This window comes from Lethenteron reissneri, chromosome 34, assembly GCF_015708825.2.
Source record: "Lethenteron reissneri isolate LAM-NWPU_2019-01 chromosome 34, ASM1570882v1, whole genome shotgun sequence".
Lineage (NCBI taxonomy): Eukaryota > Metazoa > Chordata > Hyperoartia > Petromyzontiformes > Petromyzontidae > Lethenteron > Lethenteron reissneri.
Window position 1 is genome coordinate 13,684,288 of NC_083812.1, and position 72,089 is coordinate 13,756,376.

The window sequence follows — 72,089 nt, forward strand, 5'->3', positions numbered from 1 at the left end:
CATTCATTGCTCTCGACTTACTTGACTTACTCTTTGGTTCCGAAAGAACCAAGAGTATGGAGATTCCAGCAGTCACAAAAGCTTCAAATCAAGATTGCTCATGACCTCTTGCCCACTTTTATGTCGACTTGAATATTAATCACAGGGCCGTGGGCTCCTGGAGACGTTGAAGATCGAGGGGGAGCAGATGCCGGTCTCCAATGTTTGTTTTTGACATGTAGACGGATATGTGGAAGTTAACTCAGGAGGTAGTTGTAGCATTTTGTTCACCAGTTTCATCACACCCACACCGTGATCAACCGCCACGCTACCCACCACCTCTCCACTGTGAGATTCCCTCTCATCTCCTCGCTCGCGCCAAGCGGCGCTGTGAAACCTTGAAAGATGAACGTATTCGTTCTCCATTACTTGGCGTTTTGGACCTTTGCTAACAGAAAGTGATACGAAAATAAGTTTCACTTGAGCACTGACTGTGATGCTGTTTTATGTGGTTTCTCTCACTGGAATTGGCCGTTGGCTTGATTTAAATGCAGGTCCCGATCTGGCCGTAAAAGAAAAGTGTTAACATAAAAATACCTCGACACTAGGACTGCAACAATTCGCTTTCCACTCTGGCAAGTCAAATTGTGCCAATTTAGTTATGAGATTTTAGTTTGGTTCACACTGTGGTGAACGGTAGCACCATCAGTGCCGCAGCGGTGACAAAGAGTTTATCACACACGTGCGTACACCAATTGAAAACCACCCGGTCCTTCCACACGTAATCGGATGGCATATTATTGCGAGCCCAAGAAACAATATCACATCGTTGAGACGTGCGTTATCGTTGCCACCCATACAACACCACAGCTCCGCGTGAACACAGAGAGAGCGCAAGCACAGACTGTCCAGCTTCGGGTGTTTTATTTCGCAATGTACAACCGTGTCAAAAGTCTTGACAAACGGACATCCAGGATGCTTAGTCCTTCTGCAAAAGACAGAGAGACGATGTCAGGACACGGCATGAAACATGCGGTTACGTACAAGCAAGCGCATGCGATTCCACTCCTGCGGGTCACAGCAACCGATCACATGCAACTGAAAACCGCGATCAAACGCAGTCCACCACACCGAGTCTGTCCGATGCATGCAATCCCACAAAGCCCAAAGCGAATCCGCAACTAGAAAAGGGGGCAGAGGGGGGGGGGCGTTGTTTGGAAGCCAGCGGAGCTACAAGAGGTACATGCAGAGATGGTCGACACACACACAAAGGATCACTCGCGCTCAGACGCACGCGATGCCAGCATGCAATGGTGAAAGCATAATCAATCGCCATACAATAATCACAGCGCGATTAAACAAGACATTGCAAACACCGCCGCTCAGCTTACACACTATGCAATTGTGACCTTATAGACTTTAATCTTCGTTAACAAAAAAAGCAAGCCAGCTTTGAGATCGGCCGTAATATTTAACCGTTACCTACAAAAAATAAGCCAGGCCATCATCTGCCAAGCTGGAAATCACTTTGATGCAGGGTTAAGTTGTGAAGATCGTCAATTCGTAGATTTAAACGAGCGTCTAAATTCCCAAGCGAGTCGTAAAGCGGCGAGATTTGCGCCCGATGGCCAACGTTGATTTCAGCAAAATGATCGCGACAGCATGCACACATGCAACACACATGCGCACGGTCACCGCACCCCACCACCAACACCGCCGCCGCCACGCATGCTACAAGTATCGTCGTTAGCACAGCCGCGAGCTGCAGCCAAAGCAAGTTTGTGGTGGATCGCACAGCAGCAGCAGCAGTGGGGGGGGGGGGGGCCCGGGCCATTACCATTACCTGTAGCCACCTCGCCGCTACTTCTGTGGGTCGTCGTGTGTGGGGGGGGGGGGGCACGCACGGAGGAAGGGGGGCGAGGGGAGGAGGAGACATACGTCAACACTGCACAGACAGACCAAACCTGCGCCGTCTCTCCCTTGCCCTCGCCGCTCTCAACATCAGCGCCAGGCACGCTAGGGATGTGACAACTCTCCTTCTTGCCATTCGTTGTCAAGAAACTAATCCGATTTTGTTAGTTTCTACTGCCCATCTCGTTTGTACCATCTTGTCTATAGCCGTCTCCTCTGTACGGACTTCCTTTGTACCGTTTCTTCCACAGTGCACGGTCTGCACCGTCTTGCTTCTCACTGTTTCATTTGGCCACAATATAGAAAGTTCGCACAAACTGCAGCTATCGATTCTTGGGCACACAGTGCAACGCATTCATTGTGAGCATAAGAATCAGTTGTAATCGTTACATGCCTAGCGTCCAACCAAAGCCTCTCAAGTGCACAATGGGAACTACACATTCGCCAACTTGCGTCAGCACCTGTGATACACGGACACTCGGTGGTTAGAGCTTGCGCGGCCTGAACTCCGCTCTACACCGATCCCTCCAGCTGAAAGGGAAGAGATATTCCATACATGGAGGCAGATGAATTGTGGGGGAAAAAGCTGGGACAGATTTGAGGATTTTTCTGCTACAATCCTGAATATATGTTGATGGAGTAGTGATTTGCATAGAGGAGAAATGGTTGTGTTTAATATCAACAAAAAACGACGCATCTTTGCTCCAAAGTATTGAATAACAAAGTTGAGTAACACATTTGCGATGCAAGTGCATATGATGCTACTGCATCACAATGTGTTGCACTCGCATGGCAGTCACCAAGTGCAAAATGCTAAATCTACACTACTTTGGTAAATGACATCCATAAGGCTTGTAAATAGAAGCCATGTGACGACATTGTACCGGCAGGAGAGTAAACAGCAAATCGTTATTTAGACTCCAGCTATCTGCGGTGCAAGTGCAGCCACACCGAGATGTCGCGAATACACAAGACGATATCGCCACCGGGATATCGCTGTTCACTACCCCGGACCGCCAGCCACGTGTCGTCGCTGGCGAGCGGTTACCTCTCATCGCCTCTGCGAGTCCCGGACGCAAGGGGAGAGCGACACCTTGTGAGCGGATCACGACGCCACCGACTCGCCAACTCAAACAAACTTGTGCATCACCCCACGACGTCACGAGCTGAACACATTGCCATCTCCAAGAACGTACTCGGATACACCGCCACGTTCTCATCCGCGCACGTCCAGCAGGCACTCAAAACGAACTCGCACGCAAGGCCCCGCTCCCCCGTCTCCTCTTCCGGTCTCACCTTCTTGGCAGCGGCGCCGACAGCAGCCTTGGCCGTGCCGCGAACCTTCTTCTGACGGTTCTTGCGTTCCTTGCGCTGCTTGCGGGAAGTCTTCTTGCGCTCCAGCAGCCCGTGCTGCACACAAAAGACCCGGGGGGAAATAGAACGTTGGGTCAACCTCGTAGTTGCAGACGTGCTTTGGTCTCACAGCCCCTTGGCTAGCACTTTAAGGCACCCAAAAAAAACAACCCTAATGTCGTGGATACATGCGTAGAATTTCTCTAAGCGTTCCAAAGACAGGAACGAATGTGTAATGGGGAAAACAATCTTGAAAGTGATCGTATTGAAAGCTCACTTTAGAAGCTTTGGTCATGAGAAAACTTCAGGAACAGTCAATTGTACTTTTGTGAATCAACAGTGACGTTGCTTCCACACGTGTTTACATCAATTCAGTGGTCATCGCGAGAGCACATCTGACCATTAATCATTTAAGAGTTTGGCTTCGAAATAACGTGGCTGAATATGACGTCCTGCATGTGTTATTTTAGGCGAAAAAAATTATAAAAAGAAAATGTTACAACGTTCTTCTGAAGCTCAAAATCTGAACGTGCAAATGCCGGCGTGAGGTTAGCGGTGCAGAAATGTCACGCGCCAGGCAATCAGCGCTGGCTTTATACGTCACAGCACCGACTGCACCACTATCAGATCAACACATATCAAGAGGCCGATGCGTGCATCCTCTTGATGCATGGAAAGTTAAAGACAAGCCACAGAACAATTGTGGTCATGCAACTCAAACTACGCATCGTATTCTAAACCACTGCAGCCTGCGCTCTTTCAATGAACAGCAAAACTACACCAACTCTCTCCTGAAAACCAAACCCTCTTCCTGGTGGCTAGAAGACCTTAATGGCATCTAGTGCCCGACCATATTACCGTCCACGAAAATAATACTTTCATAGCTTAACATTGTATACATAAATGCGTTTTAAAACATGAATTGGTCTCAATTTGGTATTCATAGAAAACATTTTCTAGAATAAAACCACGATAAAACCATAGCATGGCATTTCACGGACACAAAAGTAATGTTCGTTCTCGTTAACACAGCTCCAAACGCTTATTAAACACCCCAGGAGCCATAGGGCTGCTTGAACATCTACAAGAACTTCTCGCAGGATGGTATTGGACATTGACCGGCAAAGTTGTAAAAAACGACTTGACACGGAGGAGATCTCAAACGGTGGCGAGGGATTTTGGAGTCGCACCCTGACGAGACGGTGCTTGGGCTCGTTCTTCTTGGCGAAGTCCAGAGTGTCGTAGATCATGCCGAAGCCCGTGGTCTTGCCGCCTCCGAACTGCGTGCGGAAGCCGTAGACGAAGACCACGTCCATGGTGGTCTTGTACAGCTTGGCGAGCTTCTCGCGCACCTCTGTCTTGGGCACCGTCGCCTTGCCCGGGTGGAGGACGTCAACCACCTGGGGACGGCCCGCGGATCGTCATTCACGCCCGCAAACCATTTCATTCACCAGGGCCACATTTACTTCATTCCTCAGGGCCACAACCACTTCATTCACCAAAGCCATAACCATATCATTCATCAAGGCCACTTCACCACATTGACATCCGGACCACCAATACACCTCATTCATTAGGACCACCACATCAATTCCACTCACCGCACCGTCACTCAAAGCACCACTACTCATGCAACCATCAACGCACTATCACAAGAACCACGATTCACAATTTCAGTTCCACTACTCAGAGCACAATGGGAAAAAGTTTTAATTCCACAAAGTGAAAGATCTCCCGTATAGGTTTTACAGAATTTTGGGGTAAGCACTGTTATCGAGCACCTATGTAGGTCGCCACGGCACACGAGGGGGTGGGTGGCCAGCACCATGCCCGGCCGCCTTTGTCTCCAAAGTGGCGATGTTTACACACCGCACCAGGTACTCATTTGAAGCAAAGTCGACCAAGGGGAGGCCCAGGTCCGGTTTTAGAGAATCGTCACCGGTGTTGGCCGTGAGCGGGAATCCAACCCGGATCGCCGGATTCGTATCGCGGCGGTGCGCTAACCGCTGCACCACCACCGCTCCCAAATTGTTTCCACGCAACAGGTGCCCCACAAGCACTGCCGTGTCCCCGCAAGGAGAGCGGCGGCGGCGGCGCCTCCAACTACTCACCATCTGCTTGCGCTGCAGAAGGCGGTTCGTCATGAACTTCCGCGTGCGGATGGTTACGGCTGCTGTTTCACTCTGCGGACACACAGGGAGACGGTGCAGTTTACACGGGAGGGGACAACACCTACAGAGGACACGTGTGCATGGGAGGGGGCTCGAGGCAGAGCGAGGGACAACCACAAGGCAGAGGGAACAGAAAGAGACTGGTGCATTGAGACGACACAGGTACATTGGGGAGGTGGGGGGGGCAAAGGGAGACGGAAGACACGGCCCCCCCCCCCCGTGTGGAGAGGGCCGTAGGAAAATAATACAGACGGCGCAAAGAAGGCACACAGGCGACGGTTACAGGGGAACAAACAAAACAAAGATCCCCCGTATAGCCTTAACAGATTTTTGGGCCAAGTGCTTGTTAGCCAGCGCCGATTAAGGGCAGCCCGGCACACGAGGGGGTGGGTGGCCAGCACCACGCCCGGCCGCCTTTGTCTCCCGAGTGGCGATGTTTAAATATCGCAACAGGTACTCATTTGAGGCCGAGTCAACCTAGGGAGAGGCCCCAAGACCGGTTCAGATAATCGTCACCGGTGTTGGTCGTGAGCGGGAATCGAATTGGGGTCGCCGGGTTCGTAGCGCAGCGCGCTAACCACTGCGCCACCGCTCCCCAGAGCAGAGGGCCACACAAGGGAACAGAAGGAAACTAAAATCACACTCGCACGGGGAAACAGGCGGAGAGTTAAACGCACTGTACACAGGGAGGATCACTTCAGACACACTCTGACAAAGACCCACCCACCGCTTTGCCTTAACAGACTTTTGAAGCAAGTGCTGCTAGCGAGCACCAATGAAGGCCGGAACGGTACAAGGGGGGTTGGGTGGCCAGGCATTTGCCTCCCCAGTGGCACAATTTACAGATAGCATTGATGCTGAGTCGACCTAGGGGAAGCCCAGGACACAAGCACGCACACGGGCTCCCAATGAGCGAGCCTCCTCCCCGGTGTCTGGTACAAAGCCGCGTGGTCATCACCGAACTTTGCGACCGCCACCACCACCACCAGGGTTGTCACGAACGGCCACGCCACACAGCCCGACCCGAGGGGCGATAAAGCGAAGCTACTCGAGCAGAAACCACGTTTCGATTATTGCCGCCTGTAGCCGCATGGTCGACATCGAACGCGGCGGCTTAACTTTGCACAATCGACCAACTCCACTGCGAATAATCTGTAACGTTTAAAGAACCTCCAAGCGAGGCATAAATCTATTTATATAAAAAACGGCATATTCCGTGTTTTTTTACGCGGGTGCCCCGAGCACCGGCCACCCTCGCCTCGCTACTCCAGCCGCCCGACCGCGCATCTCGGGCGGCCGCGGTAACTAGGCGAGAGCGGGGTCGGGTTAGGCCGAGCCCCCGGGGGTCGGGGCCGCGACTCAATGGGAGTTTCAAACAACTAAAAAATCTCGGATTTGTGCGCGAATCGGTGCCCAAAGCCCGAGCGCGGTCGATCGGGCGGAACGAGGGGCGCGAGCCGAACGATCTGCGGAGGGCGGATGGCTCGAGACGGGGTGGGATGGCGTCGGATTGCGAGAGGAGAAATTCGCTCACCATGGCGTCGGTAGCTGAGCGGCCGGGGGAGAGAAGGGGCGTGAAGCAGCGAGGACCCCGACTTAGGTCCCCGCGGAGCTGCCGGACCCACGGCTGCCCCTTGCGAGTGCCTGCTCGGGGCGGCGGGTAATTACTGCCTGTTTGTAAATTAATGCTGTACGGTTTTATTGAAATAAGATATTATTGTTATATGTATTTTAAAATATATAATTATTATGTTTTTTACGTATAGTACAGTACGTATATCAAAATTGATTTACTTGTATGTAAAGTATATGCAAATATTGAAAATATATTTACAATATATTGTAAATTTCGATTTAAAGCTTTCGTGACTGCAGGGATTCATATTCTTGGTTCTTTCGGTAAAGTCACGTAGAAGGGAAATAATAAAATAATAAAATAAAACTATTAAATATATAAAACAACAATATATTGTAACTATATATTTGCTATTTGCAATATATTTACATATAATATATTGTAAATAATTTTGCATTTAATATACATTCATGTTTTTCTTGCCAATGTCCATGTTTCTGGTCCATACCTGTCAACCCATGCGGTTTACCCCGTATTCTTGTACAGGAAAATTTAGTTTTCAGATCGATACGGCGTACAGCCTCATGATATACGGGCAAAACATTATTTTTTTGTGTCTGTTTGTGTTTCTCCCTTGTGATTGGGACATTGTCGGATGAACGTTGAGATTTATAAGGCCAATAATGTCTGGATTTGTCTGTGATGAGGTAGGCACTGATACAGGGTCGACCGGTATGCTGGTCTATATGTCATAAGCAGGCATCTTTACAATTATGGAAATCGCCTGATGAAGCTGGCTGCAATTACCAGCGAAATTTCACACTCAAATTGAAAACTGTTGTGGGTTTATTCTCCAACAGACCGGTGTGCTGAACTCGTTACTAAATGTCACGTTCTGTTCACGTGACAAACCTCACTGGCTGCGTCGGGTGGAGGATGGCTTTACGACACAACTACATTAACGTGATCGTTTAACCCAACAAAACATAATCAACAATTATTACGAGGTAAAATTATTTACCGATTTAGAGCTTTCTTCGTCAGGCAAAGTGGTATATGTTGCTTTCTCATACTAATTTCCCAAAGCACACGAAGAGGCAACGGATGAAAGGGTGATGCGAGGGGAGGTAAGAGTTGGAGAGAGAAGGTTGGAGCAGCGTCTGTTTTCATAGGGGGCGGTGGGGAGAGCGAGGGGGCGGGGTCACGCAGAAGCCACGTGATTTGGGGAGGGGTCAGGGCGCCACGGTGGTGAGACGTCAACGGCCTCGCCTGGTCTGCGGGAGGTCGGCGTCTGCTGTACATTTTGAGTTTGTGTGTCTCCTCGCTCCCCGTCGTCGCGTGGATTTTTCTCCGGGTCCTCCGGTTTTTCCCCTCCACACTTAGAACCACGCGTTGAGAGCATTTGGCCGCTATACATTTCCACGTGATGATGATGATGCTGCTAAGCCACTTTATTGAGCTATCACTTGTGATAGCCAGGCCGCTTCTGCAAAATAGAGCTACGTAGCTCAGTGGGCATTACCTGGTTAAATAAAAAAACAGTTTTATAGTTTAGTTTAAGTATATATTCAGATACTGTATAGAGATACACCGTAACATAACTGTCCACCCAGTTCCTCTAAATTCCCCATGATGTCGTTCTGCGCTGACTGAAGCGTGTTGTGACCAATGGGGATCATTTCGGACCGACGATGACCGTGAGGCTTTTCTCCGGAGCCGGAACGTTTCGCTCGTCGAGTAAAATGTTTGGCATGGCCCCGGCTTGTCGCGACGAGTCGTTTGTCCACCCCTGCCGATGCCACCTGCGCCAGATCGTTGTTTTGTACCACGCATTTTGCTTTCACGCGGCGCCTCTCTCTTGCCAGAGAGACTCAATGTGATCTCGGACGTTTGTAAATGTAATTGACACATGCACGTAAAATCCCATCCGCTGCAGACGTGTGCAGTGTCGTATTACTCTTTAAACACTCTGTTGGTTACACAAACAAAAAACTTAACACATTGGTGAATAGCGCTGTGGCCCTAAAATAAAAAAAAGTGTATAATATACAGTAATCCATAATAGAGGTTTTATTTTGGGGTTAAATCGAGTGAATATAGATGTGTTGTGAAACCCGCCACCACCCAACACAACCTTAACCTTATTCGCATTCTTAAAGGGGTTTGGGAAATCGGTGGGTTGGTGATATCAATTGGCTGTGTCGGGTGGTGGAGGGTTTAACGAAACATTTATATTGACGCGCTCTAAGCCAAAAAAAATCCCGGTCGATTATGGATATTGGTCGCGAAAACCGACTGCATATTAAAATGTACAATATGTGACAGAGAGGTCAAAGAGCGGGTAGTCTCACACAGCTATTGGTGCAGTGAGCTCACACAGCCGGTTTTATGCAAACTGCACCAGACAAGTCGATGGTGTGTTTTGAAACAATTTCACAACCGCTACCATTCAATATAATCATTGATGAGGCTGATAACCATTTCGTGAAGATCCAAATTCGATGTTTCATTGCACTTCCAGGCTCTTTGTGTCATTGACACACGAAGGCTCGAACGATAATCACTTCGGGCACAGCATCAAGTGTTACGTCTACAGATCGAGTAGCCGTGGATGTACAGTTAATAACATTACAATAATAACACTGGTCAACAAGAAAAAAATTTCTGGCCTAGACTTTTGCAGCTGTTTTAGACTAATTTCAGGGTGCTGATTCCAAATCTGATCTCAGATTTGCTCTATCACATCATTTTTATGCTATCGACATACCCCATTTTAATTTATTTTACCTGAAATTAACTCTGTCACTTATGATTCCAAGTTATTGCGAGTCAGTGACTGCTTTAGTGTTAAAATATGGTGCTGTATTTTTAGGATAGTGAGTTTATAATATAATTTTATGTAGATATCCACATCTGTTTACTATGTTTCTTCTGCAGTTTTTATTGAAAATGCAATATTTGATATCTCAAAAACCTGATGTGATAGACAAACACTGATGCCAGATTTGGAATCAGCACCCCAAAATTACCTTAAACCCGTTGGAATACCTTATGCCAGAAAAAGTGTGTTGACCAGTGTAATCTAACGAGAGCCATGAGGGTTGTTTTTGTAGAATAGAGTACGGGACTTCAATACGCTGGGCACAGTGGTGGGTTCGTGATATCACTCGCCACTGGTAAAGAGTCATGGCCGGGAATAGAACTCAGGTTCGCAGGGGTTCATCACGAACTGCGCTAATCACTGCACCGCCACTCACCACTTGGAGGCCAATACACATTTCTACACTTTACAGAAAAAAAACAATTCCATAGACCTCTCGTTTGCCGTGTCCCAAATGCATTTATTTGAAGGATAAAAAGCCATACAATAGAAATCATATTCAGAACGTATAAGAAATATTTGCCTTGGCCGATATTGTTTTATTTCTTCTATCGGCGACAATTCTCTTTCCCAAACCCCTCTTAGAATGCGAATGAAGTTCATTAATTTGAGCAGACCAAAAAATAATAATACGAGGCAATTCTGATTCCAGAGATTCAGTCGCGTTGTGTTCTCTGAGTGAAGGATTGCAGTGGGACCAGTTGGCTGGAAGCCTCATTCCTAATAGCCATGGGGACTTTCAGGTTTATAATAATAATGACTTCACGTCAGAGGAACCACAGACGGGCCTCGATGCAGAATCAGCGGCACCCACGCGGTGAGCCGCGGGCGTTACCAACAATTGTCCAACCTCTGGTTTAGCAGCTCCACAATGGGGCTGTCTATGATTAAAAACTAAACTATATATTTATATTTTTTGTTTTACCAGGTAAGGGCCCACTGAACTATGTGGCTTTTTTCAAAAGCGACCTGGCTATCACAATTGGTAGCTTCAACGAAGTTGGCTTATCACGTGGACACTTACAACAGTAGCCGAATCCTCTATTGTCGAATTAAATGTGGAGCGAATTAAATGTGGAGGGAAAAACTGGAGGAAAAATCCATGCGACCACGGGGAGAGAGAACAAGCGAACTCTAAAATATACAGCCGGCGTCAGGGTAGGGATCGAACCCACGCCCTCCTGCACACCACGTGATGTAGCTAACACCTCGCCACCGTGGTGCACCATTATGCCCTGGCGAATATCCATCGAGTGTATGAGATGTCGAACTTCTTTCGCACCGTACGTAGCCAACCGCGCAATGTGACGGTCCATCAGCTTGCGGGGCCGTTCAGGAGAATGCCGGTGGAGGAGGAGGTCTGGTGAGAAGGGTATCGCCCGCGTGGTGTGTCGAACGATGGTGACTCTTGCTTGCTCTTCACGCCAAGGAGATCCGCGGAAACCGTGTCAGACTGCGTTCTGCACAGCTCGGAGTGCCGCCTGGCACAGGGGGTCGATACCCCCGTCTCCTCCTGAGGGACAAGACAAAGATCGACCCCCCGTGTAGCCTTAACAGACTGTTGGGGCAAGCGCTGTTAGCGAGCAGCACCTATAAAGGCCGGCACGGCACACGAAGTGGTGGATGGCCAGCACACACACTCTAAGTATCAGTGTTCTTCACTCATTTTCAGAGGGGGTTGGTGGGGGGCACTTTTGCCGATAAGACATCACCAGTGTGAGGGCCGCCACACCATTTGAAACCATTGGGGGTGTTTTCACCAGTTGTGTATTGTCGCGGGCCGCTCTAAAGGCCACCATCGGGGGCCGCCAGTGGCCCGCGGGCCTTGCAAAGACAAAGGTTTCCCACTATAGCTTTGACCGGCTCCTGGGGCAAGTGCTGTCAGCGAGTAGCCCACCTATGAAAGCCGGCACGGCACACGAAGAGTGTGTGGGTGGCCAGCACCAGGCCCGGCCGCCTTTGTCTCTCTAAGTGGCGATGCTTTACTCAGCGCACCAGGTGAGTCGAACCAGGAGAGGCCCAGGACCGATTCAGACACAAAGATAGACACGCAGGGGCACACAAGGCCCACGGTGGATGGCCAATACGTGGGTGGCAATCCAGGGGTGGATCGCAAAACATTTTGGCGTGGATCTCAAGGACAACTCAGAACAAACAATTATCGTTATGGCTGATGGCAAATTTAAAAAAAATCTCTGACTTATATGACCACATTAACCCCCCCCTCCCCTCTGGGTGTTCGCACGGTGATGAGATCACCTCAACTCCTCAGATCAAAAAGAGGACTTCTTCTTCTTCACAGTTCTGGCAACCGCCCGACGAAGCTGTTTGTTGTAATCACTCAGCAGAAAGTCACCGCATTGTAAATGCTGATTGGCTAATTGGCACGTTCTGTTTACATGACAAACCTTAAAGATTGGCTGTGTCGGATGGTGGCGGGTTTAACGACGCATTTATATTTACGCGATCTAACCCCCCCCCCAATTTTATGTGAAAAATCCTATACTTAATAATTCACACATTGTAAAAAGAACACAATAAGTTATACCCATACATAGCGCTAGTACTTGGTACTGCCCGTAACGTGTCCATGGCATATTACTGGGTCACATCTTGGTCGCGGTTTCCCTGTGGATCGCGAAACCCGGTGGTGAGATCCAAGATTTTGCACACAGCGTTGAAATGCGGTGTTTTTTCTGAAAGACTTTGCTGTTTTTTCCTCGATTTTTCTGTTGCGTGTAGTCACTTGTTCATGTTTTTGTTTTGTTGCGGTTGCACCCGAGTCAAGAGCCGCATGGCTCACAGGGTTATACCTAATACATGAAACTGAAATGAAGCGACACGGATCATCACATCTCGTGCGGGGGGGGGGGGGTATTGCCCACACACTCGGCCTTGTGCCCTGTGTAGGACGGCCAGGGCACGGGGCAATTTCGAGCAGAGTCCAGGAGACGGCGCCACCCTCATTGCGATCAATAGCCGGGCGGTGGTGAGCTGCCTGCAATCCAGCACGGTGGTGGGAGCAGTGAGGGTTCGTGGATATCAAAAAAATCCACGGGGAGAGAGACACCGCAAACATTTTGAAATATATTTGGCAACGTAAGGCCCACTGAGCTACGTAGTAGCTCTTTTGCAGAAGCGACCTGGGTATCACAAGTGATAGCTCAAGAAAGTGGCTTAGCATCATCATCATCATCACGTGGGAATGTATAGCGGCCACATATTCTCAAGGCGTGGTTCTCAGCGTGGAGGGGAAAAACCGGAGGACCCGGAGAAAAATCCACGCGACCACGGGGAGAGAGGAGACACGCGAACTCCAAATATGCAGCAGGCGTCAGGATCGGGATCGAACTCACGATCTCCTGCGTAGCAGGCGAGGGAGTTAATATTTCGCAACGGCGGCGTCCCAAAAGCGTTTACACTCGGGGCTTCGTTTTTAATGGGGAAAGAATCAGATAATACTACACTGTAACATGATAACAAATGTATGTTAATAGCTTTAAAAACCAAAGAGTATCTCCCACTTGCTCGCCATCACTATCAACGCGTGCCTGGAATCTTCTCCAGGTGGTCTCCAGAGCCCGGAGGCACACTTCTTGTGGCATCGTTGCAAATTCTCGGGAGTGTTCACATTTTTTTAAGCACCTTGTATATCTACCCTCCCGCTGGGAAAGGGAGGAGGGCAGAGGGGAGTGGGGGGTGGAATTGAGAGGCTCAGAAACAAGATTACCATGATAAAGTGACAAGCGAGTGTTTGATATACAGACGCACGCGTCGAGAATGTGCACTGCACATGTGTGCGCCACACACCGAACTCGAGGCCCGTGACGCGGCACGTGAACACCACCTCGCCGCGCACGCGCAGCTCCACGTGTTCGCGCGCGTGCACGCGCTCCGGCGCGCACGTGAACCCGTGTCGGCGGAGCAGGGCTAGAGTTGGAGGGGAGGGGGGCAGAGAGTTGGGGGGGAGGGGAGCGGGGTGTCGTGGGAGTGGGGGTGGATAGCGGATGCGAGAAAGTGGGGGGTAGGGGGGGGGGCTAGGGAGTGGGGGGTAGGGGGGGCGAGGGAGTGGGGGGTAGGGGGGCGAGGGAGTGGGAGGTAGGGGGGGCGAGGAAGTGGGGGGTAGGGGGGGGGCGAGGGAGTGGGGGGTAGCGGAGGCGAGGGAGTGGGGGTAGGGGGGGCGAGGAAGTGGGGGGTAGGGGGGGCGAGGAAGTGGGGGGTAGGGGGGGGCGAGGGAGTGGGGGGGGCGAGGAAGTGGGGGTAGGGGGGCGAGGGAGTGGGGGTAGGGGGGAATGGAGGGCAGGGAGGACGAGGGGGGGGTCATGGGTGCAGAGATCATGGGGGGTGAGTTCGTAATGGGCTTGGAGGGGTGGGGATTATAGAGCGGTGAGCTCTATGCAGTAAATGTACAGTCCTGTGTATATCCATGCCATGTCATCGGTTACGAGCGATTTACGTGAATAATTTAGAATCGGGGCCACGTTTAGAACGGCAGAGATCGAGGGCAGCATTTAACGGCGATAAAGATCGTGTTGGAGCGAATGCTCAGTCACACACCCAGACAGTCACACACCCACACAGTCACACACCCAGACAGTCACACATACACCCTCCCACACAGCCACACACCCACAAAGTCACACATCCACCCTCTCATACAGTCACACACCCAGACAGTCACACTCCCACCCACTGACACAATCACACACCCATCCACCCTCCCACTCACACACCCACCCACCCACTCACACAGAGACCCACCCACTCACACACCCACCCACTCACACACCCAGCCACCCACTCACACACCCACCCACTCACATAGACACCTACCCACTAACACACCCACCCATCCACTAACACACCCACCCACCCACCCACTCACACACCCAGCCACCCACTCACACCCACCCACTCACATAGACACCCACCCACTAACACACCCACCCACCCACTCACATAGACACCCACCCACTAACACACCCAACCACTAACACACCCACCCAACCACTAACACACCCACCCATCCACTAACACACCCACCCACTCACACACCCACTCACTCACACACCCACTCACTCACTCACATAGACACCCATCCACTCACACACCCACCCACTAACACACCCACCCACCCACCCACTCACACACCCACTCACTCACTCACATAAACACCCATTCACTCACACACCCACCCACTAACACACCCACCCATCCACTAACACACCCACCCACCCACTCACACACTCACTCACTCACACACCCACTCACTCACTCACATAGACACCCATTCACTCACACACCCACCCACTAACACACCCACCCACCCACTCACACACCCACCCACCCACTCACACACCCACTCACCCACTCACACAGACATCCACCCACTCACATAGACACCCACCCACTCACACACCCACCCACTCACACACCCACCCACCCACTCACACACCCACCCACCCACCCACTCACACACCCACCCACCCACTCACACAAACATCCACCCACTCACATAGACACCCACCCACTCACACACCCACCCACTCACACACCTACCCACTCACTCACATAGACACCCACCTACTCACACACCCACCCACCCACCCACTCCCACAGACACCCACCCACTCACCCACTCACCCGCTCACGCATCCACTGACTTACCCACTCGGGCTGAACGATTAATCGATTTCAAATCGAAATCGCAAATTGAAACAATGCGAGTAGCAAATCGCAAAGGCTGCGTTCTATTGCGATTTGAAAAGTCCTATTACCTTTATATTGGAATTGCTCTATTTTGTATTATTATAACTTTATCTATTTAACTTAACAATTGTTCTATGTTTGATTGTTCAATTTCAATAAAAATTTTTCATAAATACATGTTGGAAGCAATTAATATATTTTAAGTTCTCATCCTTGCATTAGAATAGAAAGAGCAGTTTCAATTTTGATGGTATCATGCGGTAATGCTCCATCACATGTTTTAAATCTATTACACAGTGAATATTGAACTGAAGCTTGACTTAAAAACATTTAATCGCAATATCTGTCAGAAAAATCGCAATTAGATATTTTCCCCAAACCGTTCAGTCCTATTACCCACCCCCCACCCACTCACGAGCAACATGAGCCACCATTGGCCACTGTGGCGGTGACGTCACCACACAGCGCTTGTGCCAGGCCAGGTGCACCTTAGGGCCACGTGAACGGTAAACGTCTCTTGCTGTTGGGAGGAGGTCACGGGACAGACCCATGTGCCATGGGTTGACTGTTGTGCCAGGCTAGGTGCAGGAAGTCACGGGACAGACCTAGGTGCCATCAGTTGCCTAAGACTGTGCCACTTTGCTGTGTTTTAGCCACCCGGCGCTCCACTCGTTGCTGTGAGCGTCGCTCCTCTGCCCTCCGTTGTTGCTGGAGGGCGACTGCCTCCAACTGCCCAGTAGCGTCCTTCACGAGCCTCCTCCACAGAAGCCGAACTTGACAGCGTTGGTTACCAGTGTATCGACAAGTCCACTCGGCACCACGTCCGCATCACTCCATCTCTTCTCTAGCCCGTGTCGCGCCCGTATAGCCCCCCTCTATCTGGCCAAACAGAAGCTGCTCGGGCATGCGTAGCTACTACTTCTTCTTGTTCGTCCATCAAAGTTGATGATGACCATGGCACGTTTGTCATTTTGTTGGGTTTTGATGAGTGCGCAGATGGCTGAAGAGGCCAATCCGAGCCCGGAATTCCCTGTGGCACACTGGACAGGTCAGGGAGGATGTAGAGCTCTGAGGTGCAGCCACACGTCCTTCCTTGGTAGATTTGCGCTGCTGCCTCTTCAAGATAGCACAAGAGCGTCTCCTACTCTCACATAGGACTGCACCGTCCTGTACTGTTCTTCTCCAGGCAGGTCGGTCCTGTGCTAGGGGTTCCCAGCTTTTCAGGTCGAATCCAAAGCTCTTCAAGGAAGCTTTAAAGTTGTCCTTGTAGCGCTTTTTGGGGCCACCTTGTGCTCGCTTGCCATTCCTCAGCTCGCCAAAGAAGACTTGTTTTGAAAGTCTCGCGTAGGGCATTCTGGTCACGTGGCCAGTCCATCTAAGCTGTTCCTTCGCAAGCAAGGTGTAGATGCTGGGGATATTTGCCTTGCTGAGGACTTCCGTGTCAGGGATTCTGTCTTGCCACTTGATCCTCAGCAGTTTCCTCAGACAGCTCAAGTGGAAATGATTCAATTTCTTGGCATGGCGCTGGTTAACTGTCCAGGCTTCGCACCCATACAGAAGAGTTGGTAAGACAACAGCCCGGTAGACCTTCAGTTTTGTCTCCTGCTTGATGCCAGTCCTTTCCCATACCGAGTCACGTAGACGTCCAAAGGCTGCACTGGCCTTGACAATCCTGATGTTAACTTCATCATCTATGTGCACAGCGCGAGACAGTGTACTACCAAGGTAAGTAAACTTGTCAACGGCTGAAAGCTTTTGCCCATTCGCAAAGATGGTTGGCTCAGTGTAGGGTTTCCCAGGAGCAGGTTGGTACAGGACTTCAGTCTTCGTTGTGCTGATTGTTAGGCCCAAGTTGTTTCAGGCTGCGGAGAGGTGCTCCATACTGTCCTGTAGATCTTGATTTGAGTCAGCAGCCAGAGCACAGTCATCAGCAAACAAAAGTTCTCGAGCAGTGATTTCCTCCACTCGAGTTTTGGCTTGCATCCTCCGCAGATTGAATAGCCCACCGTCAAAACGGTAGATGAAGTTAATCCCAGTGTTGTGGTTCTGGAATGAGTCTTGCAGCATGGCAGAAAACACCATGCTGAAGAGCGTTGGCGCTAAAACGCAGCCTTGCTTCACCCCGTTTGTGATTGGGAACGGATCTGGCCAAACAGAAGCTGCTCGGGCATGCGTAGCTACTACACTAGCACACTAACGTACCCACCCACCCAATCCCTCATCCAACTTATTCATCCACCAGCCCCGCACTCGCTCACTCACTCACCTATCAACTAGCTAACTCGCCCACTCACCCACCAACTCACTCACTCACTCACACATCCACTCACCCACCCACCCACTCACCTCTCAATTAGCTCACTCACGCACTCACCTACCAACTCGCTCACTCACACATCCACTCACTCACCCACCAACTCGCTTACTCGCCCACTCACCTACCAACTCACCCACTCGCCCACTCACTCACCCACCAACTCACTCACCCACCCACTCACCTATCAACTCGCTCACTCACACATCCACTGATCCACCCACTCACCTACCAACTCACTCACACATCCACTCACTCACCTCCCAACTCGCTCACTCACACGTCCACTCACCTACCCACCCACCCACCAACTCGCCCACTCACTGACTCACACAACCACTCACTCACCTATCAACTCGCTCACTGACACATCCACTCACCCACCAACTCGCTCACTCGCCCACTCACCTACCAACTCACTCACACATCCACTCACTAACCTATCAACTCGCTCACTCGCCCACTTACCCACCCACCAATTCGCTCACTCACACATCCACTGATCCACCCACCCACCAACTCGCCCACCCACTGACTCACACATCCACTCACTCACCTATCAACTCGCCCACTCACACATTCACTCACCTACCCACTCACCTACCCACTCACCTACCAACTCACTCATACAACAACCCACCCACTCATCAACTCGCCCACCCACTGACTCACACAGCAGTCCCAGGAGCCTCCAGGGCCGGTGACGAACGAGTCCGCAGGCCTCGTAGGGGCCATAGAGCAGCACCACATGGGGGGTGTCGCTCCCTTCCTCCATCCTCCTCCTCCACCTCCTACAGTATATGACTGTCTGCGTCTCTATCGGTAGCCCGATGGCTCAACGTCTCACTAAGCAGTACCTCCCCGGATTCCCCTCTCTCTAGACTGTATATCCCTGCCTCTGTGTCTCACTGTCTCTGTGTCTCACCGTGACTCTGTGTCTCACCGTGTCTCTGTGTCTGTGTCTCTGTGTCTGTCTTACCGTGTCTCTGTCTCACTGTGTCTCTGTGTCTCACTGTCTCTGTGTCTCACTCTGTGTCTCTGTCTCACTGTCTCTGTGTCTCACTCTGTGTCTCTGTGTCTCACCGTGACTCTGTGTCACACCGTGTCTCTGTGTCTGTGTCTCTGTGTCTGTCTCACAGTGTCTCTGTGTCTGTGTCTGTCTCACCGTATCTCTGTGTCTCACTGTCTCTGTGTCTCACTGCCTCTGTGTCTAACTATGTGTCTGTGTCTCTGTGTCTCACTCTGTGTCTCTGTGTCTGTGTCTCTGTGTCTGTGTCTCACTGCCTCTGTGTCTCACCGTATCTCTGTCTCACCGTGTTTCATTTCTGTCTCTCTCTCCCCGTGTCATCCAATGACGCCGTCTTCGTTGTAACTGCCTGACCCGTCCCTGCTGGACATGTGTGTAAACAAAAGAGCTTCACAGCTCATCGGATTCTGTCTCTCCCGTGTCTCCCCCTTGTCCCCCCCCCTCCGTGTCTCCCCCTTGTGTCTTCCTCTGTCCCTCGCTGTCTCCCTCGGTCTGCCCCCGTGTCTCCCTCTCCTCTGTCTCCCTCTGTCTCCCTCTGTTTCCCCCTTGTCTACCTCTATCTCACTCTGTCTCACCCCTGTCTAACCCGTGTCTCCCCGTGTCTCCCGCTGTCTCCCTCTTGTCTCCCTCGGTCTCCCCCCTTGGCTCCCTCTCCTCTGTCTCCCCCGTGTCTCCCTCTGTCTCCCCGTGGTCTCCCTCCGTCTCCCACGTGGGTGTTGTTGACCGCGTCGCCATGGTGACGGCACCGCGTCGCCACGGTGACGGCACCGCGTAGCCATGGTGACGGCACCGCGTCCTCCGAGAGACATGGAAACCGCAGCCCCGCGGCGTCTGTTTTTGTGACGTCAGCGGAATTGCCTCTGCGTGAGCGACGCTCGACTCCGCCCCCCATTGAGAACTCTTCCCAGAGCAGCGGTCCAAGGCCACTGATATCAGATACAACGATGTGCGTCGGTGTTACATAATCAATCATTCATGCGACACGTGTTTGTTTTAATTGAGAGACAACAACAACAGCAGCAGCAGCAGCAAGCATCTCAACCGGCCAATGGCACTTGCCGACGAATGTTTTCAGCGCCCACACCCAGGATCAGCTTGTTCCCAGTAAGCAGTGCATCACCCTGTCTCAGTAGATAGTTCATTATCAACACGGTGTATCCACACTTGGGGTACACCGTGTGTGTTGGGAGCTCAACGAAATGAGCGTCGCACTGCAATAGAATATTAACGTATCTATGTTTTGTTCGAACTAAACTATTTTATTTTACCAGGAGCTATATAATAATAACATTTATGTAGCGGATTTCATCAAGGATCTCACTCAAAGCGCTGTACAGGACACAGCAACAGCAGCATACACTCAGCATGATAAATAATATAATAAATACATTTGAATAATAATTTACTAAGTGAACTAAACGTTTATTAAGCGGAAATGTATAAATAGGTTTTAAGGCGCGTTTTAAAAATCTTCACGGACTCAGAGATCCCTGATATCTTGCGGAAGGGCATTCCATACCGGTCTCTTTCAGCAGTGAGCTGGCCACAAATGATATCTCAACGAAGCTGGCTTATCGTGTGGAAATTGAAAGCAGCAGCCAAATACTCTAAGGGGCCGTCCATAAATGACGTCACGCGATTTTGGACGATTTTTGACCCTCCCCCCTCCCAGGTGTGTGACGTCATTTATGGACGGCTCCTAAACGCGTGTTTATAAATGTGGAGGGAAAATCCGGAGAAAAATCCACGCGACCACGGGGAGAAAGAGAGAGACACTGCAAACTCCAAATACACAGTTTAACACGTAGGCGGCAGGGTCGGGATCGAACCCACGACCTCCTGTATACCCGGCGAGGTAGTCAACATCTCCTATACCCATCGCGGCCCTCCAAATAGCTCCTCGCCAATGCGAGTCGGGGGCGCAATTCCAACTCACGAGCCCTGAGAGACCCGCTGAGTGTGCGTTTATTTATTTCCTAACAGGGTTTTTTTAAATAGGGGGTTTCCCCTCTTTTTTCTGGCAACAAAACTGACACCTTTTACAAGGAATCATGTTTACGTTAACCACAATACTTGCAGTCAAATGCAAACAAAAAACAATACACTGATAATTTATGCATTGTCCTTGAAACTGATTGGTCCACACCAGAGACAGCTTTCTTTAGAGCCTAGTCTCATATGGTGTTCGACCAGATGACGCCAAAAGGCGCACAGTTCAAAGACAACGCATTATCAGAGTAATGAGAGCTCGGGGTGAGCAGCTACATCATGGGACCTCCTTTGCCAGTACCAGGGTTTTTTTTGTCTCTTGTTATCCCTGACGCAATGTTGGGATCGACAATGAGTAAGCAGTAGGATGGGTCGGCGCGTGGAGGTGGCCGGCAATGTTCAATCCACTGCTAGATGAGAGCCTCCCTCCCCAAGCCGCCGCAGTCCTACGATGTGGCGATGCCATCCACACGGTGCGCCACGTGCACGCGAGCACTCATCTCGTCGCTCCATCTCCACGGTGTGGACGCACCCACTACCTCGCTTGGAGGTCGTGGGTTCAAATCCCGACCCTGACGCCTGCTGTATATTTGGAGTTTGAGTGTCTCTCTCTCTCGGTGGCGGTCGCGTGGAGTTTTTGTCTCCGGGTCCTCCGGGTTTCCCCTCCACATTTAGAATCAACATCGCGCTTTTAGAGGAGTTCGGCTGCTATAAATGTTCACGTGGCGATCACGCAATTTCGTAGAGCTATCATTTGTGATCGCCAGGTCGCTTCTGATACATAACGATATCGCCTAGGTGGCCTTACGCCTGCAGTAAAATAAAATAAAAACTAGTTTAGAGAGAGAGAAAGTTTAGTCCTCTAGGGCTCGTTTACTCCCTTGGCCTGCCACCCGTCCGTCGTTCCGTCTCTACCGCCAGGACACCATCGTCCGCTCCATCATGCTGCCCAAAGCCTGCCGGGGATTCATTTCGCACCTCATGTTTTCCGGAACGCTGCTGCTAAGGCTGGCTTGGGCGGGGGCGCGGAGGGGCATTATATTATCTGCGCAAGACACTACCACTAGAATACCCACAACCTAGCCCTATCCATGCTAATGCTGTGTTGCTGGACGTTATATTCCTGTCATCCTATGAACAGAACACCGCTGCAGTAATCACGAGAACACAGTACGGCGAAACGGCTGTGTGATCCTAAACAAGCGTGACCCCTCCATCCCATATCAGTCCCCGCACCCACACAACAAATACACCACCACTTACATTACACTTGGGCTACGCCCATTTTAAACCTTCATAAACAGTTTGCCATATTCTTGGTTCTTTCGGTAAAGTCACGTAGAAGGGAAATAATACAATAATATAAATATAAAACAATAAACATTCTCACGACGTTTCGACTGCAACAAGGCTGTGGATATCACACCTGATGATGATTGCTTGTGTTGCAGTCGAAACGTCGTGAGAATTTTTTATTGTTTTATATAAATATTATTTTATTATTTCCCTTCTACGTGACTTTACCGAAAGAACCAAGAATATGAATCCCTGCAGTCACGAAAGCTTTAAATCAAAATTTTAACAGTTTGCCTTTAGAGGCTAACCCCGCTTTTCCTGATGACGACCGCTTGTGTTGCGATCGAAACGTCGTAGATTTTTTTTGTTATTTTCTTTTAACCTATCTATGTGACTTTACCGAAAGACCCAAAGAATGCAAGCACTTTTGGTTTGTTTTACGCAACCCTGAAAACTGAATTTCCCTGTACAAGAATACGGGGTAAACCATATGGGTTTACAGGTATCTAATCAGGAAGCAAAAACAAGCCCCTCTGATTGGCAACTTAACAGGCCTGAAAGGGGATTTAGTTAGAGGCAGGGGCATTGAAGCACGGTTGTGAAGGGTGGAAATACAAAGGGAAAGAGTGGGGAAACGGAGGATGATTGACAGAGAGCGTGGGTTGGGATCGGTTCGGGAAAGTGGGAAGGTATTTTGGCTGGAAGGAAAGTGGGCCAAGGTGATTGGCTTGGGGGAAATTGGGCCAAGGTGATTGGCTGGGGGTAAAGTGGGCCAAGGAATCTTCGAGAAAGGGCGTTTGAGGGATATCCAAGTGGGGGGGGGGGGGGACGCAAGAAAGCTCGTAACGCATGAAGTAAAGGGAATCTTTGAAGACCGTGTCTCGTGCTGGAAGGAATAAAGACTCCTACTGTCGAAGACTGCTGTGCAGGATGCCACTGCAGCAGTAGCGCGTCCTCGCCGCGTGTCGCACAGCTTTGAATCAAGAAGACCGCCCCGGTAAATTTCTGCGGAACCGCACAAACGAATTTCGCGCCGTCTCCTCGGCACGAGTGGCCGGTTAGAGCCCCCCCCCCCCAGCTGACGTCATTCGAAGCGAGGAGTCCATCAGGTGGCGGCATCACTGTCAAAATTGACCCAATTTTGACAACAACAAAATTACAATAAAAAGACTTGCCGCAAATGAATCACTCAATTTGAAATTACGCAACAGCAGCAATCGCTCCCCCCTCCCCACACCTCTCCTCTATCTCCCCTACTGTGAACCAACCGCAGACTGTGCTCGCAACACATAGCGTCTTCCTTCCTGATAGCCCTGCGCTATGTAGAATAGTCCAGTGCTGTAGAAGCGCACGGCATTCTCTAGACAGAATACATATATTTGTTTTTGAATACCAATCGTTCTGAAATATTCACAGCGATTAAATATTCTATGGTCACAGGCGAAACCTTGGTATGAGTGCACATTATGTAAGCGTACCGTGGGGGCCTGTTGCCCGCGGATATCAGTCGTGCACACACACACATCGACTCACACACACACTACATGGACTCCAACCTCACGCCCACCCCACCACCCCCGTATCTGTTTGTTTACCGGTGATAAGGGAGATAGATGAGAAGGGTGGGGGGGCAGTTGGAGGTGCAGAGCGTGACCGGGTAAACTCGAGCTGGCGTTCGTGTTGTTGAAGAGACATCATAGGACCGAAGAGCTGGGCTTGGTCATTGTCAACTCTGGGTTGGCCATCAAGAAAGTGATGAAGGCTTGGGCAAGAAGGCGCCGCCACGAGGAGGGGATGGCTGTCATTTAGCATTTACTAGCGGGAGGTACCCGGCGTTGCCCGGGTAAAAAAGACATTTCTAAACTGCCCTTAAAAAACATAACAAATACAGACACAAATACAGTACACACACATGGACTTAGACACACACACATCGACTCACACACACATACATGGACTTACGCACACACAGTCACCTACACACACATACATGGACTTCCACCCACACATCGACTTACACACGCACACACATAGCGACTGACACACACACAACGACTTACACACACACATAGACTCACACACACATATCGACTTACACACACACATGCACTTACACACACACACAGATTGAGTTATGCACACACACACACACATGGACTTACACACACACACATCGACTCACACACACAAACACAGCGACTGTCACACACACATATTGACTCACACATACAGTGAGGGAAAAAAGTATTTGATCCCCTGCTGATTTTGTACGTTTGCACACTGACAAAGAAATGATCAGTCTATAATTTTAATGGTAGGTTTATTTCAACAGTGAGAGACAGAATGGTGGGGAGTTTGGAATCTGATTGATTGCTCCTGTGAACAGGTGTCTTTTATACAGGTAACAAAGCTGAGATTAGGAGCACTCCCTTTAAGAGTGTGCTCCTAATCTCAGCTCGTTACCTGTATAAAAGACACCTGAGAGCCAGAAATCTTTCTGATTGAGAGGGGGTCAAATACTTATTTCCCTCATTAAAATGCAAATAAATGTATAACATTTTTGACATGCGGTTTTCTGGATTTTTGTTGTTGTTATTCTGTCTCTCACTGTTCAAATACATCTACCATTAAAATTATAGACTGATCATTTCTTTATCAGTGGGCAAACGTACAAAATCAGCAGGGGATCAAATACTCTTTTTCCTCACTGTACATCGATGCACACAACAACAACCGACATTCGCCACTAAGTGGCGGTGACATCACCACGACGCTTGTGCCAGGCTATGTGCACCTTGAGGCCACGTGAAGTGTCGAACGCCCGCTGGCAGGAGGTCACGGGGCAGACCCAGATGCCACAGGTTGACTGACTGAGACAACTGGCTGATGCACCACCTGTGACCCCTATTGTGCCAATTTGCTGTGCTTTATCCACCCGGCGCTCCGTTCGTTGTTGTGAGCATTGCTCCTCCGCCCTCCGTTGTTGTTGGAGGGCGACTGCCTCCAACTGCCCAGTAGCGTCTTTCACGAGCCTCCTCCACAGAGGCCGATCTTGACACCGATGGTACCAGTCATCGGCAAGTCCACTCCAGTCCACATCCTCCTGTTGCACGTCACTCCATCTCTTCTCTAGCCCGTGCCGCGCCCGTTTAGCCCCCTCTATACGGTCGAACAAAAGCTGTGTAGGCATGCGGTGGCTGGGCATGCGGGCTACATGACCCAGCCAACGCAGCCTTGCCTGCTGCAGGAGCTCACCGATGTGACTTTGCCCAGACCTTTCAAGGATTTGTGAGCTCCTCACACAATCCATCCTGGGTAAACCCAGGATGGATCGAAGGCAAGCCAGCCTACATGTTTCCAATCGGCAAAGATGTTCCATTAGGGGGGTCCACGTTTCACAAGCGTAGAGAAGGGAGGGAATGACCATGGCCGAGAAGACCTGAAGCTTCTTGCGGAGCGACAGACTAGGTAGCTTCCACACAGCGTTACGCAACCGAAGCAAAGATAATGCCGCTCGACTGATTCGGCATGAGACCTCTGCTGTCAAACGGGAGCCGGTCATGAGCACACTGCCCAGGCATGGGAAACTCTCCACTCTCTCCACTACTGCCCCATTACCGATTGGGAGTTGTGGGGGTGGAGTGTCCGATTGTACAAAATACCCAGGTAGGTGCTTAGTTTTGGTGGGGCTGATGGTAAAGCTCCACCTCTTACTGGCACGCTCCAGTTTCAGTAGCACCGCCTACAACTCCTCTGAATGAGCAGCAATTACCAAATCATTGGCATACATAATGTGGTTGATCAATAGGGAGCCATCCCTTAACCGCACTCGGGCATCGATCAGCCTCCCATTGTATCTGTACCAGATTGAGTATCCTCCAGTACAGCTACTGAAGGCTTCACGAACTACGTGATTGAAAAAGATGTTAAATAATATTGGAGCCAGAGGACATCCCTGCCGCACCCCAAGGTGTACAGGGAATGGCTCTGACTCCCGGCCACGTAGTTTTACCTGGGCCTGCTCACCATCATGACGGTCCTTAATGAGCGTGAGCAGAGGGTCAGGGACTCCGAAAGCACGAAGAACAACCCAGAGCCCAGGCCTACTAATGGTATCATTGGCCTTGACCAGGTCAATAAAGCAGAGATGTAGGTCTTGTTGGAATTCCCTACGCCTCTGCTGTAGCAGACGGACAGAAAATATGGCATCTGTGAAGGACCGCCCTTGCCTGAAACCGCATTGGGGCTCCGCAAGCCTCTGCTCAGCGTGCCTAGTAAGGCAATGTTGAATAATCCTTGCCAGGACCTTTCCCGGCACACTGAGTGAGATGCCCCTATAGTTGTTATAGTCTGTGCGGCCCTCCTTCTTAAAGAGGGGGACCACCAGGGCATCCTTCCAATCCTGTGGAAACCCGTTCAGTGGCCCAGACTGTTATGATGTCATGTAGGGCAGTCTGCGCACAAACCCCACACTCCCTCAGCATTTCGCTTGGGAGATCATCTCTGCCCGGTGCCTTTCCTGGTCTCAGACTGGCCTTCAGTACTTCCTCAACGGATGAGACCTCAGCCAGCCACTCACAGGGGGTGACTTCTTCCTCCAATATTTGAGGAACCGCAGCCTCAGCACACACACACACATCGACTCACACACATATCGACCTACACACACACACATCAACTTTCACACACACACACATGTACTTGCACACTCACATCGACTCACACACATATGGACTTACACACACACACATCGACTCACACACACATACATACATCCACTCACACATATCGACACACACACACATCGACTGACACACACACATATCGACTCACGCACACACACATCGACTTGCACACACATACATCGACTTATACACACACGGACGTACACACACACACATCGATGCACACACAAACACATTGACTGACACACACACGCATCGACGCAGACACGCACATCGACTCACACGCACACATGGACTTAGACACACACATGTGTGCGTGTAGTTGTCTACACGCACACATTATTATTTTAGTATTTCCGAACTCAAATTTTTTACATTAGTTTTCTATATACGTGAGTTTAGCGAAAGAAGCAAGAAAATAGTAAAATAAATAAATGAAAACAATTAAATTAAATCACGACGTTTCGGGGGCAACACGTGCTTCCGTCTAACCTCCAATTAGCACGGTTGTGGCTACGTGTGGTGCGAAAGATCGACTGTAATAAACTCTTTACATTTAACAAGTTAAGGCCCACTGAGCGATATAGCTCATTTTCAGACGCGACCTGGTTCTCACAGGTGACAGCTCCACAAAGTGGCTTATCATCGTCACGTGGGATTAATAGCAGACAAATGCTCCAAACGCGTGATGTTGATTCTAAATGTGGAGGGGGAAACCGGAGGACCCGGAGAAAAATCCACGCGACCATGGGGAGAGAGAGACACTCAAACTCCAGATATACAGCAAGCGTCAGGGTCGGGATCAACATATGTAAATACTGGGTCTCACGACACAGTGAGTGCCAATGATTGCTATGCGTCCTTTGTATTCCAATTGAGTAATATTCGGTATAATTTTTCAAATTTGAAAAAAGTAACAAAAATGAAATTGGACCGTGATGAACGATGGTCGAGATTAATAACGGAGTGGCAGCCAAGGAATGGAAAGCGTCCGAAAGGACGTCAACCGGGGAGACGGAGCGATGAGGCTGGTTCATGTGCTGGTGATGCGGCGTGCACGAGGTTGGTGGATCACGTTGGGATTGTCATGTTGGGGGCGCGAGAGTGGCGGGTCGGGGGGAGATGGGGGCATGGTAGGTCAGAGGAGGGGAGAAATGAGGGCAGTAGAGAGGAATAAGCGAGGGCAGTGGAGAGGGTAGGGGAGTGGAGAGGGCAGGCACAGGGGAGAGCAGGGGCAGGAGAGAGGGGAGTAGAGAGGGCAGGCACAGGCGAGAGCAGGAGCAGGAGAGAGGGGAGTGGAGAGGGGCAGGCACAGGCGAGAGCAGGGGCAGGAGAGAGGGGAGTGGAGAGGGGCAGGCACAGGCGAGAGCAGGGGCAGGAGAGAGGGGAGTGGAGAGGGGCAGGCACAGGCGAGAGCAGGGGCAGGAGAGAGGGGAGTGGAGAGGGGCAGGGGGAGTGAACGCGTCGTACAGAACCTGGCTCCATGATCAGGCCACCAGAGCCCACGTGGGGCGGTGGGGTTGGGGATGTGGGGGGTGGGGGGATTTGGAGGTGGGGGGTGGGTTCAGGACGTCTCAGTGCCAGCCAAGAGTTCAATGGGCACTTTAGCCCACGCGTCTATTTGATCCGTGTTTGCGTGGTGCGTTGTGCGCATTGCGCTGTGAACCCGGCATCCCGGGTTCAATCAAGAACGACGATGAGGCGTTGCCGTACAGCGCCTCTCACCGAGATGTCTCAAAGGAGCTGGGCACGCGAACATTTCGACGCTTCAACGACAACGGTGACGCGAATAGAGATCGATGCGGACCCGAATCACGAACGCCGCGTCTCAAAGGGAGTGCTGTGTCGTCTGTGCCGCGCACTCACGCGAGATCGAGTTACCCATCAGGGGCCCTCGACTAGGTCGACTCGGCCTTAAATGAGTACCGCGCCTGGCACCGGCTGTGTGCGAAACATCGGCACCGGGGAGACAAAGGTGGCGGTGGGATGGTCGTTTGTGTTGTTGTTGTTGAGGCCGTAACCACCCCAACGTGCGTAGTGCCTCTCCTTAAAAGGTGCTCGCTAACAACCTCCGCTACCAACAACCGATGCAGGCTATGGGGGGTGGGATCTGTTGTGTTTACATCACGCGACACGTCATTGGCACACGCACACTGCAGGCTGGGGCTCGGTGAACGCACGCGCCGCGCACGTGGCACCCGCGTGCGGAGAGAGACGCGCGCGGCAGATGGTGATGCTGAGTTTCCATCGGTAGGAGTCGGCGAGCAGTCGCTACTACCACTACTACGAAGCCCTAACCAACTCACCAACCAGCCCCCAGCACCACCGCTAAACCAACCGCTCTCTCTACCCCTAACCAACCAGCCGCATGCCCTACCCCCGCTCCAGTGGCGGCTCCTCCAAAATCTCTCAGGGGGGGCAAATGTCTGGATGATTAAGGTCCACCCATGCAATGAATAAATTAACAGCTTAAGCATGTAAAGGCAACTTCACTTCTTTAATATTAATGAAAAATAAAGTGACTCTTACAATACATCTTGTTTGTTTATATACTCACTATTAAAACAAACCACTCAAGTTTATTTTATTAAAGATTCCACTCGGTAGCGATAAATTAAATTGTTGGATGAAACGTGCTTACGTATGATGACGTAAGCACGTATGATGACGTAAGCACGTTGGGGCTTGCCCTCCCGGAGCCATAGAGAATGCATTGCAGCGCCCCCGTTCGAAAAAAAACATCTTTCAATGTAAGTCTATGGGGCCACTCGGGGCGATTCTCAGCCGGAGTGAAATCGCCCAAAAAGAGGCGGTACTCCACAGAACGTGACATGACGCTGATTGGACTATATCCAGAGGCTGCAGTGACGGCTAGCGTGACTGTGGTTGAATGACATTGGTGGTGCGTCGCCCAATCGCCCTAATGAAGAAACCGCCCCTGCCCCGCTCCCTGATCACGAGCTCCAGTCCTCTCGCACTGACCCAGACTCCAGGGCTCTAGATCCACACTCCGCTCGAGCGCTCCGCCACTGGTCCCCCTGCCCACCCCCCCCTTCTGTCCGCGTCCCAGCGTTGTGGTCGTCAGAGAAAAGGCTTTCTCTGCTGTCGCCTCAAGCGACAATCAGAGAGCTCCGATGAGGCTCGTCGGAGATACGGCGCAGTGCTGTCATCAAGCGCTCAGCGCATAATCACGGCCACAAAGCTGGCAATGGGAATTCCACATTCCTATGACGGACGGGGGGGGGGGCGAGTAAGACGCACACAGAACGACCGCTATCTGACCTACCGCAAGGTCATACTCGATTTATCTACCCTAATGAGAATGATGGGTTGAGTTGACCCTCGAATGGAATAAAATTTACTTGCAACATTCCGAGCACGAATTGTCACGCTTACCAGTCGTTGTTGAGTCCGCCAGCTAATGATGGAAATTCCACATTGCCATGACGGTAGAACTACACGGCACACCAAGTGTTTCAGCTTCAGTATATGGTACTTATTTTTAACCTACCCTGGTGGACTGATGATGATTGTGGTGGTGATCAGAGCTTAGCTTCTCACTTGATTTGGTGACCCTGGATGAAGTGTGGCATGTGACGAGGTCACTGCGTGCGGTATGGAGGACGTGGTGCGCCGGATGTGGATTCGCCGAAATCAAGATTCTGATTCGGATGAGGTTAGAGAAGTCGGAGCTTTGGGCGAAGATGTGGACAGGACCAATCGAAACGCGTGAACGAAAGAAGAGATCAGGCCGGTTGTGTCTGTGACTTAACACCAAGAGAGGGTTTCCTTGCGTGTGTAATGACCACTGGATACACTTCTCTTGAGATGGCACTTCATTGAAGACACGACGTTCACTTGACTTCAGGCGGAGACCCCCACTGCAACAGCGCCGAGTCTCCCGCGCATCTCCCTTTTATATACCGACACGAGGCCACGCCCCCCTTCTCGATCATTCTCGCTGACTCTGGATGCTCGCTCCACCGGCAGACTCCACGGTTTAACACGTAGCAGGCTTTCGTGACCAATATCATCCATATTAGAGGTTTTTGGGTTAGATCACGTAAATATATAAATGTGTCGTTAAAACCCGCATGCGCATAATGCGCATACATAATGTACGTTGGCTCATTAACCCCCCCCCCTCACACTTTGTGCAAGGGCACCCAAGTGTGGTCACATCTACGCCTCTATATCAGGAACGAAACAGGTGGACTTTTCTACAAATCTGGCTGTCGCCTGATGAAGCTAGTTGTAATTACTGGCGAAATGTCGTACTCAGATTGTAAATGTTGTGGCTTGGCTCTCCAACACACCGGTGTGCTGTACTAGTGACGAATTGGCCACGTTCTGTTTACGTGACAACCCTTACTAGTTGGATATGTCGGGTGGTGGCAGGTTTTAAGGACACAACATTTATATATTTACGCGATCTAACCCCCCAAAAACCTCTATTATGGACTCCACCGTCCTCTTCCGTCACCTGACCACGCCCCCTTCTCGAACATTCCCGTAGCCGCCAGTCCCTTCGCACTCGCAGCTGACTCCCCTGTCATTACCTCCCGTGGCCACCAGTCCCTTCGCACTCACAGCTGACTCCCCTGTCATTACCTTCCGTGGCCACCAGTCCCTTCGCACTCGCAGCTGACTCCCCTGTCATTACCTTCCGTGGCCACCAGTCCCTTCGCACTCACAACTGACTCCCCTGTCATTACCTCCCGTAGCCACCAGTCCCTTCGCACTCACAGCTGACTCCCCTGTCATTACCTCCCGTGGCCACCAGTCCCTTCACACTCACAACTGACTCCCCTGTCATTACCTTCCGTGGCCACCAGTCCCTTCACACTCACAACTGACTCCCCTGTCATTACCTTCCGTGGCCATCAGTCCCTTCGCACTCGCAGCTGACTCCCCTGTCATTACCTTCCGTGGCCACCAGTCCCTTCGCACTCACAACTGACTCCCCTGTCATTACCTCCCGTAGCCACCAGTTCCTTCGCACTCACAGCTGACACCCCTGTCATTACATCCCGTGGCCACCAGTCCCTTCACACTCGCAGCTGACTCCCCTGTCATTACCTCCCGTGGCCACCAGTCCCTTCGCACTCGCAGCTGACTCCCCTGTCATTACCTTCCGTGGCCATCAGTCCCTTCGCACTCGCAGCTGACTCCCCTGTCATTACCTCCCGTGGCCACCAGTCCCTTCGCACTCACAGCTGACTCCCCTGTCATTACCTCCCGTGGCCACCAGTCCCTTCGCACTCGCAGCTGACTCCCCTGTCATTACCTCCCGTGGCCACCAGTCCCTTCGCACTCGCAGCTGACTCCCCTGTCATTACCTCCCGTGGCCACTAGTCCCCTCACACGGCACGCAGGCTCTGTTGTCATTGGGGCCGTCCATAAATGACCCCACCCTCCTCGTCACACGGCGTCACAGAAAGTCAGACCCCTCTCTCAAATATGACGTCACAAAGCTCTGCCCCCGCCCCCCAAAAATAAAACATGATTCAAATCGCTTTAAACTATTGTCGTTGTAGTGCGTATTTAATGTGGCGCTGCACTCTCATGTTGTAGGAGAAAACATTTATAAAAAAAGTCCATTTAATTAATTAGAACGTGTTGTCTGTATTTATTTAAAGTTGCGAATTGTCATGTGACGTCCCATTTCTCAAACCCCCCCCCCGCTCGTCACACATCGTCACAAATGTCTGACCCCCACCCCACCCCCCCCAGGTGAGTGACGTCATTTATGGACGGCCCCATTCCACTTGTACACCTCTGGCAGTTCACCAGCAAAGGTTCGAGCCAGCGAGCCTGCCGATCAGACAGTGAATACAGAAACCAGTTCTTGTGCTTGGCCATGTCTGGCAGCTCACCAGCATTGATTCAAGGCGGGAGCCCAGACTGTGGGTGACACTCTGTGCTGTCAGGGGAGCGGTGGTGGAGTCAGCGGCTAGTGTTAAGAAATGTTTTCTCCTACAACATCAGAGTGCAGCGCCACATTACAATGACAATAGTTTAAAGCGATTTGAAGCATGTTTTATTTTTTTTGAGGGGGGGGGGGGGGCAGAGCTTTGTGACGTCATATTTGAGGGGTCTGACTTTTTGTGACGTCGTGTGACGACGGAGGGGGGGGGGGTCAAAAATCGTCCAAAATCGCGTGACGTCATTTATGGACGGCCCCTATGAACCTGGCGAGCCGAGTTCGATTCCCGCTCACGGCCACCAACACCCAGTGACGATTATCTAAACCGGCCATGGGCCTTTCCCCCAAGGTCGACTCAGCCTCAAATGAGTACCTGGTGCGATGTGTAAACATCGCCACTGGGGAGACAAAGGCGGCCGGGCGTGGTTTTGGCCACCCACCCCCTCGTGTGCCGTTGCAGTCTTCACGTGTGTCTGTTCCAGGCTACACGAGGGGGGGGGGGGGTCTTGTATCTTCGTGTGCCTGAACGAGTCCGGTTTGTTTGCCTTCAACCGATGCTGCTGAAACGATTCACTACTCGGGGAGGTCGGTGTCGCTGACGGGATGTGTAAACATACACGAGGCGCAACAGATAGATGAAGAATGCTGTCTGCTTATTGTATTTAGTTCACACAGGGCCCTGTTAAACAACACACCGCATCGGTGTAAAATAGACTGCAGGGAATGACGAACTCATTAAATACTTTCCACACGCGGTGGAGAAGATGGCGCAGTGGTAAGATTAAAAGCTCACTTCTTCAGAACTGATTTTCATGTTAGTTTGTTGTCCTTCCCCCGGCGCCTGCGATGGGCACTTTTGGATATGTACGGTGCGAAAGAAGTTCAACGTATTCAAAGAATACGAATTCCTGCAGCCACGAAAGTTAAGTCAAAATCTGCACCGCACGTACATCGCGGGCCACATTGCGTCCCGGGTCAAACCCAGACTGGTTTACACCAGTCTGGGTTTGACCCGGGCCACGAGGAGTCTCACCCGGTCAGACTGCACGTGGGCTCCGCGTGAAGCTCACATCGCGCCCGGCTTAGAGACGCACCCCACAACAACGATGTGGCGGGGCTGACGACATTATTTTCGAACGTATTGTTAATCCGAGTCTCCTGCGATGATCATTCCCTGGGTTTACTCTCCAACGCACAACCGGTTAGTGCCGAAGTCGTGACCAATTGGCACGGTTTGTTTGTCGTGACAAACCTACCTCGTTGGCCGTGTCGGGTGGCGGCAGGGTTTAACGACACATTACGCGATCTAACTCCCCCCCCCCCCCCCCAAAAAAAAAAACCCCTCCCCTTTATCATGGATAATATTGGTCGCGATAGCCCACCACGCGTTAAACTGTCAATTTCACATCTTGAAATTACTTTTCAAATCACGTTCACGTTTTAAACGAAGCACGTAGACTGCGTCCATGCGGGGATCTCGGACACGTTTGGGGGTTGGCGCCAGCTCTGCCCAGGCCCCCCACGCTCTCCTCCGGCGCTGCCCACGAAGCGGCTGTCGTCACGGGGCAGTCCGTGCCGGCCCCCAGCCCCCAGCGCCGCGTCCACACCCGAGCGATGCGGTCGCGCGACTCGCAAACTTTCACATCGTCATCGCGTGCAACCAACAACCACTTTTGCTGTTGCGCAATCGTCTGCAACTTTGATAGCATCGCCTGCAGCTGCTTTATCCAAAGCTGAACAGTGCATTGTGTTATTACCATTCGTGATTCTAATGACCGCAGTTTGCAAATACCACGTGGCACGCGATGAAGGAACACTTCACTCTAAATCGCCCGAGCAGATCGATGCTTGAAACCCGAGTCTGCCTCAGCCGTGAAGCAACCGGTAGCACGACGGCTCGCAACTGGTTGCAGAGACGTCCCAACGTGAAGGGATTCGGTCGCGCCCGATCAAAGTTGCGTAACCGACGATGGCTCGGGTGCGGACTGCGCCTTGGATACGAGCGAGCGGTGCGTGCGGTGACGTGGCTGGCATGGGTCCTGGCCCCAGGAGTGAATGGGGCCCTCTGTTCAAATTCCACCGCTTCGTAACCCGGTGCCGAGCCTCCCCCGCCCCCTTCCTCTCGCATGGTCTGCGGGCACAAGAGCAGTTTGCGCCGCCTTCACAGTCGACATCTACACGCCAGTGGAGTTGGGCTTGTTCACAATTAGCATTCATCCATAATACAGGTTTCTTTTGGGGGTTAGATCACGTAAATATAAACGTGTCGTTAAAACCGCCATCACCCGACGCAGCCAATTAGTAAGGTTTGTCACATAAACAGAAGGTGCCAATTCGTTACTAGTACAGCACACCGGTGCGTTGGAGAGCAAAGCCACGACATTTACAATTAGCAGTCAAATTCTCTGTACGTCGTTCTGGCTAATATGCGATTGATTCCACTGCGCTCCAGTGGTTAAATGTAATTATTTCCCATAGGTCAAGGCTTTTTATCGGTGTCACGAGTCCTGGTCCTGTTATCGGTTGAAGAGGCTCCGTTGCTTCAATATCGGATCAGAGATTGAGGATGAACCTGACCTCGTCATTCATTGCGACGGGGTCTGATCCACCCCCGTGCAGAGAACAGCCAAAGTGAAAGTGTGAAAGTGAAAAAGTAACGAAACGTGGGTTGGGGGGGGTAAGATTACGGGTCAGGGTATTTGTAGAGTGGCAGGTTGGCAAAATTTACAGCCCCTTTTGTCAATCCACTGCTGGATGAAGGGATCCCCACGCGATGCCGTGCCGGTCACGGAGGTTGTCTTCACGCACTTGAGCGTTTGTGCGTGCGCTAAGTTGTCCCCACCTGAAGAAGGATGCTTGTGTTGCGCCCGAAACGTCGTCATTTAATTTATTTATTTTTTACCTACGTGACTTTACCGAAAAAAACAGAGTCTGGATTCATTGCGCAGTATGCCAACACCACCGTGCAACCACTCCCATCAGTCGGTTCGTTGGCCGACTTGATTATAACTAAGCCGAGTGTGAGGGTGAGTCCGTGCTTGGCAGTCGCGGTTAGAAAGTCTGGCTGGCTAGTGTGGCCAGCGTTGTCGGTAGGGCCGTTTGGCTCGTGTGGTGAGGTGTAGGGTCTGCTTGGTCGATTAGGGTTATGGATTAAGTTCGACTGGCTCGCGTGGTTATGATTATTGTTGGAGTTTGGTTGGCTCGCGTGGTTATGACTATTGTTGGAGTTTGGTTGGCTCGTGTGGTTATGCTCTGGCGAGGGTTCTCCATGACAAGGCAGAGCAGGGCGAGGCGGGAGCGGGGGGTCACTGCCCTTCATTAGCTGGGCCCAAGCTTTGCCTCAGTTACTCAGTGTGACCGCACAGAGACCCGGAACTGCAAAGTTGCGCAGGAACAATCCAGACGCGTGGGGCCGTTTGCGCACGCGCACACAACGGAGCCCCCTCTGAAGCCCGCGGCCGCACAGCTCACGCTGCGTGGTGGAACAAACCGGCGCGTGACTGCACACCAGAGACTCATTCTGTCGACATTTTTTCATTTTATTATTTTCTTTAAACAGTAAAGCAGTTAATCAGACATCGATCGGATTGCCTGCATACACTCAAACGCCTCCTGATCAGTTCAATTAAATAAAACTCGATGAAAAGCTCAGCAGTGTCGTCTGATCTTCGTTGTTTAGTTGGCACAGTCAAAAGTAAGTTTGTAAAAATACGAACTAAAGATTCCTGTGCCTAAATCTCTTATCACAAGCTCCAGGTCCAGATCTGATCCAAAAACTCACAAAGTTAGAAATTATTGTTTTCAACAGATGGTCAGCAATTTCACCTGTGGTTTTAATATTTGTTGTCATCACATATCTAAATATATATGTATAAGCCTATCACTTCGAAATCATGTGCTACATAGAGCAAACAGTAAACAGGTAAGAGCTAAGTCAAGCGGTTCACAACGAGCACAAGGTTACAAGGGACATCACTGTCACCTGGCCCGTCTGGGAGGGGTAGGGCGTCGGATTGAATGAGGGTAAGGAGGGGCAGTAGTAGATGGGATTAAAGAGGGGCGGTGGTAAGGGAAGAGGTCAGTGATGGGAGGGGAGAGATGGGGTTGGCAGGGGTGGGGGATGAGTCGAGTTGGGTGACACACACACAGCAGTGACCCCGTCCGTGCGGCAACTACCCGGTCACCTGGTCTACCCAGCAGCATCGCTGCAGCCATCGGAATGCGTTGGGGGGGGGGTTCCCGGCGGCCTTGGGCCAAAAATCAATCGCGCGGCGTCACGCGCTTGCGCTCGGCGCCGGCAAAACGACACTCTCGGGGCCGGGAGACGCGAAAATGCATCGGGCCGCTGGGTCCTTTGAGGGGGGGGGGGGGGTGGATGCTCATTAACGTGTTTATTTAGCGTGCCACTTCCCATCGGGAACGCAATTACAGCGCGGCGCACCGGCGCTCACTGACCGGGCTCCGCAAAGGTGAGACGCATTCGACCCACGGACTCACCTTCCCGGAAGCCACGATTTGGCGGGGGGGGGGGGAAGGGGCGTACGATGTGCGTAAAATTTCATAAAGTGCGGTGCGCACGAGTGTTTTTTTTTTACGTTTCTTTCAGGGGTTTAAAAAATAATAATTTTAAGTGCTTCGCGTTACTCGAAAACCCAACGCGAGGGGCGCATTTTCCCGCGGAGAGACAAGCCTCAGGATTGGGCTGCTCCCGTTCTGTCTACACCGCCGCCCCCCCCTGCCCCCCCCCCCTTGTCAACACGGTTAGGGGGCGGGCGGGGACGGGGGGTGGACCGCTCGCCGGCCGGATTCCGTAGGGGGTGAGGGGGAGGAGGCAGCACCCGCCGGTGACGTGCGTCCCCCCGGACCCCCCCCCCCCACGACCCCCCCCCCCCCCCCACCTCGGACGCGTCGTGCGGCTCCACGTGCGGCGGGCCCCTCGGCTAGCCACTGCGCCCGCTGCCGTCGCCGGTGCGCATCTTGCGCGCCATCACCATTTCCCGCGACACCTTCTTGGGCTCGCTCGCCAGTCCCACCCAGCACATGAAGTCGATGAACATCGTGGTGAGGTTGAGCCGCCAGCCGTACTCGCTGGTCGCGTAGTCGTACGGGAACGTGTGGTGGTAGTTGTGGAATCCCTCGCCTGCACGCGCAAACGCACACATTCGTTAGAGTGACCGATGTACACGTTATTTACGTGTGTGCAGATATATGTAGGATGGACAACAACAGGAAAATGTAAAGTGTGTGGTTGGAAAAATGGAAGGAACCGGAAAGAGATGAAGCCCTCACAGAGAGTGGCTTCATGAGGACGTAAAGAGATTGTTGCCAGAAAGATGCGGCCACTACTTGAGCAGATTGGCACAAGACAGAAGAAAGTGGAAACAACAAATGACGCAATGCGCAGTGGACACCTACGGGGCTATCGGCTCATGGATCGTGATGATGGTGATGATATTTACATAAAAACACGTTAAAATCTCCAACACAAGTAAACAATTGTGCACATGCAAACAGTACATAAATAACAACTACTGCAGCATTACTCATTCATTATCACATAGAACAACATCTAATCAGGCCTCAAATAAGGAAATCAAAAACAATGTCTGGGCGAGGAAGAGGAGGATGTTCTACATGTCACGCCTGAAGAGGTAATCGTTGTCCTTCGCAGTACGAATAAAGAAGCACGTGGAGCAACTGTGGATACCATCAAAGAAGCGGGAACAGGTGTCGGGTAATAATTAGCGAACCCAATTTGACTAAACGCGCGTGCAAATGATGCCCGGACAATTTTTGTTCATTTAAAAAACGGGAGACTCAGCGCCTACTTCTAGAAATGCTTCCGTGCGGTGCAGTTGCGAGCTACATCCGGCGCCGGTCCAGTTTTGCAGTTGACCTCACGCTGACCTTTGCCTCGTGGGTACACACACTTTGGTGGCATCAGAGGGCAAACACAAGAAGATCTCGCAGGAGACAGACCACACAAACCACGCGCGAGCGCAAATGTAAGAGACGTGTAGTCCGTGAAGAAGAGTGCCGCGCTTGGGCAGGACACACGGTGCTAGAATGGATGACGTTCGACAAGACGGGGCTCGCGACGGAACGTCGGCGAAAGGACACGACGACGCGCCCCGAGAGGACGATCGCGGCGGAGATGGAGCGGTGAGATCCGCTCACGTGCATGACTGCGAGGTGGAGTGTGGCACTGCAGGACTGCAAAAAACATGGCTGCTGCTGCTGCCTTCCAAGTCACAATGTGTATTCTTCGGTCGCTGTTGGGCAATTGAAAGCCAACACACAACCGCTGCCATTCTCCGTGACGTGGCAGCAGCAATGTCAAAAGTATATACGCGTGAGGCTAACTGCACTTTGACACCACGTGATAATTTCAGGTGGAATGAGATAATAGGCAGCACTAAAATGTAAATGTCGGTGGGAGGCCAACACCGTACCCGACCGCCTTTGTCTCCCCAGGTCTGAAGTTTGTACATACACAATCAGGTACTCATTTGATGCCGATTCGACCTAGCCATGGCCTAGGACCGGTTCAAATATTCGCCACTGTTATCTGGTCATGAGTGACAATAAAAGTTGGGTCGTTGGGTTCGTAGCGCAGCGTGCTAACCACTGCACTGTCACTCCCCTCGTGCAGATACACACACGCGTGTGAGCGCATACAAAGAAGCCTCAAATTGCACCCAGCCTGACACAGATGCCACGGTGACATCACTCTGTAAATTAAAAATTTGTACTTATAAGAGACGTATCCCCCCTTCACTCTTTCATTTTGTTAATTAGAAAAATACATTTTACTAATAGGCATTGATTTTAAACTCGGGTTGAAAGTGTTTATTCATTACCTCTGTTTGCCTATACATCTGTCTGTAACAGGGGGCAGCGACAGCTCTCCTGTAACAAAACTTTACTGCAGCGTCGTGCTGCTGTTAGCGACTTAGCCTCTAAGAAAACCGGCCAAAAATTATTCCAAAGTTGCCCACAACAAACAGGTCTCGTTGAAAGGATCCAGTGTGACATGGTCCCATTTGTGGGTGCGAGGCGAGGAGTCTGGCCCGTGGCGGTTTGGAAAACACATCTGGAGTTTGTGGAGATGACCAATTTTAGGGAGGCCACAGAGGAGGGGAGAGTTTGCGGTGGTGGAGTCGTAACGCGACGGTGACACGGGCGAGTGTCTCGGCGGCAGCTGGGGAGAAAGAAAAGGTGGGAGGAGGCGAAAGGTCCTGCAGAGAGGGGAGGTACGTGGGAAGATAGCGAGAGCTCGCCATCGATGAGAGCCCCAAGGTGTCGCGCAATCTTTGCCGGCGTATGAACGTGTGTATGCTGCACTTTTTTCGCAAAGTACGTAGTCAACCGTGCTAATCGGAGGTGCGGGGGAAGGACAGCAGCGCTGACGTCAAGCGTTTAGGATGCGCTCGCTCAAACTCTCCTGTTACCTTTAAGCTATTAAGGCAATGAGACAGAATGAGACAGACAGTACCAGCTGGTGCTGAAGCAATCGACCCTCGAATCAAATCGCAGCGTCAAATCGTGAACTCATTCATGATGTCTCTTTTGCCAGGGGGTGAATAAATACGAATGACAATCGATTACTGCTCAAACCACTTTTGCGGCGCGCTCAATGTGGCGCGGCCTCACCGATGGCGCTGATGGTGACGAAGCGATTCTCCCGCGGGTTGATGGTCTTGTCGTAGGGCCGCATGCCGTACATGTGCGCCGCCGAGTTGACCAGCCACGTGGCGTTGAGCGCCAGCGTGTACCGCAGCAGCCCCGCCAGGTAGAAGGCGGTGTGAATGGTCTCTCCCCAGAAGTACCAGGGCACCAACGTGGGCACGATGAAGCACATGATCACAACGGAGGGCTTGTAGTACCTTGGGGGGGGGGGGGGAAGAGACAGAGAGGTGGAAGGGGGCAGGAGAGAGATGAGGAGTGGGATTTTGTGTAAAATCTAAGACGTTGTGGGCACAGCATGCGAGCTTTCGGCCACTGCTCGTGATCCAAATGCGGTTGAGCATTCCACCTCCCAAGCTTTCGACACCATGCACGACCTCGGGCGACCCCACCACCACCACCACCACCATACACGACCGAGGGCATCTCGTACGTAGTGGTCAAGGCTGGAGAGAATAAATGCTCAACACCCCCTAGGATGAGCAGACCGCACTTGGAAATCAGGGACACGGTGACACGCGGGCAGCAAACTACACGCGGTGCCCGGGCAAAATGGCTCCAGTGAAGGGGGCTCTTTCTATCATGTCCAGCGACCTCGCTCGCCCCATCGCCCACACCCCTTCTACAACCTCCACTGCAGTGCCTGCTCTTTTGTGGATCTGCTCATACCAACGCGATCCCCTTTTAGCCCGACACGTGGATTGCGTTTCTCTTCCAACGTGCCGCGTGCGTGCTTGCGAGCGACGCGACGTGACACGTTTTTGCCCCATCTGGCCCGTGGAATTACTCACAAGCGTAAAAACCTCCACTAACTACGAGCGGTGATCACGGCTTAACATTTGGCAAAAAAGGAAAAATTATCACGCACGCGGATTCCGTAACGCATTCCAACACGCTTTTGCCCTCGAAAGTGTTTCATCGACGGCAAGGATGTCACCTTCTCAGCCGCACAAAGGGGCGACGACGTTATGCGGTGCACTAACGTGCGACGTGACGCGGTGACGTCGCGTGTAAAGTGAGAGCCACCGCATGTGACCAAGGGTGCCTTGGCCCAACGGCCTTATCCATTTAACGCCATTTTATGTTTTGTTTCACCTGCCAAGATCTGGGCGTCCTTGCTCTGGTTAATGTGGCTCGTTAATCTGTAGGGTAGGTCCCAAATAGCAACACAACTTGAAACAATTTTTTTTTTATCACCGTTGGGATAATCTTTACGAGTGTTACCATGAACCATCGCCCCTGCTGCACTCCAGTCAGACAGAGATAACTTATTAACGCTTTCAAGCGGAGTTCGAAAGCGGAGAATAAACCCCTTCCCCTTGTCGCGCCTCGGTTGACGTACTTGCGCTGGAACTGCACAATGGGGTCTTTCTCCAGGTCCGAGAGGTCGAGGCTTTGCCCTTGGTGATGACTTCGGGGTGCTTGCGCAGGAGGAGCCAGCCCACGTGGGAAAAGAAGAAGCCGCGCTTGGCGTTGTGCGGGTCGGCGTGGGTCTCCGAGAACTTGTGGTGCACGCGGTGGTCACGTGACCACTCGAAGATGTCGTTCTAGAGCCGCGGCAAGCACACACGCGCACACACACACACACGAGGCGAGAAAAAAACACCACCGGTCAGACGCGGTCGAACGAGCAGCAGACGCCTAAGGGTGAGCAGAGTTCGCAAGCAGTGAGTGAGTGGATCGACCGATGGCCCTCGTTTATGTCCAGGTGAGAGTCCGTCGAGAGAACAAGGGTCTCCACTTGGAATAACAAAAAATGTGGCACATTTGCGGGAAGTATCTCAAGTGGAACATTTTCATTTAGTTTGCCAATTAAAACTGTGTAAATTAAGAGGAGGGAAAAAATGCACTTTTGTATAACATGCCACTAAATACAACAACAGATATTTACATTCCACGCACTGATTGTACAAAACAACAACAATAAACCACTGTACTAATTACACAGCTGAATGGGTTCCAAACTGCTTTACCCTTGCCTGTAACGTCAGGCAACTCAGCAGAAGATGTTTTAACAGGCTATGAGCTGATAAGTTGAGAACAGTCCAGAGTTTACATGTCAAGATAACACCGGTCCGAAACCGCGTGAAGGTTACATTACGTCACTTCTTATTGGTGGCAAAACAGACCGTTGTCAAGATTACATCTTATTTGTATTAACATAAATACATTGCGTGCTGTATGTCAACATAGAGGGGGGGTTTTTTGGGTTAGATCGCATAAATATAAATGTGTCATTAAACCCGCCACCACCCGCCACAGCCAATTAGTAAGGTTTGTCACGTAAACAGAACAGGACAATATAAATGCCAGCAGATCTACCCGTGGCAGAGATAACCTAGTCGATGTCACGGTGCTGCGATGACAAAAGCAACGCGCTCAACAACACGCGCGCAGCAACACTAATTGCACCTCCGATTAGCGCGGTTGGATACGTACGGTGCGAAAGTGGTTCAACGTACGTACACACACAAAGGCAATTTGGAGGCAAAGCAAACACCGGACCTTTCATCATCATCATCAAGGCAAGGCGCTTATTACAAACAGCACACCGTCAAACACAACACGCGCGCATCTCAATATACCTATCCCAGGCCCAGAGAACACGGGCAAAGACAACACTGCTCCAGCCAGCACCATCGTGCGTGATGAGCTCCAGGATACGAAGCACATTTTAGACTGGTCACAAAACAGGCCAATTGTCAGCTGGTGTTCGAAATGCTGAAGAAGTCGCACCAACTCGAGCAGAAATATGAACTTTAAAGAATGTACCTCTTTACGTGGAAAGCTCTCATTGAACGGCTCAACCACATGCAGCCACGCTCTCAGCTCTCATCAGCAGCTGCTGCTCTGGGTGGTTCGGTTTAAATGGGAAGATTTAAATTCGCGTGAACTTGAGTTGAGCCTTGGGCTCATCAAAGCGAGTCGGGCAGGTGGGATAAGTCACCGGGGAGCTAGGGCTTACGGCCCTTGTGACACCCAGGCGCGATGGATAATCTTGCATGTGAAACACTGAAGGTTGTTCCAGCCACTATGACAAGACGCTGGGGGTGGAGCGGCTGATGGAGTGGTTTAGCCCACTGCGCTATGAGCCCAGTGACCCGAGTTTGATTTCCAGCCACGGTTAGTATCAGTGGCGAGTGAAATATGATCCAAATCTGGGTATCCCAAACAATTTAAAAACCCACATTGCTCAGTGTGGTGGAGTAATGCCATGAGGTGGCAAGGCCTTCATCATTCAGCAGTGGATTGTAAAATGGTCCTAATCTATCATTAATACTTTTAACCATCAATCTTTATTTAGGATATTGCCTTTCACGAAATTATCACCTAAAACAATCATTGCGTCGCATGAATAATGATGCATGAAGTGGGTATACTTAAAAAATTAAATATTTAAAAGGAGTAAAAAAGCACATCATAAAATATGATAGCGCATTGTTTGAATGTCTAATTATTATCGAGACCCCATTCTATCAACGACACCACCATCTCCTCCAACCTATAACCAGTTGCTCAGATCGCAGACAGATCCCACTTTCAATCATTGATCTGCTTGGAGATTTGTAGCGACGTGTAGATTCCGATACCCATGTCAAGGACTCGGTCTCATCCGCACTGCAGCACAGAACAACACACTCACCCACTCACCAATTAATGCGCTCACCCATTCACTCATCCAATAATTTATTCACCAATTAAGTAACGCTGATCAATTATTTTAAATGTGTATATATTTTATATATATATATGCTCATGCCACTATAGCTTCGACGTGTTCTGCAATGACAACAAAACAATGGAATTGCGAATTGAATCCTAACACCCCCATCACCCCACCGTCCGATTCGCGCCAATTAATGGAATCGTGGAGGCGACTTGTTATATCCCTGCCGGATTAACGCCGCGTCAGCTGACGTTTACAAAAAACGCACCGAGGAGGTGGTTCTTCTTCTCCTAAATCACCAGCTCCAACGAGCCGATTACCACGCTGTTGTTGGTACTCGACAAGCGTAAAGCACTTGAATATTCTCAAGAGTCCGCACAACGATGTTGTTTTTCGACGGGAGGTGGTGGCTGTTGTTACTGTATAGCAGCCGCCTCCGCCGTCATTCTTCGGCCGCAGTCTCCACGACAGAGACGGACCGAGGCAGGTAATAACTAATAAGGAGCCGGCATGGCATCGCATCCGATACCGGCGCTCGGGAGGGGAAGCGGCACGTGCCGTTGCCCTGGCGACGAGCACCTCGGCGTGTCAGCGGAGACGAAGTCTGCCGCGAAAGAAGCCGGAGGAGAAAAATGGACGGATAAAAAAAAAGACCAAGACCGTTACGCACAACTACGCATTTAGCGCACAAGAATGATCCTCTGTTTAAAAAAATGCATATTCAATTTAGAATTTGTAGTCATTTGTCAAGCCACTGCTGGCTGGATGAAGGTCTTGCCACACTGCGTTAGTTAAAGGGGGGTTGTACGATCATACTTCACCATACCGGTCAGTGACGGTTGATGAAGTTGGAGGGGCCTCCTCGTGTTAGCCGTGGGCGGGAATTAAACTCGGTTCGCCGCAAATTCACCTTCCTTGCAGTGCGCTAAAACCACTGTTCCGTCGCTCCAATCCACAATCTATACAATTAATAATATCTCGTATTTATACAAAATTTATACAAAAACGTCTAATGGAGATTTGATTCTTATTCAGCAGGATCTTGCATAATGCAGTACATTTTTTGCATGCAGGAGGAAATAGTGAATGGCGAAAACCCATGCATGTGAAGAGATAACACCCAAATGTCTGCAAAGACATCTTTGTACTGCCATCACCTGGCCATCCATGCACGAGTTTTGGGAGTCTCACTGCACATTGATTTTCTCAGTGCAACCCACCAACCCTGCCTCCAAGAGTGCTTGGATTGCAGCCATGTGCCACCATGCCGCATCGTCTTCCGAGCTACCGGAAAGACGTCACGGGCACCGTCGGCAGGCAGCCGATGAATCACCAGTCCGTAAAAATATCCACAAACACCGACTCGTGTAAACATTACGTGTCACAGACGGCACTGCGTGCAGAGAACGCTACCTGCTCTGTCGTACCACGAAGCATGTACACCCACTCACGCAGCTCTACCCATGCCATGCAAGCCCTAGGGGCTGTTTGATCACACTCCACTACGCTGTTCACCGCAGTTGGTGAGGGCAGGGAGCATAGATGTACAGTTCAACAATGGATTTTGCTGCACTGTCCACCAGGTAGGCCCCGCAGCCAATAAACAACCTGTTGTGCATGATAGCCACCCATTTCAGGATGGTCCAGGCCAATCTTGCTGAGTTTCCGACAACCGACGAGATTGTGTGTGTTCCAGGTGACTTGGTCACAGGCAGAAGGACAACCAAAGACATTGGCAATGAAACACTGGCGTTATAAACTCGTAATACTGAAGACCATTCAAAGGCTCAGTTGGATAGAGGACCGAACCGTACAGAAGCTATGGGAAATATATCCCCTTAATAATGTAGCAGAGGCTGTAGTAATGGTGAAGAGAGCATCGAGTGGTTATATGGACTTCATCAGTGACCCAGGCTGATTTACAAAGCTGTGAAGCACACCGACGCATTCACTTCCACTCCAGGCACAGTGTATTAGTGCATCTGGGGCCGTGCTTTCAAACTGCAATATTATATAATCCATTACAATGTTGAGTCATTACTCACGTCGGGTTTCAGCGAGACAAACAAACGTCGCTATGTGCTGCGGTGCGGTTAGCGGTGCACCGCGTGCGCCGTTGCCCACCAGTTCAGAATCTTCCTGGGCGATGGGCTCCTTAATTTATGCATTAAGAGGTGCGACATGCACCCCCCCCTGCTTTCACAAGCAAGTGGCATGGCCGTTCGTCCCCCGCTCATCAAGCCTACCGATTACAATAAACCGTGTTATCCAGCGCATGCTCAAAGACTCTACTTTCGGGAGGCGCTCTTCAAAAAGCATGCGAATGATGGGTAAATATCCACGGTGGGCACTGCAGCATGCTAATTCTCCAACCACCCATCAGGCACCTATCACCAAGTCCAGCTGTTTACACCAGCCGGTAATGATCGCCGTTGCTTTATAAATGAGTACAGACGCTTAATTGAAATGTGCAGACATCTGGAGAGCCCAGCAGTGAGATATCTTGCTGCTCATAATATTACACGGCATTTTCCAAGTGGCTGTTCACGTCATACTCCAACTGTAGTGTTTGCCAATGCCACAGTCGAGCACATTTACCAAATGTTACATTGTCCACAAATAGATGAAGTTGCGTTAACAGTCCCCATTATGTGTGGTGGTTCAAGCATCCTCACGCTGCCGGGTGCTCCTCCCTCGTCCCACACAACCGGTGTGCACAGCCGGCACGTATTTATTATGAAGCGGGGAATGGAATCGTGATGGACAGCCATGACGATAATGACGACACCGTTAGTGATGATTCAAGTGGAGCTGTCTGCTACGGGCACTTCGCGAGCCAAATTTGGAAGGTGCCAGAACGGTCGAGAGAATTTTGATGTGCATCTGAAATTGAGCGTGAAAGCAGTTTCTGACAAAGGAGAAGGAATGCAATTATTGATTCATCCACCAAAATACAAATTTAGGCCCATGATACATGCATCGCATTGCGAGTGTTAGAAATTCATATTTATGATTTGTATTCGATATAAGTTCGACGTCGATTGTCATACCGCTGCATGGTTTCCGCACGCTTCGCATAGGAAAAGGGAAAAAAAACATAAAACAGTGAACCCAAACTATACCAATTGTCAAACTGTTGTAGGGTATTACTCAGTCTGGGTTTTAAAGCCTTGGTTGCTAGCCCTGACTCTTAAGTCCAGCTTCTACCACTGCAGTCCCCAAGGCACAGACCACTTCAGCAACCGCAGCCTACAAATCAACAGCAATAGATCATCCGATTTGCTTTTTAAACACAAACCTAATTTACAAGTGAATGAGACTGAAAGCTGGACTGCAGGCGTAAACCGGGAGCAGCAGAAACAGCACAATTGTAACACGGCACACACAACCGACAAAACCAACGCTCGCAAACAAAACATTAAAACGCGCGTAACCCAAATTCGCACGCACGCACGTGCAGGAAAATCACAAAAGCATTCGAGCCCCGCACATCGTGCAGACTGCGAGCGTCGCACGCAGCACGCGGGATAGAACCACGGCAAGTGGGGTGGCGTGACACAAACAGCCACAATCGTCGCGCACAAAGAAAACCCCCCCAGCAACCAACAGAGCAATTCAATTTTTTTGTTTTGTTTACTGCCTCGCCAGCAGTTTGCGATCAACAATGTACAAATGGCAATTGAAGAAAACACCGCGGGAGGTGACGTACAGAAATACTGCGCACGCTGCTGTGCGGGGAATGCAACCCGACGCGTCACTGAGGCAGGGAGGGTGGATCACACAGGTCTCCAGCATGTGCTGTGCACGTGCCAGTCTGCCGAACTGCAGGGTCGCCATGAGATGGCAGCACGGCAAGCTGGTTCATGACCCCGTGTGTGGGGGGCACTTCAGTGTTAGCCTCTCGTGTGCATGGGCTCTCTCTGGGTATTTCCTGTTTCTCCTCGCATGCTACAAACTCCTCGGTAAGTCTTTCTTGGACGAGGGGGACTTGGTCACTGAATATTTTGGCGAATAGCCCCCAGAGACTGGGCATCAATCGCCAGGCTCCTCAAAGACTTACCTCTGTGAAGCACAGTCATGGAGCAGATTGTGTGTGCTTGACAGCCACTACGGGATATTGTTCTGATGGACTATAACAATTCAGTTTTTGATAGAGCTCAATTCACACCAGAGCATCTCAGAACGTTTGAGACGTGATAAAGCATCATTAAGAAAAACTGAATTTTAAGAATTGGTTAAAATAGCTTAGAAGGCATTAGTGCAAAATGAATAAATAAACGCCTGCTACGATGAAAAGGGGCGAGTAGGGAAGTGGTCGAGGAAGAAAGGACAGAGAAGGAGAGGGGAAAGTGGGGGGCGGGGAGTGAGGGGGATATGAATGGAGAGGTCTTCCGACAACGGGGGAGGTTAATTATTGGGTGTGGCCAGGGAAGGTGAGGAGAGTTGGAAAGTGGGAAATACATTTGGCGCTGCGAGGTTCTGGGGGCTCTGGCCGGGGGACCTTGACCACCGTACGATCCCCGCGGCACTGCTCTCAAGCACCTGTGAGAAGAGGCGGGTGCTAAACATGAGATTGGGACCGTGGGTGTTAAATTGATGGAGGGGAAGGGAGTTCCAGACTGAGGGGGGCAGAATAGGAAAGTGAGTGACAACCAAATAATTTGTTTGTAATAAAATTTCAGTTTTGATAATGGGGATTTGTCACAGGACTGTATCGGCAGAAATGAGGTAAGATCGATATGTGGGGCAGGTTGTGGAGAAGTTTTAAAGACCAAGCTCGCGTACCATCTCGGCAGCAGGAAGAGTCGAGAACGTTTCTGATGCGGGAGATGTTGCAACGACGTAGGTGAAAGAAAGCATTTTTACAAAGAAAGGGAAATGTGAGGAGCAATATCGTCACTAGACAGGCCCCAATGCCACCTCCATCTTGAACACCCAATTGGGGCCAAAAACTATATAAAAATTATTACTATTTTTATTTTACCAGGTAAGGCCCCCTGAGCTATATTGCTCTTTTTCAGAAACGACTTGGCCATGATAGCTCAATGAAGTGGCTTATCACATGGAAATGCAAAGCAAATAAATGCTCTAAATCGCATGTTGTTTATAAATGTGGAGGGGGAAACTGGAGGAGCCCGTAGGAAAATCCACACGACAATTGGTAGAACATGCAAACTCTACATACACAGGCATCAGGGGTCGGCATCGAACCCATGACCTCCTGTATACCAGGTGAGGGAGTTAACATCTCTCCACCGAGGTTCCCGCAAAGTGTATTGCGAAGGCCCCACTCACGATCAACGAAGCAAATGTGGGACAAAAATTACCACGAGCGAACGCGAGCTGACGTGACTTCAACGATGGACGCGATTGTGGCAAAGGTGACAACGCTTGCGATAAAAATGTTCGCAAAGACACAGATAGTGAGAATGGTGAAGTGGATAAAAAGATCGTTGAATCACGATGGATGCATTTTGAAATACTTGTGCTGAAACTGTCTGTGTGTGATTTGGCAGGCAGTTGTTTTGTTTTCCCCAAAATGCCAACCCCACCACTGACTTTCTCCCCGTATAAACAAAATAAATTAAATCTGACCCAGCAGTTTATTTACAAAACCTTCTTTTAATATCGAACTTGTCCAGTATTGGTTACGTAAGCAACATTTGCTGAGGTGCCCTGTGTGCTGCGAAACCCAGAGACAACGATTCGAAAAAAAATAAGAACCGTCGGATTATTGTGCAACATCTGACTCTGGGCAGTATTCATAAAAATAATGAGACGTGCACCCACCCCCTTCACGATAGGCACCGGGCATGTAAAAGCTCAGCTCAACATCAGTCCCCCCCCCCCGCCCCCCCAATTTGTGAGGCTGCAAGGCGCCTGTGCGGCCCAGCGAGCCACTCGGCAAATGTGGCCTGGAGCGCATGACATCCGGGCTTTCTCTGGCAGCGTGCACAGCTCTGTGTTTAGAAAACCTCTCCCCCACGCCCTCGCTGCTACGTGAATCCCAATTGTATTGGTTAGGATTTTTTTTATCCGCTTTTGATTTTTGTTTTACACACGCACGCACAAGCGAGACATCTAAAAATCGCAGATCTGTGTGCAGTATTGGCCCTGCGCAGCAGCACGGTTTCGACAATTTCCACATTTGATGTTTTGCCTGGAAAGGTCGAGTGATCACGCCACACACAAAATGCCTGTTGCAAATCGTTACAGAAATATCCGTCGCTTGTATGCATAGATTTTCGTGTCTGTGATTCAGCGTGTACGCTGTATTTATCGACTATACCGGTGATGCGAATGTGGTTGGATTAGTAAGGGAGAAAAAGTACCCATTTATTACAACACCCAATGCTAAATCGCGCACCCCGGGACAATACATTAAAAAGAGCAATGCCAATCAGCACACCCTCTGGCACCCACAGCACAGCGCACCTCGCTCTTCGCACAATTCACGGCACAGCGTATTGCAAACAGGATGGCACAACGCACAACAAAGCGCTTGAGCGTAGCGGAGCACACAATAGCTCAATAATGCCCAACAGGGGATAGTGCTGCAATCTCATCGCGGCACGGTACAATGGGTTAGCGCAACCACCCCATGGCACAACTGTACCAGGGCGGCTTGCCAAGTACAGATTGGTACCATAAAGAGGATGTGCATCGGCCCTGGCAACGGGTCACGATGATGCTGCTTGCGCCATTCTGGCAAGCGCTTGCCCTCACGCCCACACACATCAGCACTGTACAGATGTGAACGTACGCGCGCACGTACGCAGGCACACGCGCACGTACGCAGGCACACGCGCGGCTTTAGATTCCCACATGTTAACAAAAGGGCTTTTGTTTAAAGGGAGAGCATGCAATCTCGGAGGAGAAACTGTATTTATCGGGGTGGAAAAACAATCTCATGTTTATTTTTTCCTGTGCATTTTCTTTACCTTGGTGTGTGTTGTACAGAGAAATAGCTGGCAAAAAAAAGCATTTGATGTTTGAGATCAAGGGTGATTGATTAATATATCAATCAATGCAGGAAGCACTCAAACCCACTAACGAGTTGGTGCACAAACCCACCGGGGCGCGATCGGCCAATGGCTCTGTGGTCACGTCGAGGCTAACGATTGGGTGGCTTGCCCCCACCACTGATTAATGGGCGGCTATGCAATTCAAAGGCATGGTGAATCATTGTGATTTGCAATGTCAGATTTGGTAAATAACACAGAGGTTGATAGGAGACAAATTCAGGCAATGTCTCGAATGGGCACAGAATGAGAATTAATAAATTTTGGTGAGGGCTCAACTGAAGCCAATTCTAATTAAGAGTCGGTGGTGGGTGTGGGCGGTTTCATAAGTTACATTTAACAACAACGCAGCACTTCTATCGATTTAACAAGCAATTATGACAGGTTATCTTTAGCTGTATAACTTTTGGCCAGGTTTTTTTTTTGCCGTGCTTAGACATTTTGTAATGTACTTTGCACCCCAGACCCCCTCGGAGAGTGTGTCTTCATCTGGTCTTTAGAGTTCGTGATGATAATGATAATAACCAGTACAGATATTAAGCAAAGCACGCCAGTGTTTGAACAGCAGGTTATTGCAAATACAGGAAATCAAATGCTATCTTCAATATCATTGGAGTGAGGAATCCAGTGGAGATTATCAAGGTCAAAGCCAGTGATGCCACAAAATAAACTATTTACTAAACTAAATTATTTTTTTACTTTACCACTTCCCTATATAGTTATTTAGTTATTTTTCAGAAGCGACCTGCCCATAAATCATAGCTCAACGAAGTGCCTTATCAAGTGGAAATTTATAGCAGCCAAATACTCTAAACGCGTGTTTCTAAATGTGGAGGGAAAACCCGGAGGACCCGGAGAAAAATCCACGTGATTCCGGTGGAGAACATGTAAACTCCAAATATACATGTGTCTGGGTCGGAATCGAACCCATGCCCTCTCCTGTATACCCGGCAAAGTAGTTAACATATCGCTAGCGTGCCACAAAATATCACCGTTTATTTCATCCTTCTGCTAGATCCTACAGCTGCTACAAAGTTGACGTCTGCCTTCCAAGGCCTGCTTTTACCTTCATCCCACCATCTGGTTTCAGCGCTCTTTCGGTTTGGTCACAGACCTTTGGGTACCACTCCCAATATCCTGTCTCAGCAACCTGCCCTCGAAGCATCCTGCGCGTGTCCCACCTATTTCAACCTTTTCGTCTTGATATATTCTAGTGCTTTCCTGTCATTCTATTCCAAATATCCAATTTGCCTAACTGCTCTTGCCATCACATTCCTAAGCTCTGCCTATAGTCAAGGACTAGAATATTTTCTTCTCGACAGTTTGTTAATGAGCTCATCAAAAACTGCTTTGTAAGACATGTGATGCAATGGAATGTACCAGCTGTTAACAACATACTTTTATGATGTCACAGTCAAGTTACTCTAGGTCAAGCCACAGCCAGACTTGCCCTCTTCACTGGATAAATTGGCAGGACAAGTGAGTGCGCAATAAAACGTTATCGAGACCTACAAACAGCCCGTTATCACTCAACAAGTGAAACGTCACCCTGCCCTCTGGCAGTGATGCTCAAACAACACCGCTGATTTCTTTATCTGCTATTCCAACTGGTAAATAATTTCACAGAATTAACTTGCAACATTTAAGGTGCAAACACCATCACTGAGGGGTTCAAGGGCGGAAAACAAAATGTTGAGCTGGACTAAAGTGCCACCCAGGTGACGAGTCAACACTTGTAAATACGTCAATATCCAGCGTTGCAGTGTGACTGTCTGGCAAGATGGGTCAGTGAGGCAAGGGATGTCTTACGAGGGAAAACCTGAACCCCCAACGGCCATTCAGCTGAGACATCATTAGGCAAGCAACAAAGGGGCAATGATGGGTACCCGCACGTATGTATTTATGTTGAACTGATTTCGCACTGTTCATAGCCAACCGTGCTAATTGAAGGTGCGGGGGGGGGGTGTGAGGGAAAGTTGTATGGAAGGGTCGAATTTGAAAGCCACTCATTATGAAGGTTCCTTGCTAGGGCTGGGCAAATGATGTTAACCAGAGGGCAGATGGAAAGTGTGAGACGGTGTGTGACAAGGTGAATCACCGTGCTGCCCGATGACGAAGTCTCCACCTCCAAGATGCTCATTAGTGGAATGTGATAGAGAAGTCCCTGAGTGAAATGCGATGACGAGGTGTGGTGGGGGTGTGGTGGAGGTGTGGTGGAGGTGTGGTGGAGGTGAGGTGGGGGTGTGGTGGAGGTGTGGTGGAGGTGTGGTGGAGGTGCGGCGGAGATGGCCGGTCGCTTGCGGCGGTGGCGGCGGCGTTGGCGAGGCAGCCTGAGCGCACCCTCACCTGGAAGGCCATGGAGTTGGCGACGGCGAGCAGAGCCCGCAGCGGCAAGGAGGCCTTGTAGGAGCGGTGGCTCCAGAGGCGGTGCGCGCCCGCAGTGATGCCCAGTGCGCTCACCGTGAAGCAGAACCACGCTGCGCACCGCACGCCACACAGCAACGCGGGTTAGGCGGGGCAGCATGGGCACAGCGGATGGCGCTCCGAATGAAAACAGCGCGTGACGCGAAACGCCGTTACATCAGAGGTGGGGGGAACCTTTTCTCTTACCAAGGGCCAAATAGGACATTTGAATACCTACAGCCGGCCATACAATCACACACGCACACCTTTCCATTACTCAATAACGAAAAAAAAGGTAGGGTTCTCAACAGGTGGCCAGGGGCTGCTGGATTTAGAAAGAGTTATGAGGTCGAAAATATTCCCCTCTAGAACCCGGCTCGTGTGGCCAAGATGCTTGCTTACGGTGATGGATTCATAATATCATTTGCCGGCCATTTCTAAGCGCAAGGCCTCATGTGGCCATGGCGAAATGAAGTCAGATTCCACACCCCTGCATGAAGCATACAGAACATATCACACACAACAGTGTTATAGAGGGGTGGCCCTTTGGGCTCCCACTGGAAAAGTGCTCACTGTACATATAATGGCACAGAACACCAAATACAGCCAGTGACGACACAGCAGTGGGACTAAAGCACCCATGAGGTTAGGGGCAGAGGGAGTGGGTGGCTGCTTGAAGCACCGCTCTCTGCATGTCAAGTATTCTCCATGCCTGCCGAAAAAACTGGAGAGTTTTACCACATTAGTTATGCCATTCCCAATCTGGCCAAAAGAAGTCGAGGTGACCAATTGCAAACAGTTTGAAGAAATACAAACACGAGTATACGTGAATCTGCTTAAACACGAGGGGCTGCCAATCTTTTTTCTGGCAAATAAATGTGCAACACGATCAGGAAGGCAATCAAATAAAATTAGGCTATCTTGGTGTTCATTGTCTGCCTGTAACCAAGTGGAAATCAACTCGTATCTAAAATTATTCGTTCTGCAATAAATAATACAAGAACAACAGCGCAGGTTGAGGCATGGCCTAGAATACTAAATGCGGGTCATTACAGGGCATGGGGTTTGTCTTCGTAGCTTGCAAGAGCAGCTGGTCAAAACTACTGCACGGTCGGTTACAACAGGACCGTGGCTATATGAAGTTCACCAAGGACATGTATGAATTGCATGAGGTACAGTGTTACACAAGCTGCATTTGTTTGTTTGTTACATAAGCCAGTAAGTTTTGGCACGCAGCCACCGCAATTCTTTCTGGCGTGAATACTGTAAAAGAGATGTGTGAAATATTTCTTTTAAAAAACCCACGTGTGATAACATGTATTGAGTTGTGGGAAATGTTTTAACATTCTCCCAAAATAATTCTGCGTTGCATTCTGCGATGACGGAGCCGAGGCGTATTTGTTTAACGACTACGACACAGCTTAATTGTTGGGCCGAGGGCCACCCTAAGCCATCCAAAAAAGACCATTTCACAAAAGAAAAAAAAGCCACAGCCATGCCATGCACGGCACGCCAAACGCCAGTGGCAGTCTGCGCGCGGGCGTTTATAACAGCACCCAACGCGGTGGCGATGCTGATTGTTGCTTGTTGCTTGCTTGCTGCTGCTATTGCTGCCTTCCAGTTTTTACCGCACGGGGTGTCAATAGGCGCGCCGGTGTCGGTTCTCGAACAATCTCTCCCGCCCAGCCCATCACGCAATGCCGGAGGGCCCGAATCCACCACTGTGCAAATAATATAGTCAGCGTCGGTTGGTGGTGGTGGTACATCATCCATCACATGATGCTCCGAGAGGCTTTCTTAAAAGTTACATTATTTATTATAATGTATATAATTACAGTTATCAAATATTGTGAAATTTACCGCCATCATGTATTGATTTCTGGAAGCGCTATAGCGCTTGAATAATCTGCAGCAACCTTTTTCTGCCTTTCATGGGTTCAGCTGGTAATACATGATTACATTTATGGAACATTAATAAACAAATAAGATGCCTTCTAAGCCACAACATTGAGTGAACTTCATATTCATTCCGAGGTTATTTTTTTATTAATGCCTATTAAGCCATGCCCAGTCCGAGGTTAAATTTAAATATTTCTAAGCTCTTTTCGGAGATGTTCTTTCTATTTTTTTCAATTGTCCTATAATCCATGACAAGTCGACCTCAAAATATTTTAAGTAATATTTAATCTTTCTCCCTATAATTTATTTAAATGCACTTTATGCCATTAAAAGTCCACCCCAAACCTCACTTTTAAAATGAATTCCCAAGCACTCTCCCTCTCACGTTATCCCCACTACTAACAGCTAGAAGAACCAGAATTCGTGGCGAGCTGTTAACTACCTAGCCAGGTATACAAGAGGTCGTGGGTTCGATCCCGATCCTGACGCCTGCATATTTGTAGTTTGCATATTCTCCCCGTGGATTTTTCCACGCGATGAGAATAGAGTTGCTAGAAATATCCACACAAATCAGCCACATTCATTGAGCTACCATTTGTGGCCAGGTCGCTTCTGAAAAAACAACAACAACAACCATACCTAGCTCAGTGGCAAAAATACAAAAAATGTGTTGAACGTGGTCACAACTTACTCCAGGCCCAGGTGATTGGGTGAGCTACGGGCAGCAGCAGCAGTCCGTAGAGAGCTCCCAGGTGCAGGAGGCTCATGAGAATCACGTTCCTCCACACGACTCGGCGTGGAGCCGATTCAGAGGAGACGCTGCTGCTGCTGTTCAGGTCATCGTCCTCCGTCGCCTTGGAGACGGAGGAATCGGCGCCGTTGCTGGTGATGGAGGGAGGAGGACCGCCGTTGCTGCTGCTGGTCTCGCTGGCAGATGTCTTCTTGTTGACCTCCTGGTCTGGAATCTCCAGGATGTCCACATACTCCGGTCCGCTCTTGTCCACCGCCTGTTGGCATTCGAGAGCCGTCTCCGAGGGTGATTTGCGCTCCCTGAGACCCATTGTGCTGCTTATTCTTCTGGTCTCTTTTGACTTGGTCGACTGCAGCTGATTTCTCTGCCCCGCTCTCGACTCAGAAGCACTGGACCAGCAGTGGGCGGGGTGGTGGGGGGAAGACGGGGATTGTGGTGGTCGTGGCTGGTTGTGGGAAGGCAGCAGCGTTTGATGACGATATTTATTCTGGCTAGAATTGTTGCGCAGCTAATGGTGGCCGCAACCCGTTTTGAAACTAGGCTTAAGGTACTGTACTGTTAATACAGTATTTATAAATTATTATTCTAGTTTGCTTTGCTGTTCGTTGCTTTAGTAAGATTTTTAACGATTTTTTAAAATGTTAATCCTCTATGTTTACAATAAAATAAACAATTTACTCAACGATTTTTTTCCCTCTTGCAATTAAAAATTTCCTCCTCTACCGTGCTCTTATTTGAAGCCAAATTTATTTCTAGTTGCCCCGTTACTCGACGGTGGAGTGGGCGATGAGAGTGAAAGAAGAAGAATAAGAGCGAGGAAGAGGTGGAAAGTGTGTGTGGGGGGGAGGGGGCAAGAGTGAAAGATGTGAGCGAGAGAGAAGTTTAAAAAAAAATAAAGAGGGGAAGAGAAGAGTGTTGAACGGAGGTGGTAAGCCGTCCGCTTTTGCTGCTGCTGCTTCTCGCCAGGTGGGGGCCAGGGGGCCTCCGCCTTATATAGGCGGAGGGAGGAGCTCGCGCAAGGCCGCCGCGCGCGCCCATTGGCCAGCGGCCGCGAGCCGGGCGAGCGCCCCCATTGGCCGAGGCGGCGTCGCGTGAGCGTCTCGCGCTCGTCTTCCCTTTTCTTCGCCTCCTGCGCGCGCGGAGCCGACGCCGCTGCTGTTGTTGCTGCTGCTGCTGAAATCGCCGCTCGGCGAATCGAATAATTTAATAAACGAGCGAGCGATGTTCGCAGGCCCCCAAATTTTTTTCGTTACAATAATAATAATAAAACAAATGTGTTGCAAAGAGATAAAAGAAGAAGAAAAAATATCCCGCAAAGGAGGAAAAAAAATAAGAATTAATTCTAAATGAGAATTAATTCTCCTGAGTGACGCATCTCTCTCTCTGTGTCTCTCTCGTCAGAGCTCCCCCCTCCCCGCACACTCGCACAGCTCGCTGCGGCGAGGCGCTTCGCTCTGTCCGCCCCATTGTTGTTGGACTTCTCTCGCACCGATCACGGCGGGCCACCGGCCGTGGTGGTCGCCAGGGGCTGAGATAAAATACGAGGCAAGGCGGCGTTGTCCCGCCAATATAAAATCGATAATCATAATTTCCTCCCCCTCTCCTCCATCCCCCTCTTGTTTTTTTGACTCGCGACTTTAGATGTTGTCGCCTATTTGCTGGGTCTCACCTGCTTCTGAACAACGTTAAAGCCTCGCTCAATGCGTGCGATGACGGCAAAGGTCATTTGTGCCACTCCACTGCTGGACGAGGGGGCCCATCACACCTGCGCGGGGTCACGAGGGGGTCAATTGTCCCACACTTCCACCGCGCTGCTCAGTGCGGGTTCGTGCAGGCGCGGGGGGCATAGAAGTACAGTGCAACAGAGGATATATCTGGACTGCCGTCCACCGCGTAGCCAGTTCGTGGGTGGTTGAACACCCACCCATCCAAACATTGTGCATGCTCAACCCGCTTAGCTTTCGAGATCTGTGGAATGGAGGGGTGGGGGGTCTTTGGCATTGGTGAGACAACCATAAGCCGTCTTGCGACGGTTATACGATGATTAATGTGTTTAATAATGCTTCAACATGTAACAACAGCAACAACAAAAATGCACACTAGATATGTATTGCGACATTCACCTTGTACTACCAAAATTATATTACACGCTAATCAATCAAATTAGTGGGGGGGGGGGGGGGGAGTTGTTTGTAGTTCTAAATCTGAGCCAGAGATAAAATAAATAAAATTCCCAAAGTACAGTACCGTACACTTTTTTTTACCATTTCTGCAAAGATGCTTGTAATTCTCACACATTCGGTGTGGGAAGTCGGACCCTGAAACCTTAACCTCATGCCAAGCAGTTTCAAAACTGCCTCTGTGAGGAAATTCATCCCCAAGTCTTTAATCTTTTTAGGCTTTTTAATAAAACAAGAGGCCAACACAAAATGGAGTTCAAGCCACGATGTTAGTTTCACGGGGAATAATGCCGCACCATGTCTCGGTGAAATGCATAAATTAAATGCGTGGGTGACTTCGTCGCTTAACAATTAAACATCGGTAAATGAATTTCTCATTACTTAACCGTTCGTCACTCAAACACAATTTAACACATTTCACTGTGATTTGTTTACCCTATGTGTAACTGTATAGGGACTCACCAGAAATTGTATATTTTTGGAGTGCATCAAGACCGTGGGTTGCATGGGGGCCAAGGACGACACGTGGCCAAAGATAGCCCAAAAGGCACCAGCATCAAGGTTATCTCAGTTCACTGGTGCTACCTCGTGAGCTGTTCTCCCATGGTGGTAAATATTATTATTGTGGGAGGGTGGGCAAAAGTCAATGAATAAGTCACCTGAAATGCTTCCTATCCAATTCTCCTTTCGTATGGCTGCTGATGTAGATGGAGAGCAATGACTACAATTTCACAATCAGGTGGTGAAGCCCAGGCAATGACTGCGTCAGGAGCAGCGGAGTGTAATCGCTGCGACGATGTCTCCTTCGTATTTGTGGATCGGGCATCGCGTCGTTACAGGTTGTACGGGCTGTTCTGGATGACCACAGTGGCACACTGGAGAGTTTTAAATGTTCCATTTGTGCATCTTCAGGTATCCGTATCTGCCATGGATTCTGCGGTGGTTGCGGTTTAGGGTGGACCGTGCGCTTCGTGGAAGATCAAACCCAGGATCTTCTGCGTTGCGTCTTTCACAACAACGAGGTGTTTGTGAGTGCTTTTGAACTCCATTCAGCTCTCCAAGCTTCATCGGGGTTGAACTCACACCAGATATTGTAAGCTAAGCAGGTTTACGCCTGGACAACGCTCTGGTGTGGTGACAGAACAGATTGCCATCCGACTTGTGGCGGTGTCACCGGATTGCAGTGGAGCAGAATCAATTCCTGTAGGGTATTGTACTCTGGTGTCGTGCTCCCCGCCTTCACCAACTCTCAGTGAACAGCGGCACCACTGGCAGTAGGGTCAAGTAACCCCCATCACGACTCCAACGGCGTGACAGCAGCAGCTGACTGACAAAAATGGCTAGAACGTGTACACGGGACGACTAAAACAAGACACCACTAAATAAAAGCGAACACTCCACCATTCCCCATCCACATCGTGAGACAAAGGTCCCCCGTGTAGCCTTCACAGACTGTAGGGGCAAGTGCTGTTAGCGAGGTCCTATGAAGGCCGGAACGGAACACGAGGGGGTGGGTGGCCAGCCCCACGCCCGGCCGCCTTTGTCTCCCCAGTGGCGATGTTTACACATCGCACATAGGCACTCATTTAAGGCTGAGTCGACCGGGGGGAGGCCCAGAACCGGTTCAGATAATCGTCACCGGTGTTTGGCCGTGAGCGGGAATCGAACTCGGGTCGCCGTTACACCACCGCTCCCCACCATTGTTAAACACACACACACAATCACACGGACCGGTGTGTGTGGGTCAAACGTTGACCTCCGAAATGCGACACCGGGAAAATGTGTTCACTTTTCGCGAACATTGCTCATATCACGCCGCAAATCGCACGTAGATGGTGGCCTTGCCTGCCTCGCTCGCACCAGCCCCCCCCGTCTCCCTCCCTTCTCCCCACGCCGTGCCGTCTCTCCCTTCCCCTCCCTCTTCCCCTCCCTTCTCCCCGACGCAGCTCGAGTTGAATGGCCGCACGTAACCCCGCGGCGCCCGCCACCGCCCCTCGATTGTGGGTCACACCGCGCCGCTCGGCGGAGTTCCGCCCGCCGAACTCACCCCACCGGAGAGGGCGGAGACACGGGGATGATGCGCGGCTTCTCAGCACACGCGGACGCACACACAGATACACACACGCAGACACGCACAGATACACACACACGCACACAGACAGATACACAGACACACACCCGCAGACACAGACACACACACACGCACGCAGACACACACACACAGACACACAGACAGATACACACACAGACACACACACAGACACACACGCGGACATACACACGCAGACACACACACAGATACACAGACAAGCACAGATACACACACACGCACACACAGACACAGACAGATACACAGACACGCACACACACGCAGACACACACAGACACACACACACAGACGGACACACAGACACAGACACACACAGACGGACACACAGACACGCATACACACAGACAGACACAGATAAACACACAAACACACACACACGCAGACAGATACACACACAGACTTCACAGACGCACGCATGAAGACACACACATACACGCATACACACAGATAAACACACAAATACACACACAGACACACGCAGACACACACACACACATACAGACACACAGACACGCACACACAGATACACACAGACACGCATACACAGATACGCACACAAACAGATACACACACAGCCACGCACACACACAGATACACACAAATACGCACACACACAGATACACACACACAGACACGCACACACACAGATACACACACACAGACACGCACACACAGAGGCACACACGCAGACACACACAGACGCACACACACAGATACACACACACACAGACACGCACACACACAGACACACACACACACAGAGGCGCACACACAGACACGCACACACACAGATACACACACATACACGCACACACACAGATACACACACACAGACACGCACACACGCAGATACACACACGCACACACACAGATACGCACACACACAGATACAAAACAACAACAACAACAACCGCCATTCGCCACTAAGTGGCGGTGACGTCACCACGATGATTGTGCCAGGCCAAGTGCACCTTGAGGCCACGTGAAGTGTCGAAAGCCCGCTGGCAGGAGGTCACGGGGCAGACCCAGGTGCCACGGGTCGACTGACCGAGATGACCGAGATGACTGGCTGATGCACCACCTGTGCCTCCTACTGTGCCGACTTGCTGTGTTTTAGCCACCCGGCGCTCCGCTCGTTGTTGTGAGCGTCGCTCCTCCGCCCTCCGTTGTTGTTGGAGGGCGACTGCCCAGTAGCGTCCTTCACGAGCCTCCTCCACTGAGGCCGATCTTGACACCGCTGGTACCAGTCATCGGCAAGTCCACTCAGCTCCACGTCCTCCTGTACCACATCACTCCATCTCTTCTCCAGCCCGTGCCGCGCCCGTCTAGCCCCCTCGATCCGGCCGAACAAAAGCTGTTTAGGCATGCGGTGGCTGGGCATGCGGGCTACATGACCCAGCCAACGCAGCCTTGCCTGCCGGAGGAGCTCACTGATGGGACTTTGCCCAGATCTTTCAAGGATTTGTGAGCTCCTCACACAATCCAGCCTGGTTAAACCCAGGATGGATCGTAGGCAGGCCAGCCTAAATGTTTCCAACCGGCGAAGATGCTCCACCAGGGGGGTCCACGTCTCGCAAGCGTAGAGAAGGGAGGGAATGACCGTGGCCGAGAAGACCCGAAGCTTCGTGCGGAGCGACAGACCAGGTAGCTTCCACACAGCGTTATGCAACCGATGAAAATATATTGCCGCTCGACTGATTCTGAGTGAGACCTCTGCTGATAAACTGGAGCCGGTCATAAGCACACTGCCCAGGTATGGGAAACTCTCCACTCTCTCCACAACTGCCCCATCACCAATTGGGAGTTGTGGGGGTGGAGTGTCCGATGGTACAAAATACCCAGGCAGGTGCTTAGTTTTGGTGGGGCTGATGGTAAGGCCCCACCTCTTAGTGGCACGCTCCAGTCTCAGCAGCAGCGTTTCCAACTCCTCTTCTGAATGAGCAGCTATTACCAAATCATCGGCATACATAACATGGTTGACCAATAGGGAGCTATTCCTTGATCGCACCCGGGCGTTGATCAGCCTCCCATTATATCTGTACCAAATGGAAATTCCCCCGGTACAGCTATTGAAGGCTTCACGAACTACGCGGTCGAAATAGATGTTAAATAATGTGGGAGCCAGAGGACATCCCTGTCGCACCCCAAGGTGTACAGGGAAAGGCTCCGACTCCCGGCCACGTAGTTTTACCCGGGCCCGCTCACCATCATGAAGGTCCTTAATGATCGTGAGCAGAGGGTCAGGGACTCCGAAAGCACGAAGAACAACCCACAGCCCAGGCCTACTGATGGTATCATAGGCCTTGACCAGGTCAATAAAGCAGAGATGTAGGTCTTGTTGGAATTCCCTACACCTCTGCTGTAGCAGACGGACAGAAAATATGGCATCTGTGCAGGACCACCCTTTCCTGAAACCGCATTGGGGCTCCGCAAGCCTCTCCTCAGCGTGCCGAGCAAGGCGATGTTGAATAATCCTTGCCAGGACCTTTCCCGGCACACTGAGGAGTGAGATGCCCCTGTAGTTGTTACAGTCTGTGCGGTCCCCCTTCTTAAAGAGGGGGACCACCAGGGCATCCTTCCAATCCTGCGGAACCCGTCCAGTGGTCCAGACTGTTGTTATGATGTCATATAGGGCAGCCTGTGCACAAACGCCACCCTCCCTCAGCATTTCGCTTGGGAGATCATTTCTGCCCGGTGCCTTTCCTGGTCTCAGACTCCGGATCGCCTTCAGTACTTCCTCAACAGATGGCACCTCAGCCAGCCACTCACAGGGGGGTGACCTCTTCCAATATTTGAGGCACCGCAGCCTCAGCAGGGTTATCCCCACTTTGTGCCATGATGTTTTCCTGGCTGAGAGATTTTTCTTCCCCCAGGACCTCACAGAAATGCTCAGCAAATCTGCAAACCTGTTCCTGGGGGTCGAAGATTGGATCACCGTTTTTTCCCCTAATGACGGTAATAGGTGTGGCGCTGCAGGTTACTTTTTTGATGGAGTTAAATAGTGATTTGTGATCGCGGGCCACTGAGGCAGACTCCATCTCCTCAGCAACCCGCGACCACCACCCATCCTTGCAGCGCCTTACGGCTCTCCGAACCTCCGAGCGAAGGCTGCGGTAAACCTCATTCTCTGACGTGGGATGCTGTAACCGATGAGAGTGGGCCTGTCGCTTTTTCTCAATTAACCTGAACACCTCCTCTGTCAGCTAGGGTTTTTGGGGAGGTCTGGACCGCGTACCCAAAGCAGCCATTGCAGCTGCATGAGTCACAGTCTTAAACCTCGCCCATTTACCCTCGACATCAAGAGGAGTGGGGGATGATGCCAACCCCAGCTGCAAGCGATGATGAAATTCTCGCTTGCAACTTTCATCAACTAACTGAGACCAGGCCACTTTTGGTTGGAATGGGGTCCTGGGTGTACACCCACCACCGGAGTGGAAGAATGGCAGGCGCATCTTACAGATGGTCAGAGGGCAGATCAGCTCCACGGTAGGTCCTGGTGTCAAGGACATGGGCTCGCATCCGCTGGTCCGTCACTATGTAGTCCAGCAGATGTTCTTGCTTGGACCCGGCATGCATCCATGATGTTGTGTGGATGCGCCGATGCCGGAAGAGTGTGTTGGTAATTACAAGCCCATGGGTTGCACAAAAATCTAGCAGCCTCCTACCGTTGTTATTGAGCTGATCTTGCCCATGCCTTCCAAATCATTCCAGACCAGGTGCCAGCATCATGATCAACTCGGGCATTGAAGTCACCCAATCAAGATGACTCTGTCCCGAGTGGCCACTTTAGCCAGCACCTGTGACAGGAGGTCATAGAAGGCATCTGACTCATCGGCTTTGCCTGCATCCCTCCACGGATGTTCGTCTTTGGTGGGGGCATAAGTAACCACGACCACCACTCCTCGCCTCCGGTTGATGGGAAGGCGAGCCCAAAGTATCCTGGGGCTTACAGCTTCCCACACCTCACCGCCACGCTCCCACGCCCCCTTCATTCTTTTGTTCAGAAGAAGAGCCACACCCTGTTGTTTCGCAGTCTCCTGCCCCGAGTGGAGGACTGTCCACCCCTCATGGTGGCAGGAGTCAGAACCGGTCCACCGGACCTCCTGAATGCCACAGAGATCCAGGTGGTACCGGTCCAGCTCCCGACAAAGGAGTGGCAGCCTCTCCTCCGCAGTGAGCGTTCGAACATTCCACGTGGCCATCCGCAATGGTTTTTCGTTGTTTCTGGAGAAGCCCCGAGGGTGAAGATTCAATCTCCTGGCTCCACCAAATGGGGTTTGGCCAGGAGACGTCATAAAAGCCTGTCACCCCGGGGCCTCCGGCACAAGCTTATTTGTTACATGTTTATGTTTATATCGTAGTTTAGTGGTAATTAATTGAAGGTGGAGGGGTTACCAGCCCCTCGCACCCGTCCAGAGCCCCCGTTTAGCCACTGTGGTGGTTACAGACGCCATGAGGGGAAAGGCCAATGGGCATTGGCCTCCCCACATAGCAATGTCCACGACAGTGTTGCCCGTCCTGCACCGCGAGGAGGTAGATGGTTGTTTTGCCGGACACAGATACACACACACACATACACGCACTCACACAGATACACACACACAGACACGCACACACACAGAGGCACACACGCAGACACACACAGACACGCACACACAGATACACACACACACACAGACACGCACACACACAGATACACACACACAGACACGCACACACACAGACACGCACACACACAGATACACACACACATACACGCACACACACAGATGCACACACACAGACACGCACACACACAGATACACACACACACAGATGCACACACACAGATGCACACACACACAGATGCACACACACAGATGCACACGCACACACACAGACAACACACAGACACAAAAGCACAAAACACGCTGCTGCCGTGAAGGAGAGTGATTTAAATTTGATGGGGGGCAGAGAAAAATGCCGTATGCCCCCCCATGTGTGTGTCTGTGTGTGTGTCTGTGTTTGTGTGTGTGTCTGTGTCTATGGGGAGCGGTAGTGCAGCGATTAGCGCGCTGCGCTATGAACCCGGAAACCCGGGTTCGATTCCCAATCACGGCCAACACCAGTGACGATTATCTGAATCGGTCCTGGGCCTCCCCTAGGTCGACTCAACCTGAAACGAGTACCTGGTGCGGTGTGTAAACATCGCCACTGGGGAGACAAAGGCGGTCGGGCGTGGTGCTGGCCCACCCACCCCCTCGTGTACCGTTCCGGCCTTCATAGGTGCTCGCTAACAGCACTTGCCCCTACAGTCTGTTAAGGCTATACGGGGGATCTTAATCTTTGTCTTGTCTGTGCGTGTGTGTGTGTGGAGCTTCTGGGAAGCGGTGGGGCACTGCTGCATAAGCAGCGCGCTACGAACCCGACGGTGACCTGAGTTCGATTCCCAGCACGGCCACCAACACCACGGTGACGATTCTCTGAACAGGTCCTGGGCCTCCCCCTAGGTCAACTCAGCCTAAAATGAGCAAAAACCAACGCCACTGGGGAGACAAAGGCGGACGGTAGCGGGTGCTGAACAGCAACACCCCCCCCCTCCCCGTGCCTTCATAGGTGCTACTTACTAACAACGCTTGCCCCAGCAGTCTGTTAAGACTATAGGGGGGATCTTTGTCTTTTTTTGTGCGAGCGAGCGAGAGAGGCCGCGTTAGATAGCCGGGCGTGTTGTTACTTGATAGCAGCAGCAGCAAGCAGCATGCACTTGCCCAAACAGTCTGCGAGGGCGACACACGCGAGACGTTCGTCTCGTTTGTTAGGGCAGGTGATGATGCCGTCATCATAATCATCATCATCATTTACATTCGTTCTCAACGCTCATCATAATATATGCGTTAAGACAGTGCGCTTTAGTAAACCTTCATGTGCACCTTGTATGTGCAACAGCCAACGCCGCATATTTCTCCGGCAGTGGCGTGAGCGTGCTGTTGCAGGGCTGCGCCTTTAACGCCGTTTTTGTTCTCTCGATCGAATCAATGTTGAAACGTCCGCTCACCTGGGGAGGCGCTCAATGTGGTTTGATGCCACAAGCTAAGCCGGGTTAGAGCCTGGATAGTGGTGGGTGCTTGGACGAGCGACCGCCGTGCATACCAGGTGTTATAGGCTTCGGGGTTGTGTACTTTGTGGGCAGCAGACGGCAGTGCAGCAGAGCCCAGTTGCCCTGCACTTCTATAGAGTACGGTACTGCCCGCCTTCACCAAGTGGCCCGTGCTGAACAACGTGGTGAAGTATGGCCGAAACAATCCCCTTCGTGATATCGCGACTGCTCAACATACACCGTGAGAGAGTGATTCGTCACACGCTGCAATGGCAAAATGAATCGCATATAGTCTTACATCGGAATGTGTACGATTCATTGTGACACATTATTTTAATCGCGAGCGAGGCATGCCGCGCCCTGTAGAGTGCAGTGAATGTGGATACAAAGTGCACGGAAATTGGCACGAACACTGTGGCAACACCACTGCCATCGGCCGGTTTGTGCACATGCTGCTAGGCCTCGGCAAGGTAAGGTAATTTACCAGTTTTACCAGGTAAAAGGGTAAAGGTAAAGGTGTCGGCATGCCAAGGGGTAAGGCAAAGGGTAGGGTAAAGATAGCTCGGAAGAATTACCCGGTAGGGTAGAGGTAGCGTGAAGTATTAGCCGGTAAATACGGTGCCTTGTCTACCGCTAGAAGCTCCGTGGCGCAGTCCGTGGCCTCCATTAAATAAGTAATATTAAAAAAAACAACTTTTTTTTAAACACGCTTTTATTAAATGTACGAGTAATGGCAGAACTTCACGACTCCTGGAAGTGGCCCCGAAGCTTGCCATAGTGTAAGGAGCCGTGGTGATTTACAGCCAACGTGAGTTGACTGTGGACAATTAGACCGAAGCCGAAACATAACATGTAAAAAAAGAATGTTTAAAAATATATATTTTAAATTTTTGATGATATAGTATAGTGTTGTCATCAGTATACCAAGTTTGCAGTCGATACCACATTGGGAAGTGGGTTAAAATAGAGTTTCAATATTTGAGGATACAACAACAACAACGACAACAACAACAAACAGAGTGAGTTCAAAGAAAGCCTGTAACATTGGAATCATCGAGAGTATTCTATATGATTAAAGCGCTCTACTTAGCATTTACCGTTATAAACCTTGTTCATGTGTAGTAGTACCCCAGTAATTGCCCTGTAATCGGGTAATCTGTATGGGGCAAGGGTAAAAGGGTATGGTAAAGGTAGGCTCGTTGCTTTTAACTTTTTACCTTTTACCTTACCTGCTAAAGGGTAAAAGGTAGGGTAGAGTGATTGTATTGTGGTAAGGTAAAGGGTAAGGTAAAGGTAGGCTCGTTGTTTTTACATTTTAACTTTTACCTTGCCTTGCCGAGGCCTACATGCTGTACAGAGGTGAGCGGTGGCGCAGTGGTTAGCGCACACATCGATCACGGATTGTCTCAACCGGTCCTGGGCCTTCACCTAGGTCGACTCAGCCCGATGCGGTGTGTGCTAACAGCACCTGCCCCCAGCACTCTATACGAGACTCGACGGATGAAATATTTTGTTTTACCCATGTCTATTCGCGTCTCAATTATTCAAACATGTAGTGTAATAGCGCCGGTTGGTGCCCAGCAGCGGCAACTGCGGTGGACAAACAGTACACACGCCGGTGAGCGCATACACGATGTGTGTGTCGGCAGGGCGGAGGAACAGGGGCAAGGGTCATGGAAGACCCCATCTGGAAGCCCCTGGGAGCTGCTAGTGGGTTCGAGAAGGGAGCAGGGCGGAGCCAGGCCGCGCTGGGTACCATTAAAGGAGCGGAGAGCGTGAGCTCGTGGCTGCCGCTTCTGGGAGTGGACTCGTCTCATCGTCGCTGTCGTCTTCGCCGCCTTCGTCGCTAGACATTGCGCGGCCGGACAGTTGTTGGCCGTCTCGGTCAGCGCCATCGGTGTTACACGGCCAGGGTTGTGTTTAGGCTGGATGACTAGGGAGAGTGCGAGGGCGAACCTGTGAAGTGTGAAGGTGTTAATAAAGAAGGTGCCTCCTGGAAGCCCTTTTCTCCGAATCACTGACACTACACATGGAAGCTCGTTACTAGTTCAGTATTGCGGCTGAATATTGTACATCTAGTTGGTTATACAAAACGCAGCGTGCTTTATTCGCGTACTGTATATTCACAGTTAAATAAAAGAGGTTGGAGCAGTTGAGCTGGCACCGCTAGGATCTTGGGTGCAATCGGGGGCAGGCCCACCCCGTGTTGATGGTCTCATCGCGGCCACCAACGACTGTACACAACAACAACAACATCAAAACCCCATTACATATTTAGGACAGAAACAGGAGGAGGATTTCTCCACAAATCTGGCTGTCGCCTGATGAGGCTGGTTGCAACTACCGGCGAAATGTCACGATACTCGAATTGTAAATGTTGTGGGTTCACTCTTCGATACACCGGTATGCTGAACTAGTAACGAATTGGCATGTTTTGTTTCCGTGACAAACCTTACTCATTGACTGTGTCAGTCGGTGGCGGGTTTAACCACAGGTTTATATTCATGCGATCTAACCCCAAAATAACCCTTCTATTATGGATACAATTTTGGGTTTACACTTTATTTAGTTAAATTCCAACTTGTCATGCGATGAACAGGGCGACGGGGTAGTGGCTGATGTGCTGTTCCCTTTACTCTCTGGACAAGAGGTCATTTGAATGGATCTCGGAAGTAGTGGCGTGAGAGCCCCTTCTGCGACCTATTCTCTGGCACAGACGGCTGCACTGCTCTGTCAGAGTTCGTGAATCCTTCATCTCTTGACGCGACGGCTACAACACAATTGCAAAAGAATTGGGGAGGAAGACATAGATCCGGACTATAGTTGTAGAGCTTTATGGTAATTTCATTTATGATGCAGTGTTGTATTTTATTGGGAAATTCACATTCAGAAATGCTTATGAAAGGTCTCCTCTGCAGCTTTTCAATCTATGGTCAACAATGCTTTTTGGTTACAAACCATGGGGACCAAAAACTGGATTGTTACGTTCCAGAACCACAAGAGATGGTAACGTCATGTAAAAGCCTTCATCCAGCAGTGAATTGATCATGGCTGCCACTGCGTCTGTTGTTGATGATGATGCCGATGACAACTCTGTAACCAGATATGCGATATGAGGCAGCCAGCCTCGCCAGAACCACGTGTGGTGCGCATGACATGAGATGTGTTTGAAGTAACCCACAGGGTCAGAGTTGAATGTTGTGACTCACTCTGCCTCCCACGATCCCTCCACCTCAGAAATGTAATATTTATCCGCTCATCTCTCTTCCTCTCCTTCTCTCCCCACCACCACCACCACTACAATCCGAGGTTTAATTTTACAAATAAGAAACAAAAGCATTTCTTTATTTTACCAGCGAGCTATGTAGCTCTTTTTTTCAGAAGCGACCTGGCGATCACAAATGGCAGCTCAACGAAGTGGCTTAGTATCACGTGGACATTTATAGCAGCCAAAGACTCTAAACGCGCGTTGTTTCTAAATGTGGAGGGAAAAACTCCAAATATAGAGGCATCAGGGTCGCGATCGAACCCACGACCTCCTGCATACCAGGCGAGGTAGTTAACATCTCGCCACCGCAAACTCCCAATTTTAACCAGGTCAGTCTGCGTCCCGGCACACCACATCCAGTATACCCCGCGCTGTGGCTACGAGTCAAGTGGCTCACTCCAGTCCCAACGGCGACCTGGATGATAATATCAGGTGAGCGAGTGAGCCCCGCACACCACACAGCCATTGTCGTTGGCTGCGCGTGACAACTGTGGGTACCGTTGTCGTTGGCAGCGCGTGACAACTGTGGATACCGTTGTCGTTGGCAGCACGTGACAACTGTGGGTACCGTTGTCGTGACAACTGTGGGTACCGTTGTCGTTGGCAGCGCGTGACAACTGTGGATACCGTTGTCGTTGGCAGCGCGTGACAACTGTGGGTACCGTTGTCGTGACAACTGTGGGTACCGTTGTCGTTGGCAGCGCGTGACAACTGTGGGTACCGTTGTCGTGACAACTGTGGGTACCGTTGTCGTTGGCTGCGCGTGACAACTGTGGGTACCGTTGTCGTTGGCAGCGCGTGACAACTGTGGATACCGTTGTCGTTGGCAGCACGTGACAACTGTGGGTACCGTTGTCGTGACAACTGTGGGTACCGTTGTCGTTGGCAGCGCGTGACAACTGTGGATACCGTTGTCGTTGGCAGCGCGTGACAACTGTGGGTACCGTTGTCGTGACAACTGTGGGTACCGTTGTCGTTGGCAGCGCGTGACAACTGTGGATACCGTTGTCGTTGGCAGCGCGTGACAACTGTGGGTACCGTTGTCGTTGGCAGCGCGTGACAACTGTGGACACCGTTGTCGTTGGCAGCGCGTGACAACTGTGGATTCCGTTGTCGTGACAACTGTGGGTACCGTTGTCGTGACAACTGTGGGTACCGTTGTCGTTGGGAGCGCGTGACAACTGTGGATACCGTTGTCGTGACAACTGTGGACACCGTTGTCGTTGGGAGCGCGTGACAACTGTGGACACCGTTGTCGTGACAACTGTGGGTACCGTTGTCGTTGGGAGCGCGTGACAACTGTGGGTACCGTTGTCGTGACAACTGTGGGTACCGTTGTCGTTGGCAGCGCGTGACAACTGTGGATACCGTTGTCGTTGGCAGCGCGTGACAACTGTGGGTACCGTTGTCGTTGGCAGCGCGTGACAACTGTGGACACCGTTGTCGTTGGCAGCGCGTGACAACTGTGGATTCCGTTGTCGTGACAACTGTGGGTACCGTTGTCGTGACAACTGTGGGTACCGTTGTCGTTGGGAGCGCGTGACAACTGTGGATACCGTTGTCGTGACAACTGTGGGTACCGTTGTCGTTGGGAGCGCGTGACAACTGTGGACACCGTTGTCGTGACAACTGTGGGTACCGTTGTCGTTGGGAGCGCGTGACAACTGTGGGTACCGTTGTCGTGACAACTGTGGATACCGTTGTCGTTGGCAGTGCGTGACAACTGTGGACACCGTTGTCGTTGGCAGCGCGTGACAACTGTGGATTCCGTTGTCGTGACAACTGTGGGTACCGTTGTCGTGACAACTGTGGGTACCGTTGTCGTTGGGAGCGCGTGACAACTGTGGATACCGTTGTCGTGACAACTGTGGACACCGTTGTCGTGACAACTGTGGGTACCGTTGTCGTTGGGAGCACGTGACAACTGTGGGTACCGTTGTCGTGACAACTGTGGGTACCGTTGTCGTTGGCAGCGCGTGACAACTGTGGATACCGAGTGTGGCAACAGGGGAAGGATTTAATTCACAGCAATACAAAAAAAATCCCCGACCCCCCCCCCCCCCCACACACTCACTGTACATGTAGCCACTCGGAGTATTATATATGCACACAGTGGGCGGGCTTGGTTATCATCGGAATGTGCTGTGCATGATACCTCTGCAATGTCCCATCAAATGTTGCGGCCACACAAAGGCCTTTCTTGTTGTGTA

The 72,089-nt window shown here is 50.8% G+C and overlaps 2 protein-coding genes across 6 annotated transcripts; both read right to left on the reverse strand.

Moving 5' to 3' along the window:
- Positions 1-886: 886 nt before the first annotated feature.
- On the reverse strand, positions 887-19,232 carry RPS24 (ribosomal protein S24). Of its 5 annotated transcripts, XM_061565384.1 has the most exons (8): positions 18,567-18,684; positions 13,682-13,801; positions 6,949-7,058; positions 5,355-5,426; positions 4,434-4,643; positions 3,187-3,300; positions 1,823-1,845; positions 887-967 (listed from the first exon to the last, which is right to left on the reverse strand). In XM_061565384.1, exons 1-7 carry the CDS (start codon positions 18,667-18,669, stop codon positions 1,840-1,842), a joined length of 735 nt encoding a protein of 244 aa, XP_061421368.1. In that variant the 5' UTR covers positions 18,670-18,684; the 3' UTR covers positions 887-967; positions 1,823-1,839. The 5 variants fall into 5 exon arrangements, with proteins under 5 accessions (XP_061421368.1, XP_061421369.1, XP_061421371.1 ...); XM_061565385.1 differs by lacking the exons at positions 1,823-1,845; positions 18,567-18,684 and adding an exon at positions 19,208-19,232; XM_061565387.1 differs by lacking the exons at positions 1,823-1,845; positions 18,567-18,684 and adding an exon at positions 19,192-19,207.
- Positions 19,233-36,335: 17,103 nt separating this feature from the next.
- On the reverse strand, positions 36,336-57,203 carry LOC133350714 (acyl-CoA desaturase-like). Its single transcript, XM_061565369.1, is given in 6 exon segments — positions 36,336-37,957; positions 40,471-40,703; positions 41,846-41,897; positions 41,900-42,050; positions 53,539-53,669; positions 56,186-57,203. Coding segments are annotated over 6 exon segments (1,137 nt in total). The 5' UTR covers positions 56,556-57,203; the 3' UTR covers positions 36,336-37,757.
- Between the last annotated feature and the right edge of the window lie 14,886 nt (positions 57,204-72,089).

What these genes read in the sequence shown, in the direction of transcription:
- RPS24 (XM_061565382.1), bottom strand. Translation starts at nt 18,669, where the DNA reads ATGGAGGAAGGGAGCGACACCCCCCATGTGGTGCTGCTCTATGGCCCC. An exon ending in GAGGCTCCTGGGACTGCTGT is followed by an intron (nt 13,802 to 18,566) that starts GTGAGTCAGTGG and finishes CTCCAACTCTAG; the next exon opens with CCCTGCTCCGCCGACACGGG. An exon ending in CCAAGCACCGTCTCGTCAGG is followed by an intron (nt 3,301 to 4,433) that starts GTGCGACTCCAA and finishes TTTTGTGTGCAG; the next exon opens with CACGGGCTGCTGGAGCGCAA.